The sequence below is a fragment of the Anolis sagrei genome, chromosome 5 (assembly GCF_037176765.1).
Source record: "Anolis sagrei isolate rAnoSag1 chromosome 5, rAnoSag1.mat, whole genome shotgun sequence".
NCBI classification, from domain to species: Eukaryota; Metazoa; Chordata; class Lepidosauria; order Squamata; family Dactyloidae; genus Anolis; species Anolis sagrei.
This window is the reverse complement of record NC_090025.1, coordinates 131496464-131568552: the sequence shown is the minus strand read 5'-3', so window position 1 is coordinate 131568552 and position 72089 is coordinate 131496464. Positions and strand designations below refer to the sequence as shown.

At 40.7% G+C, this 72089-nt stretch overlaps 1 protein-coding gene across 2 annotated transcripts; it reads left to right on the top strand.

The window, feature by feature from the left end:
- Positions 1-19244: 19244 nt before the first annotated feature.
- Positions 19245-60774, top strand: TES (testin LIM domain protein). Of its 2 annotated transcripts, none has more exons than XM_060777682.2 (7): positions 19245-19444; positions 36726-36811; positions 42930-43182; positions 45194-45529; positions 51093-51308; positions 52552-52710; positions 56350-60774. In XM_060777682.2, the coding sequence occupies exons 1-7, from the start codon at positions 19418-19420 to the stop codon at positions 56539-56541; spliced, it is 1269 nt and encodes a 422-aa protein (XP_060633665.2). In that variant the 5' UTR covers positions 19245-19417; the 3' UTR covers positions 56542-60774. The 2 variants fall into 2 exon arrangements, with proteins under 2 accessions (XP_060633665.2, XP_060633664.2); XM_060777681.2 differs by lacking the exon at positions 19245-19444 and adding an exon at positions 23322-23387.
- Positions 60775-72089: the final 11315 nt, after the last annotated feature.

Sequence of the window (72089 nt, the reverse complement as noted above, 5' to 3'; positions counted from 1 at the left end):
GAGCATTCTGAACTCCACCAATGATGGAATTGAACCAAATATGGCACACAGAACTCCCACAACAAACAGAAAATATATTTCAATGATTGGTTGGGGGTGGGGTGCGCCAAAATACTGTTTGCTTACCATTGAAAATTACCTAGGGCCGCCTCTGGCTGCTGAGTACGCATGCCCGGTGTGGAACTCATCTCACCAGGCTAAAACAGTGGATGTGGCTCTTAATGAAACATTCTGCATTATCACAGGATGTCTATGCCCTACACCACAGGAGAAATTATACTGTTTAGCCAGTATTGCACCACCTGACATCTGCCGGGAAGTAGCAGCCAATAATGGAAGGACCAAGGCAGTGACATCTTTTGCCCATCCTCTGTTCAGATATCAGCCAGCATGTTAATGCCTTAAATAAAGAAATAGTTTTCTAAGATCTAGAGAGATATTCACAGGAACACCTCAGCAAGCAAGAGTCCAAAAGTGGCAGGCAAAAACCTGGAACCTCAAGCCATGGCTGATACCAAATGAGAGATTCCCCCCTGGGCACACAGAAGACTGGGTGAGTGTATTCTGGTACCACAAGATAAAGAGACAACCTTAAGAAATAGGACCATAAAGTGGAGTCCATGACATGTGAGTGTGGAGAAGAGCAAACCACAGACCACATATTACAATGCAGTCTGAGCCCTGCCACATGCAACACCAGAAGCACTCCAAGTGGTCAGCTACTGGTCAAAGGGCATTTAATATAATGCCAAGTTTTTATACTTTGTGTTTTAAAATACATTACAACTGTACCCATGGTTATCTTCTTAAACGATTTAAAGAAATAAATAATCATGAGGATGTGGTGGAATGGCAATTGAATGCATACAATGCTGTGCAATAGGGTCCTGCTTCAATGCCAGTTTGCCGACTTTGTGCTATAAAGTATTATTATTTCATGTGTCACATGTCACCTTTTAAGACCTGTACAGGGTTGGTTTTTCAAATAACATATGATATGTTCTTCTGCTATGAGTTACTCAAACTTAGGATTATAGAAATACTGCACTAAGTGTACAGGATATCCACTTTAAACACTCACTGTTGCAGAACAACCACTTTGAAAATTAGTGAGGTTTTTAATATCTAGAGCTTTAACAGGTTAAATACAAGCTGTGCTTTATCCTCTCAAAACCTTTTACTAGTAAAGGCGTCTACCTACATTTACTAATGAGTCACCAGCAGGAGAAATCTACAGTTGCCCTGTATAAATTTATTCTGTTCCATTAAACACCACATTGCCACTTGTAGATTTGGCAATTACAGCTTTCCCCACTTTGGTCTTCATAAATAGAGCCTGCTCTGGTTATTATCATAGCAAACCGCCACCTACTTCATTTAAGATTTTGTTTCCATGTATACTGTATTACTCACTATTCTGTACATAGAGTGCAACTACATCATCAATAGCACTATATAACAAAATTTGAAAAAATAATCTGTTCCTGGTTTGAAAGTGTTATTCCTGTTTATTTGTGTGATACTTTGAAAGTAGTTGTTACACTCCAGAAACTTCCTTTTTCTAGTTGCCACAAACTATGCTGAATTGTTCGAGAGTCTATGAGATATTCATTGAAAAACTATAGAAAAATATGCTGCAGGACATCTTGCAAAAACTAAGTTTTTGTATTTTAATAAACATTTTCAATGTTTTTATGATACACGCAATTAGGAAATGACATTTTTAATCCAGGAACAAAAAAAATCATGTTACTAAGAGAATATCTCAGATAAGTCAACTATGTGTTTTTTTGGTAATTTTATTATGCTATTAAAATTAAACTACTAAGCCTTTTTTCTATTGTTTGTCTTTAGTAAAGTTTGAATATTGTTCAACATTATCTGCCTTAAATCGAATAGCCAATCTACAGTACTTACAAACCAATCTAATGCCTAAGGTGCATCAACACTGTGGAATTAATGCAGCTTGACATGGCTTTAACTGCTCTATCTCAGTGTGATGGAATCATGGGAGTTGCAGTTTCAAAAGGTCTATAGCCTTTTCTGCCGAGGGCACTGGTGCTTCACCAAACTACAACTCCCATGAGCCCAGAGCATTGAGCCAAGGCAATTACATTAGTTTCAAACTGTATTAATTCTATAGTGTGCATGCACTCCTAGAAACTTAGGGGGAAGGAGGGTTTTTTTAGTACATATCTTAGAACTAGAAAATCTGACATGGTGTCAGTGGCAAAAGTCTACAAGAAAGACAGTCTTGGACAGCAATAGCTCCCAAAATGACCCATTTAAGGTGGAATCAGGTGTTAAACAGGGATGTGTTAATGCCCCAATGTTATTTTCCATCTTCATCGGTATGATACTTCATCTTGTTGATGGGAAGCTTCCTACTGGAGTGGAAATCATCTATCAGACAGATGGAAAGCTATTTAACCTCAGCATACTGAAAGCCAAAACCAAGGTTACAACAACATCTATTATAGAACTCCAATATGCTGATGACAACATCGTTTGTGCGCATTCAGAAGAAGACCTACAATCCACTCTAAACATACGAGAAGCTCGGCCTGTCATTGAACATCGATAAAACCAAAGTGCTCTTCCAGCAGTCACCAGCCAATCCCTCTCCAATACCAGAAATACAGCTTAATGGTGTAACATTAGAAAATGTTGTTCATTTCTGCTACCTTGGCAGCCACCTCTCCACAAAAGTCAGCATTGACACTGAAATACAACACCACGTGAGGTCTGCGAGTGCGGCTTTTTCTGAAAGAAGCAGAGAGTATTTGTGGACATCCATAGGGATACCAAGGTGCCTGTTTATAAAGCTCCCAACCTCCCAACCCTGCTATATGCCTGCAAGTCGTGGACTCTCTACAGACGTCACATGCAACTTCTTGAATGATTCCGTCAGCTTTGCCGCCAGAAAATCCTGCAAATCTTTTGGGAAGACAAGCAGATAAATGTCAGTATGCTGGAAGAAGCAAAGACCACCAGCATTGAAGTGATGGTCCTCCGCCATCAACTCTGCTGGACAGGCCACGTTGTCCGGATGCCTGACCACCATCTTCCAAAGCAGTTGCTCTACTCCAAACTCAAGAATGGAAAATGGAATATTGGTGGGCAGGAAAATAGATTTAAAGATGGGCTCAAAGCCAACTTTAAAAACTCTAGCATAGACACTGAGAACTGGGAAGCCCTGGCCCTTGAACGCTCCAGCTGGAGGTCAGCTGTGACCAGCAGTGCTGTAGAATTTGAAGAGGTGAAAGAGAGAAACATGCCAAGAGGAAGGTGCATCAAGCCAATCTCGACCAAAATCACCTTCCACCTGGAAACCAATGCCCTCACAGCGGGAGAAGATGCAGATCAAGAATAGGGCTCCAAGTCACTTCCAGACCCACCAGTACACTCATCTTGGAAGACTATCCTACTCGGACAATGAGGGATTACCTAAACAAACAAACACAAGAAAGAAAGATTTTCACAGTTATTTTGTCATTTTCCATTCCATTCATAGAACAGGATGCTGGTGGTTTGAGGAGGGGGATTGGAGTCTAGGAAATTCTAGAGCAGTGTGAAACGTTGTTAGTAATGCTGAAATTTTGAGTTTTTCTAAGTCCCGTGGATAGTGAGGGACACCTGGCAAGCTTCGCTAACCATGGATGGCACAAATCAGGAATCAGGAACTGAGAATCTGACCAGATTGAAGGCAAACGATAGAGACTTTATTCAATTTGCACAAAAGGAAAACTTGTACAACACGGGTGCTTGAAGGGCATGATCATAAGCAGACATTTTTATTCACATATGTTTCCATTCATTGACATTATTCTGTTTTGAGACTCACTCCCTCTCCCCTGATTGGCCAACACTGAGAAGCCATCCAGCATCCTCCAAGCCTCTGATTAGTTGAGATCCAAGTCAGCACTCACCCTGATTGAAGGAGGTGGAGTGACATAGTTGGGGTTCTCTTCCCAGCTGTGCAGGGAGTTCCCAAGGCTTCCAATGACAGAGGCAGCTCAAGGGAGGGAGGAGACACCAGAGGCTTGCCAACCCTTGGCTGGACCAGCGCAAGTCAAACAGCTGAGCTGGGTGTGTGTGTCAATGTGCAGAGGCTCAGGGGTTGTGGAGTGTGAGCTGCTGCTGGCCTTTGGGAGGTCCAGGGGAGGTAATGTGGACAGAGGCTAGTTCCAATTCATCACGCCTTCCATCTTTAGGAAACTACAATTCCCATGGATCAAACTTTGTCTTCTTTTTATTAGGGGTGGAGTTGAGAGTTTTTGATAATACTAGCTCTTCATAACCACTGCTAAGTTTAATATCAGTTACTTGACCATGACAAAGACAATAATATATCATGTTACCTGTAATATTTATCCACGTCATGTTTAATTATGAAAACAATACACAAGGTTTGCAAATATAAACAATTTCTTTAAAAAATGTTAGATCTGATAGCTGAAATACAGTACTATATTGCTATATTTAACCAAGAATATTTATTTTATTATCTTTTGTTTTGTATTACTTAAAAAGTGTTGACTGAAAAGCTTGTGCTGGAGAATATAAGTGAAAATGTCTGGAACTGATGTAACGTAATAGCCCTTGACATGTTTACACAGAGGACTATTGTCTTAATACAGACACGGCTATGCCAATGTGTTTAGACATGTCCATTTCCACAGTACATACAATCTGATTAGATTTTACACAAACTACAATTCTGCACATTGTTGATGTTAACTGCCATCAAGATAAACCTGTAATTGAGAGACCTTCAGCTCACTCTGACATCAACAGCCCTGGCCAAGTCTTGCAAACTCGGGGCTGTGATTCCCTTGATTGAGACAATCCTCCTGTTATACTATCATCCTCTTTTCCTGCTGCCTTCTGCATTGCCACTCTTTTCTAGTGAGTCATGTCTTCTAATGATATATCCAAAATATGACAGTCTCAGCTTACTTGTCTAGGAAGAGTTCAGGTTTGATTTGCTCTTGGATTCATTCATTTATTTTCTTGGCAAACCATGGTACCTGCAAAACTCTCCTTTACCACATATTAAATAATTCTGTTATTACCAGTTTAACTGTCCAACTTTCACAATTGTATATAGAAATTAGAAACACAATGGCATGAACAAGCCTAACTTTAGTACTCAGTGATGGAGGATCTTGTCTAGTTCCTTCATAGCTGACCTTCTAAATCCTAATTTTCTGATTTCTTGATTGCAATCTCTACTTTTATTGATGACTGAGCCAAGGTATAGGAAATTTTTTACTATTTTGATATCTTCATTGTCTATTTTAAAGTTAGATAAATAATCTGTAATTATTTTTGTTTTCTTAATCTTCAACGATAAACCTACCTCTACACTTTCTTGACTTTATTCACTAGTTGTTCCGAATCTAGTATTTTGTACTAGTAGTATAGTGTCATCTATATATCATAGGTTTATGATGTTCCTTCTTCCAATTTCCATGCCTCCTTCCTCAGATTCTAATCTAGGTAAGACGATAAAATGCATTTCTCTGTACTTTTGCTGACAGTAGCCTATTGTCGTGAATACATGTTATGCATAGGACAATCAAATGTTGTGGCACACCCATTTCCTTAATTCCATTCCATAGTACACAGCCACAGGTTTACCAAAACCTATAAAGTGCAGATTAATTTTCTTCTAAAATTCTTTGATTGGTTCCATTAACCAACATATGTTTGGAATATGATCCAAGATGCCTTTTCGGAATCCAACTTGGACATCCAATATTTCACATTCCATTTATAGTTAAAGTCTTTATGGTAGATTCTTGAGCATCGCTTTACTTTTATGGGTGAGTAATGCAGTTATTCTTTTGTTGCTGCAATCTCTAGTATACATCTTTTGGGTGTTGGAACATATGAGTGATTCCATTATTTTATTTTCCATATTTGTTGACATTTTCGTTAGACTAAAGTAAATTCTCTAGCTTGAAGCAGCTCTATTGACATGTCATCTGTTCCTGCTAATTCATTTTGCCCCAGTGCTTTGAAGCAGCTTCCATTTCTCTTTCTAAAGATATGAATTCATCTTCAAATGATTCTTCCTGGAATTAATCTATCATTCCTTCAACTCTTATATGCACATGTATAAGTCTAGTCATTTTAGTAAAAAAAATCAATCCAAACAACCTGGATTGGCTTATCCATAAGTTAATATAAGTACTATACCTTAACTTATATTTTTTTTAAAGGAACCATTCCCTTCTCTAGGTAGAGTGGCAAAAGGCTAGACCATAGTCTGTCCCAAGAAAACCTAAGAGAAGCACCCTCTACTCTCTCCATTGTGGCACCACTTCTGCCTTTTTTGAATATCCGAAGGGGAAATGCCAGGGATGGCTGACCACTTGAGTTGGCATTGGTACATTCCCCCCTCTATGGAATGACTCTTGACTTATTCGTGGGTCATATCAAAATCCCTAATTTCGGCCTCAAACCCTGCCCTCAACATATATATGGGGCCCACTTATACATGAATAAATATGGTAGTTCTTCAATAGATTATTTCTTCTTTATCATGCAGTGTGTTCCCTTGCTGGTTGTATACCATCTCCACTCTTCGTTAAATTTCCCTTTGATTTCTGAGATCATGTGGAAGAAGTATCTTGTTCTATTTTTGTTGTCATCTTCTATTTCTCTGCATTGACTGTTATACTAGTTCTCTTGCACACAATATTGCTTTATGGGGTGTATTCAGACTTCTGGCTTTGCTTCTGTTCCATATTACTTTTGCTTTTTGTCTATCTTTAATAGCTTGAAGAGTTTCATCTGTCATCCAGTGTGGCTTTTCTCCTTTTATGGCTTCAGATAGTGTCTTTTTGCATTCTTCCCTCACAAGTACCTGGCCTCAGTCCAGAGTTTTAATGTGTCCTAAATTTCCTAGTTGTTCTAACTGCATAAGAATTTTGATTAAGTTCAAAAGAAAGAAACAGCTACCAACCTATACTATGAACAGAATAATTCTTCAATGTCCAAAACAGAAATTGAAAAAGAAAGAATGATGAGGAAATCTATCAAGAATAAATATGTGGAAAAAAAAAGAATTTGTAAATCCTTTCCTATAATGGTCAGGGATGAGGTCAAAACTTCACAGAGATTTCGAACTGAGCCCTGAGATGCACTAAAATTCTGCATCTTCAATGATGGGGAGAATTTTTCAAGGGAAAATGGAAGATCCCTAACACAATGGTTTCATGATAAATAAGGTTTTTCAGGCTGTATGGCCATGTACTAGAAGCATTCCCTTCTGACGTTTCGCCTGCATCTATGGCAGGCATCCTCGGAGGTTGTTACATTTACATCCTGTTTGTGACCTTCTCATGGGGAATCTGCATGACTACTGTATATAATGAATGCTAGACTAGATAAGCCTTCAGTAGGCTTGCACATTTGTATAGAATTGCTATCCATTTCTATTTGTTTCATTTGTAAGCCCCCATTTTCATTTTCACACACCTCCCAAAAATGGCTGCTTTTCCAAATGGACATTTTTGTTCCGCATCCAAAAAATGAAAATTTTCGACCCATTGGCCACTATGAGCAGGCTTCCCCAGGCTCCCCTTCCCCTCGGTTTTAGAATTAGAGAGGTGAACATCACCAAATACGGAGGGCACATCTACCACTTTTAGCCCACCATGGTTTATAATGTTTGAGTCATCCTCCAATTTTTAGAGATTTTTTTTCTTTCTATAAAAAAATCTCCTTAAAAACATCCCCTCTTTCCCTCAACTGGCCCTGCTCTGTAATTCTCCCGGGGGGGGGGGGGGGCGGCAGCAGCAGGAGGGCAGGGTACCATTCCTTCCTGAAAAATGTCAAAGATGCTCCACACACCACACACACACAAATACCACTCCTCCAGTGATACTTTCCCCTTAGTCTGCAGAAGAGAACTGGGTTTAAAGACAGGGATTAAGATACCACTCCTCCTGGGATGCTTTCCCCTCAGTCTGCAGAGGAGACAAGAGGCGGTGGCCAAGGTGAGGCAGGCAGTAGGTGAGGTGAACTGTGTTCTCCTCCTCCGATTGGCCCGAACACACGGTGCTCAGAAGGAAATACAATGCAGCAATTCCATGGATGAGGAGCGCCACTTGGCCTGAAAAGCAGGCAAGGAAATGGTACCTGCTCCTGCTTTCTTTTGTTTCTAACTTATTTTCATTCTGGGGGAGTGGTTCAAGTTTCATGCTCCTGACCAAAACGAAAGGAATGAAAGAACAGATGAAGCAAGAGAAACGGGTACTGCGCACATCTCTAATCTTTAGTCCAAACCAATATTCCACCTCTTACATCCTTATTATCTCCACATTTCATGTTAGCATCTTACCTAAACAATTTATCATGCCAACTGACAAGGTTTTTCCTGACCTCTCATAAAGCACAGTGTTTTTCCCCAAGTTCTCCTCTTCATTCTAGCAAATGAAGTTTATGTACAATTGGGCTCTTCCATTGCTGTCATCTATTTTATCCCAACATAAGTGATATGAAACCTGTTGCATCTGGTAAAGTCCAAACAACTCTGTGTTAAATAAAAATTGTTAGCCTTCAAGACTCTGCTGCTGTTTTCCAGGAATTAATGCACATAGCTATCCATTTCAACCCCCCTCCCCCCCCCCCCCCCCGAATCCTGCAGCTTCAGTCCTAGTAGGGCAAGATTTAACAAGGAAGGTACAAAGACATCAAATGACTAAATGCTATAAGGCCCAACTAAATAAAGCAGAACATTTTTATGGCATGAAGGAAAGCCCATATAGTTTTCTAATGAAAATGGAATGCTTTAACAAAACTGGTTCTGTAGCCAAGAACGGATTAGTTGCCTTGATGTTGTAACAACAACTAGACAAATACAGACTAAACCATTTGTCTGAAATAATTTGTCACATTCAATCATTCCTCTGATCCTTCCAGACTTCTAAAATGTGGACTGTTACAAACAATACCATGGTTTGATTGTGCAATCAGCAGAATAATACTACAGGATAGAAAACAAGTCAAGTTCCAGCTGCTATTACATGAGATTCAAAGAAGAGATTGCTTTTTTCTGTCTTTCAGAACTTGGCATCACTAATTTTTGCTATCAGTTGCAGAACAAAACATGAACCCACTAAGTATGCCTCCACTATTTTCTATCTCTTGCAGTCCACTTTTATATATATCTATTGAAAAGTACTGTATATACTCAAGTATAAGCTGACCCGAATATAAGCTGAGGCACCTAATATTACCACAAAACTGGGAAAACTATATCTATATATATATATCTATATATATATATATATATACATACACACACACACACACACACACACACTATATATATATATATAAAGAATAGTGTGGTGCAACAGTAAGATAGATAAACACAATTAGATCCAAAAGTACTTCTGGAGTTATTTGCATAAGATCAAATGAGTAAAAATGCAAAAAAAAAAAAATACAGACAAACCAGAATTGGTGTCATTTTTCAAATACCAAACTGAAGGGGCAAGTACTGGACTGCAATGCTGAATGCCACTGAAATCAAGCCAAGGCCATTGAGAACAAACAGGGAGATATCATGATCCTGGAGGGAGGAACAAGCTTTGCTGACTATTTTTTAAAAGCTAATATTATAAAAGTCTCCTCAAAAGCATGCCTAGCGATAAAAGGCATGGCCCGACTTACCGGGCCAAAGAAGTTGTGGTGCAGGGCATCCCCCACCGCCATTCTTGCCTCAGGGGGGAGCTTCTTCCTCCCAGAAGCCCCCTCGGATGGTGGGAAGGTTTCCCGCCGGCAGGTCATTTCGCCAACTGACCACGCCTCGCTGCGGGAGAGGCCTGAGCTGGCCTCTCCCTCTTTGTGGGCAGCCTTTATAAGGCTGCCCCAGGCTCCCCAACAGGCACTGGGCCTGCAACAGCTGCTCCATCCCACCCACCCTGCATGTGGTTTATGTTTTCATTGGCGGTTAACTTTTGTTGTTGTTTACCTTGTCCTAATTACCTGTTAACAGTTACTTGTTTGTTTTATGCTTCTCGTCACAACTCCTTGTTAGCGTGGGGCATGGGCCCTGGATCTGGTTTGGTATCCCCCCCTAGCGGAAAGGGGGAACGCCTGGTGGTCCCAGGGGTGCCGAGTTGCATTTGCCAGGTATTGTGCCGGCGGCACCCTGGTGTGTGCGGGATCGGGCAGTATTGGGCTGCCCGATCGTGATCCAGGACCCATGCTTGGCTGCCAACCCTTGTTCCTGTTATCAATAAATGAGTTGTGGCCATTGTTCATCCCAACATCATGTGTGAGCGTACTTCTTGGGTTGACTGTGGGAGGTGTATCGCACTTGCACACACAACTAGTGTTGTGTGTCAATTTGGAGGAAAAACAGAAGTGGGGAAGGAACAGAGGAACAGAAGTGGGGAAGGAACAGAACTTTAACTTTTGTATCTCCAATATCCAACTATGTAGTTTGCTTCCAAAATATACCAGATCCATCTGAACAAATTTTACAGGAATTGAAAAAAAATGTGCTCAAGATATGAATTCCTTTTCTATAGAATGCAATTTACCAAACTATGTATTGAAGTGATTTGATATATTTTGATAGTTCTGATCTGCACATAATACTCTACTCCTAGCCAACAATGTGCTGCCATCTATAACTCATTTTTCTTTTCTTTTTTTCTTTCTTTCTTTCTTTCTTTCTTTTTTTTTTTTTTTTTTTGGACTTGGGACCTTTTGAAAACAGACTTCACAATTGCATCTCAGAACTCCATTTGCCAGTTCATGTTTAAAGCTAAACTTAGCCATCAATAGTGAGAAGTCTTTCAAAAAGATAGAACTGGAAAACATTCTGAAATTATCTGATTTCGCATAACTATGATAGTCCAAGCCCATTCAAGGCTTTATGTAGAAAATATTTTATTAGAATATTATTCCAATTACAAAGATTATAGGCTAAACCAGGCTGCATATGGTTTCCTAAGCAGCTGCATATTGCAAGGCATCATAACAGATCAACCGATCAGTGGAATATGCTTCAGTGCAATGCAATGAAGTTTGCATGAGAAAAAACAGAAAAGGCTCCTGTACCATTAAATACTGTACACTTATTACATGAGTTTGCATTACGGCGTTTCAATTATATGTAAAGACTGTGGACAAAGAAGGCAGCAGGGAGATCAGATCACTCACACTGAGCTCCCCTCCCCCCCTCCAAAGAAAGAAAGAAAGACAGACAGACAGACAGACAGACAGACCCTCCCTCCCTCTCTGGATGCTAAACCTAGTGGGAAGCCCAGGTACATTTCTCTTGCAAAGAAAGGAATTGGTCTCTTTCCTCTGCCATAAGAAGGAACAGTCACCTGGCTGCATTCTGTCCTTCCTCTTTCAAGAAAAGTGGTGGGAACCCAGCAGTGCTTCTCTCAGTAGAAGGAGACAGGCTCCTTTCTCTGCAGAGAGGTATATAAATCCATGTATGAGTCTCCTTCTACTCTGGGCCCTTCCACATAGCCTTATATCCCAGAATATCAAGGCAGGAAGTGTGGACTCAGATAACCCAGTTCAAAGAAGATATTGTGGGATTTCTGCCTTAATATTCTGGGTTATAGGGCTGTGTGGAAGGGCTGTCAGTCTTTATATCCCTGGATCTGATCTCAGATTATCTGATTATCCCAGATTATAGGGCAGTTGAGACTCATATAATCCAGTTCAAATCAGATAACCTGGGATGAGATCATGGGATATATGGACAGTGTAGAAGGGACCTAAGTCCAGGCTTCTCACAGTCTTTTGTTCCTGTGGAGGGATCTGCTTTTGGAAGATCAGTGCAGGTAGAGCTTTCCTTTCGCCTGTTATTTTCTATTTGGGGTTGCAAGTGTTGGGGGGGGGGGGGGCAATTTGGCTATGTTTTTTCAGCTTTCATAGGACTGCTAGCCAAAGGGAAGGCTCGGGTGGCGAAATCTCTCCCTGGAAAATGGGCTCCAGATTTTATCCACACTGGTTGATAATAAGCAGGTTTAGAAACAGTTGCTAACATGCCAGATTAAGGAAAGGCATGGAAGCAACCTTGACTTAATCAGGCACATGAGTCACAATTCAAAACAGGCTTTGTTATCTGTTCCACTGAAAGATTAACCACTCTGCAAACAGTCCTATTTGTTTCCACCTTCTTTGTAAATATGTTCAAATTACATGTTTTAAAAACACAAACACACACACACACACATATGTATCTTGCAGGGAAAAAGAGCCATGTACCCCATCTTGGCCTGAAATCCTACCCAACAGTTCATTTGTTGTAAACCTCCCCAAGTCCTTTTGGAGAGGGGGTGGGATATAAATAAATTTTATTATTATTTATTTATTATTCTTTGGGTGGTCAAATGCAAAGGAAGTTGGGACTCCTGAATTTCTAAAAGACAGACTTTCAGCAGATCAGGCTTATCTAATAGATCTGGATGCCCTATGAAAATGTGTATGGTAAATTAGTTGGGTAGCAAAGTTTATCCCCCCCCCCCCTTGGTTAAGTAGACTGGATTCCATCTTGAATAACAACAACAACTTTATTTGTACCCTTCTTCCCAAAGGGACTCGGAGCAGCTAACAAAGTAGAATTATGTATCATCAATAGAATTACATATCATCAAAACAATACACAATTTGACTGAATACAACAATGAACAACATTGATCGATAAAATTAAAAATTCCCAAAGGGACTCGGAGAGCTAACAAAGTAGAATTATATATCATCAATAGAATTACATATCATCAAAACAATACACAATTTGACTGAATACAACAATGAACAACATTGATCGATAAAATTAAAAATTCAAAAAATTCAAAAACACAGTCATACTTGTAAGTCATTGGGTTTCTTCAACCACAAACTAAAGTGCCAAATAACAATGGTTGACGTCATCACATGAACACAGTACATTGCTCCGGATCAAAGGCCCATGTAAATAATCATGTTTTTAGGCTTGAACTGAAGATTTGGAGATTTGGGACTAATCTAATCTAATTTCTCTATGGAGGGCATTCCAGAGCTGGGGAGCCACCACTGAGAATGCCCTCTCTCTCATGTGACGGTGGTGGGACTGAGAAAAAGGCCTCCTCAGCAGATCTCAAGGCCTGCACTGGTTCATAGAAGAAGATGCAGTCTCAACTATAGGTTGGACCCAAAGTGTATAGGGCTTTATAGGTAATAACCTGCACTTTGAATTGGGCCTGAAACTTTGCAGGAGCCAGTGAAGCTGCTTTAATAAGGGTGTGGTATGCTCCCTATAGCTAGCCCCAGTTAGTAATCTGGCAGCTGACCTTTGTACCAATTGCAGTTTCTGAGTCATTTTCAAAGGCAGCCCCATGTAGAGTGCATTACAATCATCCATTCTGAATGTAACTAAGGCATGGACCACCATGGCCAAGTCAGGCTTCTCAAGGTACAGTGGCAGCTGACACACAAGTTTTACCTATACAAATGCCCTCCCAGCCACCTCCAAAAGCTGTGTTTCAAAAGTCAGCAATGAGTCCAGGAGGACCCCCAGACTGTGGACCTGTGTCCTCAGGGGGAGTGTAACCCTGACGAGCACAGGTTGCCACTCTATATCCTGATGGGCCTCACAACTGCCAAGAGGACCTCTGTCTTGTCTGCAATAAGTCTCAGCTTGTTGACCCTCATCCAATCCATCACAGCTGCCAGGCACTGATCCAGAATTCGGGGAGCTTCCTTGGAGTGAGGTGGAAAAGAGTAGTAGAGTTGTGTGTCATCTGCATAGAGATGGCACCCAACTCCAAAACTCCGGAGGAATAGAACCTTGTGCGACCCACAGGACAATAGTCAGGAGTCAGAATAGGTGTCCCCCCAGCACCACCATCTGGGTCTGATCCTCCAGGAAAGAGCACTGTAACACAGTGCCCCCAAGACCCAGAGAGCCACCCTAGAAAGATACCATGGTCAATGGTATCAAAATCTGCTGAGAGGTCCAAGAGAACACACCCTGTCTAGTTCTCTGCTGAGGTCATCCACTAAGGTGAGCAAAGTTGTCTCTGTTCTATGACCAGGCTGTGAGGGATTAAGATAATTGTGTTATCCAAGAACCCCTGGAACTGAGAAGTCACCACCCATTTCAGAATTTTCCCAAGAAAGGAAGATTTGAAATGGGCCAGTAGTTATTTAATATAGAGGAATCCATGGACGCTTTCTTTAGAATTGGTTGTACAATTACTTTTGGGATCAGTTTTCTCTGAGTCAGTGGAGCTTGATTCAGAGTACAAATGCATGGGAAGCAGAAGCACAGGATTAAGCACATATATACACCTTGCTCTTGGCTTTCAGTCTGTTGAGATTAAATAGCTTGCCATCTGTCCAATAGATGATTTCCACTCTGGTGGGAAGGTTCCCATCAACAAGATGAAGTATCATAGCAATGAAGATGGAAAATAAGGTTGGAGCAATAACACATCCCTGTTTGACACCTGATTACACCTTGTGGTGAAGTGTGAATTCTAACCTGCAGTTATGTATAATTATAGATAGGTGTTTGAAAGGGTAAGTATTTAAAGTTGCATATCTGTGGGGAATGGTAGCCAGCTCAGCTCACTTTGAGCAGGGTTGACATGGAAAAGGGATGGAGCCAACTGCCACTTGGCAGGACAGCCATTTAAAAACAATCAGTCTGTAGTCTGTGAACTCCAGGAGTGGCTGGTTCTGTAGTAGAGAGCACCAGGAAGGTAGACTATAGTTTAAAAACTACAGGGAAAGGCTGATTCTACTGTAGTGAGAATCAGGAAGGTTTCGGCTTTTAACCTAGGTAGTTTAGATAAGTCTAGTTGACTTATTTATATTAGTAGTTAGTGTGTGAGTAAAAAGGGGGAGAGAAACCCAGTGAGAATCTTTATTACAACAGAAATATCACAAAGAAAGAATAAGCTTGTATCGGAAGTAATCTATTAAAGAAAGAAACACAGTTTGAAGAAAAATAAGTTTGAAACCTGTTTAGTAGAAGAGTCCTTTCCAGAGTTGTTTTAAGGAATGTTATAAATGTAACCTCTGAAGATATGTGCCTCTAAGAGTCAAGAAACATTGAAACCATCAAGCTTCTGCTACATTTCAATAAACTTGTTACAGTTTATTATAAAGCCCGGTCTCTGTTACAAATCCTTTCCAAGTTAAGTCACGCTACACATTGAAGAAAGACCAAATCAATATTATTAGCTATTAGCTATGCTAACAATTTGATAAGCCCATACAAACTGGTGGCTTCTTCACAAAGTGGTGGCATCTACGTTACACACCTTAAATGGGTCACATTGGGAGCCATTGCTGTCCAAGACTGTTGCCATCATGTCATTGTGGAGGAGCCGCTAGATGTTCACAAATTTGTCAGGGCACCCGATTTTTTAGAGGATGGCCCAGAGAGAACTGTGATTCACTGTGTCAAATGCCTTTGCAAGGTTAATGAATACCATGTACAGAGGTTGATTTTGTTCCCTGCATTTTTCTTGAAGCTGTTGTGCAGTGAAGATCATGTCCACTGTTCCTCTGGAGGGCCGGAAGCCATTCTGGGATTCTGGAAGGGTGTCTTCCGAGAGAGGTAGAAGGTGGTTTGCAAGGATTCTTGCAAGGAATTTCCCAGTGGAGGCTAGAAGGGTGATACCTTCATAGGGTGATGATGGCTAGCTCTGGCCCTTGAGCACTCTAGCTGGAGGTCAGCTGTGACCAGCAATGTTGTAGAATTTGAAGAGGCACAAATGGAGGGCGAAAGAGAGAAATGTGACAAGAGGAAGGCGCGTCTGGGACCACCTTCCATCGGGAAACTGATTCCTTCACTTCAGGATAACATGCAGGTCAAGAATAGGACTCCTCAGTCACCTACGTACCCACCGCCAGGACACCGCACTTGGAGGACAATCTTACTCGGACAATGTGGGGTCACCTAAGTAAGTAAGTACACTGGCTACATAAGGTGGTTTGAAGATAGCTTGACAGCACAGTGTTTAATTGACGTATGCCATGAACACACACAGCAATGCACATTAAAGACTTTAAACGAGGATAAGCAAAGTTGGGGGATATTCTGAAAGAGTGCCCATAATGCACACAAGTGTGCCTAAGTATGGACATAGTATGGGAATGTTTTTAATGTAAGCTGCTTTGAGTCTCCTTGTGGAGAAAAAAGCAGTGTATAAATAAACATAATAATCATAAGAACAATAATAAGTGTAATTGGTGAAACCAAATAAAGAACATAATTTCTATATGGCTGTCAAGCTGCAGATACTGAGATCCTGGATCAGTTTTGAAGCCAGTCTCTGCAATGTGTCAGCACCATCCAGGCTTTGAACCAATTCCAAGACAACATGCAGTCATTTGCACAGTGAAATTGCTTTCTTCTCTGCTCATTTCATATAAACCTAAGTGTCCAGTGTAGCAGTATCCTTCAAGGGAATGAGAAAAAGTCCCAGTAACCACCAAATACAATTTGTTGCCTAAGGCAGAGCATCAAAGATGAGGTCTAGCAGGTCAGGTAACTGCTAGAGGTTAGTTCAAAGACTCTGGTGGATTTGCAGGTGCCTATCCCTTTATATGTAGTGGCGCAGTACAATAGTATCACTTATAAAATAACAAAAATCAAGGTTTGCTCTTTGGATATCATAATATTTTCCAACCATGGATGATGGAATCTGTGGTTGCAGAATTTGTGAATACAAAAAGGGCCAAACCTACCAAAACAAGTCAGAAAATCTCATCCATGCCTTTCTCCATCTCTGGCAGCTAAAGCAGATTAGGCAGGGAGAGAGACCCAATAATAACAAATGAAGTAATCACAATTTTCTGGCCTTACATCATGAGCCAAAACCTTCCGGCCAAGGCTTCTGTCTCACTCTGCCTAACAGCAGGGCCGGCCTGGAAAAGCTAAATGGCTTTGACAGCCATTCCAAGGCCTCAGTTTTGTTTCATTTCCCGGAGGCAGCTGGAAAGTAAAGCAAACAACATGTAGAAAATGACGATATGAAAAATGACAAAGGCGGGAGGGAAATGGGGAGAGATTTCATTTCCTACATGCCATAAATCACTGGATGTTCAGGAGCCCTTTATGAATCGAGGGGGATTATCTACGACTCATGGGCCATTGGCTCACGGCAATTGTTATAAATGGCTCTCATTTTCCCTCCCATGGCCCTCAGGAAAGGCAGAGAGAAATGGAGACAAATCTTCCTGAAGTTAATTGCCTGAGCCTTGTGCCTGCGTCAGCAAATACCTTTGCAGTGACCTTATCAGATGCCTCCTTCATTACGAATGGCTCTCAAGGTGCATCTGCACTGCAGAATGGATGCAGTTTGACGTCACTTCAACAGCCATGGCTCAGTGATATGGAATCCTGGGAGCTTCTGTTTTTACAAGGTCTTTAGCCTTCACTGTCAAAGAGTCCTAGTGCTTCACCAAACTTGGAATGGCTTTACACTGCAGCATTAATGCAGTTTGACACCACTTTAATGGGTCAATGCTATAGAATTGTGAGAGTTGTAGTTTTGGCGAGGCAGCAGCACTCTAGCAGAAAGAGCTAAAGACCTTGCAAAGCTACACATCCTGGGGTTCCATGGCATTTAGCCATGACATTTCAAATAGCATCAAACCGCATTAATTCTACTGTGCAGATCTACTCTCAGAAGGATCTACAAAAGACCCAGCTGGAAAAAACAGAGGGGCCAATGCATCTACACTGTTAGGCTGGATCTACACTGCCATATAATCCAAATTATCAGAGTAGATAATGCACATTATGTGCTTTGAACTAGATTATATATACACTGCAATATAATCCACATTATCAAAGCAGATGATGCACATTATGTGCTTCGAACTGGATTATACGAGTCTACACTGCTATATGAGCCTGTTCAAAGCAGGTAATCTGGATTTTATATGGCTGTGTAGATCCAGCCTTAGAATGCATGCACTCTGATACCACTTGCCATGGCTCAAGGTTTATGGAATCCTAGAGGAGTTATAGTTCGCTGAGGAGCCAACTCTTTGGTAGGGAAAGGGCTAAAGACTACAACTCCCAGGATTCCAGACTTGAGGCAGGGCAGTCAAAGGCCCCTTCTACACTACCATATATATATTATCAAAGCAAATAATCCACGTTATCTGCTTTGAACTGGATGATATCTGGCCAGGTCACAGTCCCTCAAACTGCTGGAGGGCCGGATTATAATTTGAAAAAAAGAAAAGAATTGATTCCTATGCACACCGCACATATCTTATTTGTAGTGCAAGAAACCACTTAAAAGCAATATAATTAAAATGAAGAACAATTTTAACAAATATAAATTTATTGGTATTTCAATGGGAAGTGTGGGCCTGCTTTTGGCTGATACGATAGGGTGTTGTTGTGTGCTTTCAATTAATTTCAGACTTAGATTGACCCTGAGCGAGGGCCAGATAAATGACTTTGGAGGGCCATATCTGGCCCTCAGGCCTTAGTTTGAGGATCACTGGTCTAGATGGCCATATAATCCTGCTCAAATCAGATAATCTGGATTTTAGATGGCAGTGTAGAAGGGGCCAAAATGGTGTCAAAGGCCCCTTCCACACAGCTGAATAAAATCCCACATTTCTGCTTGGAACTGGAATATATGACAGTGTGAATTCAGATTACTGGGGGCCCTTCCACACAGCCCTATATCCCAGAATATTGATGCAGATAATCCCACATTATCTGAGTGTGGACTCAGATAACCTAGTTCACAGCAGATATTGTGGGATTTTCTGCCTTGATATGTTGGGATATAGGGCTGTGTGGAAGGGCCATGAGTTATCTAAATCCACACTCAGATATTGTGGGATTTTCTGCCTTGATATTCCGGGATATAGGGCTGAGAGGAAGGGCCCTCAGATAGCCCAGGGTCCTTCCACACAGCCCTATATCCCAGAATATCAAGGCAAAAAATCCCACAATATCTGCTTTGAACTGGATTATCTGCGTCCACATTCAGAGAATGTGGGATTTTCTGCCTTGATATAGAGCTGTGTGGAAATGTCCAAGCTACATTCCTTCTTATGGTGGAGACTGCTGGTGGCAAATTGCTACTGTATCCCAGTTGGCCCCTCTAGGGAGTCTCTCTCCGGAGCGGGGCAGGAGCAAAAAGGTATTCGGAAGGCGCCGCGATTGGCTGGCGGGCCTTCCCGTGCTGAGCCCTGATTGGCTGCAGCGCTTCCTTTGTTCCTTCCCTCCTCCCCACTGCAGCCGCAGGAGAGCGGAAGAGAGAGAGAGAGAGAGGCGAGGAAGGGGCTGGTCGCAGAGCCGCCTCCGAGGGTCAGGAAGGGAGCAGGAGGGCACAGGGCGAGAAAGCCAAGCAGGCGCCTCTTCCCTCTGCAGTCTCCCCTGGATCCTGCTGGACTCGGAACCAAGATGGATTTGGAAAACACAATGAAGAAGGTAAGGAAGGAAAAAGGAAGGGAGGAAGGGATGGGGAAAGGAGCGAGGAGGCTCCTCGGGGCAGGGAGCTTGTGCTAAGTCACCTGGCTGCGGCGGGCAACGCCCCTGCTGGACCTTTCCTGGCTGCCTTTGGGAAATCCCCAAACTCTCCCTCCTGCTTTCATTGGATGCATCTGCACTTGAAAAGTAATGCAGTTTGATACCGCTTTAACTGCCACGACTCCATGCTTATGGGGGCTTGGCGATTGTCAATTTGACAATTTCAAATTGGGCTGCTATTCTCACAGTAGTTACAAGAGCATAGATTTTCCTCTCAACTCTCCCTCCTGCTTTCATTGGATGCATCTGCACTTGAAAAGTAATGCAGTTTGATACCGCTTTAACTGCCACAGCTCCATGCCTCTCAACAGTATAATTCAGCTGATAAACAGTCTAACTGAGCTGCTGAACTTGCTGACTGAAGAGTCACAGGTTCGAATCCGGGGAGCAGCATGAGCCCCAGCTTCTGCCAACCTAGCAGTTCAAAAACATGCAAATGTGAGTAGATCAATAGATACCGCCTTGGTGGGAAGGTAACGGCGCTCCATGCAGTCAAGCCGGCCACATGACTCTGGAGGTGTCTACGGACAACGCTGGCTCTTTGGCTTAGAAATGGAGATGTGCACCAACCCACAGAGTCGGACACAACTAGGCTTAATGTCAGGGGAAAACCTTTACCTCTACTAGTATAATTTTACAATTTTCCCCTATTATTAAGGGAGGTGTAATAAGAGTTTCTTGGGTTGCAAAGGGCTATTAGCCTTACAAAAGACCTGCTCCTGAAGGACAGAAACTGGTACTGGAGTCAGAAATCTTAGTTTTAGAGTCTTCTGTAGAAGTGCAGGCTATTTGCCATCTAGGAAGTGATCTGTGGATGTGTCTAAACCAGTAGTCCTCAAGAATGAAAAATAACAAGCTGGATGGCCATCTGTCAGGAGTGCTTTGAATGCAATTTTCCTGCTTCTTGGCATGGGGTTGGACTGGATGGCCCATGAGGTCTCTTTCAACTTTATGGTTCTATGGTCCATAGCCTCACCATTACGACACCGTTGCCTTAAAACCACGTGGCAACAAGAGCGACTGGTCTCACAAAACCCTCTTATAGATTATTAAATATGGTTTTCTGTGGACGAGCAGATTGCAACTACTGAATGACAAATGTCCTGTATCAGAAACTAGAGCTGATGTGGTCTCTCCAGTTCAACTTTCTGAATCAGCACCACAAATAACCTAACCAAAACTTAACCAAAAACTGATTCGTAACTCTTTTGGTACTGTTAGAGAGTGGTCCCTGGTCAAAGTGGTCCCTGGTCAAGTAATCCCTGGTCAAAAAAAGGTTGGGAGCCGCTGGTCTAACACTGTAAAATGTATGCAGTTCAACACCATTTTAACTGCAATAGCTCAACACTATGGAATCATGGGAGTTGTAGTTTGATGAGGAACCAGCACTCTTTGGCAGAGAAAGCTAAAGGCCTTGTAAAACTCCCATGATTTCATATCACTGAGCCATGGCAGTTAAAGTGAGGTCAAAAGTACATTATTTCTACAGTGTAGATGCATCTTGTGTTTCTTGTGATGAGTCCTCTCCTTCGTGCCTGTAAGAGAGGCTGTCTGAATCTCTGCATCGCTTTCAAGGTTTAGTCTTCTTTTTATGATATTGCTAAAAGCAGCACAACTCTCAGGCTTTTTGACCTCCACATATGCGGCTTTAATTCTGGATTCGGTTATTCAGATATTCATCCTCTCTAGGAATATCTACATCCTCCAGTGTGACAATTTCTTTATTCGTGACTTCTCACTTTCAGGGGGTCCTTGTGCCCCTAACTCAGGCATGGGCAAACTTCAGCCATCTGGGTGCTTTGGACTTCAACTCCCACAATTCCTAACTGCCTTCCTTTCCCCGGACCATATTTTCATTCTTGTGGACTACTGGTGGTCCACGGACCATAGGTTGGGAAATGAAGGGTCCTGAGGCTGTTAGGAGTTGAAGTCCAAAACACCCAGAGGGCCAAAGTTGCCCATGCCTGCTGCAACTCCAGTGAATGTGAGGACTGTTTCTGTTTACATCTTTTTATTGTGTGTGTATACACACACACACACACACACAGTGTTAATTGTCATACCTACAATCCTAGCCTCTAGTTTATTTTGGATGGAGGCAAGAATGCTTGTGAGCTAACAAATGATTAAAAAGTACCTCTTGGTGGTACCCAATTAGAGATCCCAGAATGGGATCCAGTAGATCACCACCAAGCTTTGATCTAGGGCAGCAGTTCTCAACCTGTGGGTCGCAACTATTCACAGGGAGTTGCTCACTTTGCCTCCTTTGGGTCCAGGTTTCTTTTCTCTCTCCTCCTTTCTCTTCCATTCTTTCTCCCCCTTTCCTTCCCTCTCCTTTTTCTTTCACTTGCCTCCCTCTTTCTCTTCCTTTCTCCAGCCATATATAATTACATATTGTTTTTGTGTTCACTATGCTTGAATTACGTTCCATTTTTACCAACGAAACTACATCCTGCATATCAGAATATTTATGTTATGATTCATAACAGTAGCAAAATTACAGTTATGAAGTAGCAATGAAAATAATGTTATGGTTGGGGGTCACCACAACATGAGGAACTTTATTAAGGAGTTGTGGCATTAGGAAGATTGAGAACCACTGATCTAGGGGATCGAAAACCCTTGGATCCACCACTTCCTACCTCTTGGAATGAAGTGAATTTGTTTCTCTTTCTCTGATTTTCTATATTTTCAAAGAGGGCTTGCAAGATAGATAAGTGGGAGCTGTCAAATTAACAATTGGTAAGCCTCTCTGAGAGTCTTTATGGCTGAAGTGTGTGATGTAAGGACTCTTAATAAATACATAAATAAATACGTTCTATTCTAGATGTCAGTTTTATTGTGCATTACATTTCTCGGAGGCCCTGGAGAACAGAGAAGCAATTCATCCCTTTGCTGTATAAGCAGTAAAGTATTGAACAGGCCTCTAAAGCTCATAAATCGTGGTGTGCCTTGTCTGAAACAGATGAGTTTATTGCCATCTTTTAATTTAATATCTCAAAGCCTGGTACATATTGATGTCAAGCTTGGAAATGTGGCTATAACAACATGGGAACGGTGCATCTACACTGTAAAATAAATGCAGTTTTACACTGCTTTAACTGCTATGGCTCAGTGTTCTGGAATCCTAGAAATTGTAACTTCTTGTAGCACCAGCACTCTTTGACAGAGAAGGCTAGAAACCTTTAAAATGGCAACTCCCAGGATTCTATAACACTGAGCCAAGGCAGCCAAAGTGGTATCAAACTGCATTCATTCTACAGTGTAGATACACCCATGATAAACCATCCATAACGGAGCAGCATTGAGTTCAAGCTCTTCATCTTGTTACAAATGGCTTCAGCCTTTTCCTCTATTCGTTTGTCTTAAACATTTAATTTCCCGAGCCCTAGAATTAAGACAGGAGGTGGAGAAATAGATATCTTTTCTCCCCTAGGGAAGCTTAAAGTCCTGATGACAGGGATTTATCTTTAATGGCTCTCTTTGATGGATTTGTGCCTGGGTGGCAATGGGGAGTTTCACATGCAGACCAGATAAGCGCTGTCTGAATTGATTGTAGTTTTGCAAGGCTACTACATTAAAAACAGCACAGCTATGAAGTGTTTCGACTTCCTACAACACTGTTATTATCTTCTTATCAGCAGTGGAGGTCAGGATTGGGTGATCCTCCAGGTGTTGGACCTCAGCCCGCCATGGCCTTGGCCAGCATACGCAATGATGAGGAATGCTGAGAGGAGAGACTCAGCAACATCTGGAAGGCCTAATCATCCTCATCACTGAACTATCCAAGGTGTTGGGTTTGTCAGCCCTTCAGTTCAATGATGGGCCATCCAGTAGAGCTCAGGTGAAGGTTTCACTTTCCTGATGTCACTAGACTTCCAATTCCCAATGTAACTAACTTGGGGATGATGGGTTTTTTATTTCAGCAGCTTCTGAAGTAGCACAGAATCCTAGTCCATTGGTTCGTATCTGTATAGTCAGTGTCAGCTTACTTCCAAGACCTAGTCATACCTTAATTGTTACACATTCTTAGCAAACACAATTTGCTTTGGTAGACCCAGAATACCTTGTTTTAAAATTATACATAGCATTAGCATTCTTTGCTTTATTTTCATTCCACCTTTCTTCCCGTAGGAAGTTGTGGTGACTAACAGTGACGTGACACAATACAATACCATTTCAAATAAGGCTAATACATCTAGATATGAATACAAACATTAAAAATAATTAAATATTTCTGTCATAAGTGCAAAAGTTAAAATACAATTAAAATGACATTTAAACACTAGACAGCCCCCCCCCCCCCCAAAAAAAAAGAAAAAACCATTCCCAGCAGCTTGGCCCTCATCATTCATTAAATGCCTGATTATAGAGGTATGTTCACAGAAGTCTGTGAAAGGCAAGCAGGGATGGGGCCATCCTGGTCCTTCTAGGGCGGGAGTGCTAACCATAAGGCCCCTTCCACACTGCCATATAATCCAAATTATCAAAACAGTTAATCCGCAGTATCTGCTTTAAACTGGATTATATGAATCTACACTCCCATATAATCCAGTTCAAAGCAGATAATGTGAATTATCTGCTTTGATAATCTGGATTATATGGCAGTGTAGAAGGAACCCTAGTGCTTTGAAATCTGGACCCCAAAAAACTTTCCAGAGATTAAACTGCCTGTATCATACTCACACTTTATTTGCTTGGTAACTTCTGCTGTAGATCTAGGCAATCCCTGACCATGTAGACAAGGAAATGCATCTATGCTGGATAATAAATGCTTAAACTGCCATGAGTCAATGCTGTGGGATCATGTGCGTTGTACTTCTGTAAGGACTTTAGCCTTCTTTGCCAAAGAGTCCTGGTGTCTCATTAAACTACAAAATATCTCTGATTACAGGCAGTCCCCGAGTTACAAACATCTGAGTTACAAACATACGACTTACAAATGGCTCATAGTTACAAACATGGGTGAGACAGCAGGAAGTGAGAGAAATTTGCCCTTCGGAAGAGAAATTCACGCCTAGAAATAGTTATCATGGGGAAAAGGTGCCTCAGCTGAAGCTGCCTCACCAATCCTTCTTTCCATAATAAGCCACATTTTTCAAAATCCAATTATCACAGGGACAGAAAGCAAGGTGAAATCTTCTGAACAGGGACACAGACAGAAAAACAAACACCACAGGGGTGTTAACCCTTCCTAGGCTATCCAAAGCTTATACATGTGTGTGTGTGTTATTATATATTTGGCTAGAGCTACACTGAAAAAATGTACCTGTTCCAACTTCAAATTCAACTGAAGAACAAATCTTACACAACCCATCTTGTGTGTAACTTGGTTAATGCCTGTATTTTGTTTAGTGAGGTACAGTATGTTCACTGGAATTGGCTTCATCTGGAGATAGATCAGAGTATGCGAGCCTGTATACATTACGTTTTCAGTCAGTACAGCTTTAGTAAAGTTCTCTATAACAGTGAAATTCAGCTGCAGGAAGTTTGATAAAATTGTGTTACATGCAGCTTCCACCAGTTATATACCCATGTTTTCTTTAAGGCATCTTTTGGTCTTCCAATTATCACCTCACTGTCCTGTCTCAGCTTGATAGGCTGAGACAGCTTGATGGGAAGGAGCCCCTCATGGTGTACTGGGTTAAACCCTTGTGCCAGCAGGACTGAAGACCGACAGGTTGGAGATTCGAATATGGGGAGAGCACGGATGAGCTCCCTCTGTCAACTCCCAACTCCCCAGGTGGGGACATGAGAGAAGCCTCCCACAAGGATGGGAAAGCATTAGAACATCCCGGTGTCCCTGGCCAGTGTCCTTGCAGACAGCCAATTCTCTCACACCAGAAGTGACTTGCAGTTTCTCAAGTCACTCCTGACACGAAAAAAAAAGCTTGATGGGAGTTACAGCCTACTTTGAGAAGAATGCTTTTACAAGGAGAGATCAAAATTGTTATAAAAACTGTTCTAAAGGGGAAGTGCAAACTCCCACCCCCACCCAAGTGATAATTTAGCAACATAGATACTGGCATTTAACATTCTTTTATTTCTTGCAATATGTTTTGTATGGAAATATAGGTTTACTTTTTGAAAATGACACTTCAGCTATGCATTGTGCAGGATAAAGAAATGTATTCTCCAAGACTCACTTTATCATGTGGCAAACCTGGAGGAGAAAAGAACATAAACATAATATTTTTACTGGGTAGTTTCCTTGAAATTGCAACTTTTTATTCCACTTAGTTCTTTGAGTAACCAAAAATTGTGAGAGGGGCCACATTTGTCCTATGAACATATCTACTGAAACACTGAAAAATAACACTCACACATGGAAACTTAGGAGCTGGCAATACATTATTCTTTTACATTCATAAGATATATAAACCTCACTTGCCTAGTTTCCAACAGACCTCACAACCCCTGAGGATGTTTGCCATAGATGTGGGTGAAACGTTAGGAGAGAATGCTTCTGGAACATGGCCAGACAGCCCAGAAAACCCACAGCAATCCAGCAAGTGAATATTTTCGGACCTACTCACAGGGATAAACATTAAATGTTATGGCTGGGAGGACCTTGAACAAAACGAAAATTTATGAATGATATATTGTACCTTTATAGACAGCCGTGCAAAGTTTCTGTGTTTAGAAATAAATGGAAATGAATGTTTATGAAAGGTTTTAGAGAGCCAGTGCTCAAAGAATATAAAATCTGCTAAAGATAAATAATATGTCAGCATGAGAATAAACAAGAAGGCGGGGGGAGGGAGCATGGAAGTGTAAGCTTTTCGTAAATGAATGTTGCTTTTGTAATTCACGGTTCACCAGCAGATGTTAAGCTACAAATCCCATCAACCTTGGCTTTCATGAAGCCTGAATGGTTTCAAGTCATTTCAGTTAGTTAGATCTACCTCCCTTTCTCCTTTTTACATTTCAAGAAAGGTAATATGATGTCGCTGGGTCCCTTCCAGTTTTGGCACAGGAAAACAGCTGAATATTCCAAGCAATGTTTGGGCAACTCTGTTTCCTTTGATCAGACTGACGTTCTTTATAAAAATATCAACTGTGGCCGAACAGAAAGTCTTGATGCTCTGTAGTGTTTTCCTCCCCCAGAATGTCTGGATATTGTGGCACACATAAATCTCAAGCTTGGGACTGTCTTCTGGTTATTTGACCTTGTGTAAAATTAGAAGACCCATGGAAAAGTACATCTGGAAAACATGCATCTGTTCCCTGCCCCCCATCCCTTTTTCTATCTGAAAACCAAGTAGGCATTACTATATGGTTCTCTACACACACAAAAAGTTCATAACTTGAGCATAGATGGAATAGACCTTATTAATTCTAGAATCTATGCAAGCTGAGAATGTGCTTTAAAACCACAGCTCTCAATTGGTTTCTTGTGTAATAGTTTAAGGATATGACTTGGGCTTCAGGGATCCAGACTGAAGCCCCCGTGGAGGCATAAAATTTACAGGGTGGTCTTTGGACCAGCCATTCATTCTCTCCCAAAGTGATCTCACACGTTTATTGCAGAATAAGGTGGGATGCAAATAGTCATGCACACCACTCTGAGCTCATTGACAGAAAGGCAGGATATACACGCAATTCTTAATGGGTTTTTTCATGTGTGCCAGGAGTGACTTGGGAACACACACATGGTCTGCCCTCCACATTTATGGGTTTACATCTTGCAGATTTGACTATTCGTGCATTTGATTATTTCTAGAAATCTTTAGGTCTGCTGGTGACTCCATGACTACCTTCTGCACGATATGAATCATTGAGTTGGGCTGGAAGAGTTAGAAATTCCTAGCAAATTTTTAAAAAACAGTCATTTTATTGGGTTGTTGTAGGTTTTTTCGGGCTATATGGCCATGTTCCAAAGGCATTCTCTTCTGATGTTTCGCCTGCATCTATGGCAAGCATTCTCAGAGGTAGTGAGGTCTGTTGGAACTAGGAAAGTGGGTTTATATATCTGTGGAATGACCATGGTGGGACAAAGAACTTTTGTCTGTTAGAGCTGGGTGTGAATGTTTCAACTGACCACCTTGATTAGCATTTGGTGGCCTGGAAGTGCTTGGGGCAAACTTTTGTTGAGAGGTGATTAGATGTCCTTGTTTGTTTCCTCTCTGTTGTTTTGCTTTTGTAATTTTAGAGTTCTTTTTAATACTGGTAGCCAGTTTTGTTTTGGGTTTGGGACCCACCTACCTGCAGGACCGCATTTCTGTGTACGAAATTTGAAATTTTCCTGCTTTTGCAGGAGTCCTGTGCTCATAAACACTGTGAAAGTGGAGAGCCTGCTACATTTTTGAAAGTGTCATTGCACCTGATTCTTAATCAATTATCTCCTAGGACACACTTAACTTTCATCTAAACCAGATTCTACACCAGAAAAGGGGGTAAAGGAGCTGAGAAGTTAGTAAACGATGCAAGAGAGATGAGGAATATAATTACGACTTCTACAGCATTTGTCAAAGATATTAGACTACTGAGTAAAGAATTTTAAGAATGATATGAAGTAAATCAGCTTTTATAACTGCATGGTTTGTCGTAAGTAAGTAATTATCCCCTTCCTACAGGGACTTTTAGGAGGGAGTTTGAAATATATCTATAATGCTGTGGATGTAAAATAATTAGTGATGCCATATAGTCATATTCATATGCAGTTGCCTTCCTCTTGGCTTCTCATTTTTCTAAGAAGTAAAACAAAATCGACCCCCTTATGTAATGTCAGACTTTACTGGGGACTGTGCCAAAACCAAATATCAGACCCAGATGAGAAAAGAAGCAGTTTATGTAAAAAGTATACTTCGTGCCGGCAGAAAAAAATGATTTCATTAGAACAGATTTTAATTAACTGCATTGTATATAATGCCCATCCACAGAGATGTAAAGGAATGCCAGCACAAAACTTAATGTTGATGTTGGATACACATGAAATGGTACCTGTGAACTGGGTAACGTGGATGTCTTTACATTTAAGCAGACTGGAAAATTAATTTTCCTTGAGCTGCCTTTCTTTCATTGATAGCTCCATGAAGACAAATGCAAGATCTTGGTTATGTATGGAACAGGATAAACTAGAGAAGTGGTTCTCAACCTTCCTAATGCCATGACCCCTTAATACAATTCCCCCGTGGTGGTGACTCCCAACTATAAAATTATTTTCATTGCTACTTTATAACAGTAATTTTGCTACTGTTATGAATCGTAACATAAATATCCAATAAGCAGGCTGCATTTTCATTCACCGGACCAAATTTGCACAAATACCCGATATAGCCAAATTTGACTATTGGTGAGGTTGGTGGTGAATTGATTTTGTCATTTGTGAGTTGTAGTTGCTGGGATTTATAGTTCATTTACAATCAAAGAGCATTCTGAACTCCACCAACAATTGAATTGAACCAAACTTGGCAGACAGAACTCACATGACCAACAGAAAATACTGGAAGGGTCTGGTGGGCACTGACCTTGAGTTTTGGATTTGTAGTTCACCTATATCCAAAGAGCATTGTGGACTCAAACAATGACGGCTCTGGACCCAACTTGGCACAAATACCCAATATGCCCAAATGTGAACACTGGTGGTTTTGGGGGGAAATAGACCTTGACATTTGGGAGTTGTGGTTGCTGGGATTTATAGTTCACCTACAATCAAAGAGCATTCTGAACCACCACCAATGATAGAATTGGGCCAAGCTTCCTACACAGAACCCCCAAAACAGGCAGAGAGATCTTCAGTCTTCTCTGCCAAAGGGGTTCCTAAGACCATCAGAAATATGTGTTTTCTGATGGGCTTTGCCGACTCCTCTGAAACCCCCCTCACAACTCCCCCAGGGGTCCCGACCCCCAGGTTGAGAAACACTGAGCTAGAGGGACAAGCTTGTCAAGCTTCACACATTATTGATGCTTACAATAACCCAAAATCAAGTCTCTCAGGAAAAATATCCTCTGTGTCCCTCAAACTAATTGTTAGGAATTATTCCAAGCCTCAGTAGATATGAATGCCAGTATGTATTACTTCTTGCAGTGATTCACTTAGTGCATGAATGTGCTTGGGAGGTCTTTAAAAGGAGACACATCTCCTGCAGATGAAATTTCATATCCGCTGAAATCTTTATAATTGAAATGCTGAAGTCTTGAGCGATGCTCTGGGTATGATGCACTCACAATATATAAGTTTGGCAGAGACTGTAACTTTTCCCCCAATGTCTGCATTTCCCATTAACTTTGCCACAGGGAGTGATACAATTCATGCTTTATGAAACCTTTGCCAGTAGAGCCTTTGTTGTAAACTGGAATTCGCTTTGCCCTGTCTGTGACATGAACTCCATAAAATATGTCAGTAGGTCACAGACACACATCCCATTTGCATGCTGGGATCACAGAGATTGCCGCAAGAAAGCAGAAACAGGCACTGGGCCATAGAATTCCACTGTATGGGGATTGTCTTTTTTTTGCAAAACAGGAGAAATGACTGTTGCCTGCCTGTTATTTAAAATATAAGTAACATCCAGAGATTTGTGTGACTGACCAGTGAAAGTGTAGGGAAGATAGGCAAAGAAGCAAACCTGATCTTAAAAAGAAAATCACACTGCAAGTTATATTCACTTAACATGCAGCAGTGATATTTCTGCTCCATCTCGATTTCCTCACTGCCAAGTGCCCCTTGAACCTTGTTCTTGTTGTGCATTTCTTAATACTTGTTATTTTGTGGCTGCTGCCTTGGAAACCAACTCCAAGTGAAAATGAATGTCCGGTCACAGTTCTAATAAATCTTTCATTGGGTTCAGCAGCCATCCTGCAGCAGGAGGAAAAGTGAGACTAAGTGGAAAAATCCTCTTCTTAAACAACTTTGGAGTTAATTCATATGCAGGGAATTTTTCAGTGGTGAAAGTAACGCTCCTTCATAACTCTCAGATCAGCTGTTTGGCGAAATAGATCTGAATTTCGGAGAGTCTGTTGAAACAGGTCTAGCAACTGTGATCTCTTTGTGTGGCATGGTTAGTCAGCATTGAATGTAATTGCAACAGACCTTTTAATATATCCATAAAAGTGTGTGTGTGTGTGTGTGTGTGTGTGTGTGTGTGTGTGTCACCCTACTGCAACAAATAGTGCTAGTCCCTCTCCCTAAAGTAGTGGGATACTGACCTGCCAAGGGCAGGGGAAGAAACTCCATATATGTATTGGATGTTCCTATCATCCCCATATAGCAGTAGTTCTCAATCCGTGGGTCTCCAGATGTTTTGGCCTACAACTTCCAGAAATCCCAGTCAGTTTACCAGCTCTTAGGATTTCTGGGAGTTGAAGGCCAAAAACACCTGGGGACCCCAGGTTGAGAACCACTGCCATATAGCATGGTCTAGGAATTATGGGATTTAACATGCAAACCATTTGTAAGTGGGTTGTTGCAGATTTTTCGAGCTGTATGGCCATGTTCTAGAAGCATTCTCTCCTGACATTTCACCATCTATGGCAGGCATCCCCAGAGGTTGTGAGGTCTGTTGGAAACTAGGAAATTTGGGTTTATATATCTGTGGAATGTCTGGGGTGGGAGAAAGAACTCTTGCCTTCTTGAGGCAAGTGTGAATGTAGCAATTGGCCACCTTGATTAGCATTTAATGGCCTGCAGTTTCAAGGTCTCTCTGGTTGCTGCCTGGGGGAATCCTTTGCTCGGAGGAGAACTCCAGAGAGGAAACAATCTGGGACAGCTAATCACCTCTCAACAAAAGATTCCCCCAGGCACTAACAAGCCACACCTAAAAACTGCCAGGCCATTAAATTCTAATCAAGGTGGCCAATTGAAACATTCACACCTACATCCAACAGACAAGCCTGATTTATACTTGAGTGGAAAACTGTGAATGAATTCCAGGTACTGTGAGCTGCTTTTTAAAGGAAGGAACTGAGTATTCCTTGCCTAAGAAATCCTATGAAATTCAGGGTGTGTGCATGAAACTTAAATATGATGGTCATCTTTAAACCAGGGGACAGGTGAAAAATCCTTTTGAACTTACTGATTTTTACTTATGTGTCCATTCCTGGAAGCTGTAGGTTCCAATGAATACATCTAATAAGAAATACTCGTGCCTGAGGGTTTTTTGTTTTGTTTTCCCCTCTTAGGTTGTAAGCCTGATAACAATGATCTAATAGTATGATTCACTGTTCTCAGGGTATAAATAACAAACAAACAAATAGTAAACAATTAGGTACATTATTTGATAATGCAGATTTTCTCCTGGTATATTGGTATGGCAAAATTGTGACCCTCTATATGTTGGAAATAACTCCCATCATCTATATGCTGGCTGGAGCTGAATTATTGACATTGTGAAATATCTCCTATGGTGTTGCATCCCAAGGGACATGATATTCAGCTTTTATTTCCTGAGACACTTGATTGGCAGCATGCAGAGAATGTAGTTTGGTCAGTGCTTTCTCATATATGATCTTGCTTTCTCTCTCGAGAAACATTCCAAGTTGATTAAAGCAAGCTTACTTTTTCAAACATTAGGCTGTCCTGTAACCATTTATAACACTTGGCTCTGAAGTCATATTTTACTTGTGGAGGCCCTGCGCAACAGATGACTTCAATCATAACGCTTGTAATGCCTTTCAGACGCAGACGGCCTTGAAATCAGGCTGGGCATGTTTGAAATGCCAGATGTTTAAAAAGAATTTTTAGCAACTGACATACAGGAACCTCTTTTGGCAACGTTTCAAGTGACCTATGTATCTTACATTCTTCTATAATTCCATTTATGGAAAAATTGATTCCATCCTCTTTTTTTTAAAAAAAAATGAAGGGCAATTTATTATGGTTTTGAGTAGATTGGAATTCTGATCCTCAGAATTCCACATGGGTCTGGAAGAAAATGCTGTTTTAACCAATCTTGGCACATGCTGTTTTGAGTAGATAGTGATGATTATTACAAATGTAACAGTGCCTGAAATCTAATCATCTTGAGGCTTGCTTTAAAATGCAACGCTAGCATTATTTCTTCTAGATTCAAACCAGAAATGTGGAAGGTGAGGGGGGGGGGGTTACATCTCCCCAGATCCCCAGCGATAATACTGGCTGAGTGATTTGCAGTGCTGTCCTCCAAAAGATCATTTTCCATGCTCTGTGCGAATCCTGTCAAGTGTCTTTGTTGAGGTAACTCAAGAGACATAAATTAGAAACCCCAATGCTCATTTTTTCAGGAAGATTATGTATTTAATTCCCACCTAATATGACTTGCATAAAAAGATGCATCCAGAGCAGGATCCTTTGCATGTGGAATTTTAAAAATATATAACATTAATATGTGCAAAGCATCAATCTCATGCATGTTAATGAAATGATGAGTGATACTACAGATAGATGTAAATTACCGGCCATATTAATTGGGGGGGGGGGGTATCAGTAATCGATTGATTCGTTTGTTTTTCCACCTAGATGTGGACAAAACCATGTCTACGATGAGAGAAGGAATGCATTGAATCATTGCTGAATGCTACAGTAGTGGGCAAGGTGAAACCCATGGGACCCAATTTATACTTTTGTCCCCTAAAGCTCCACGTGCCTTGTTTTGGATCTGTTTTTCCTCATAGATAGCTCTAAAACCAGCTATAGTACAGCTGGTTAATCACCAGCAATAGATCTTACCAATCAAACAGTTGGCAGTTCGAAGCCTGGGTCAGGGTGAGCAATCAATCTTCAACCCAGCTCACTGTCCACCTAAGCAGTTTGAAAAGTTGTGAGTAGAGAAATTAGGCACTGCTTAAGCAGAAAGGTATTTTACAGTACCATAAAAAGGAAATACCAGAAAAATGTTGGTGATCAAAGGAAGAAGTGCTCTTTGTCATAGAGGATGGAGCAACAGCACCCCCCTGTGGCTGGAATCAAGCTCAACCTCCAAGATGCCAAAACTGGGGAAGATGCCAACATAATATCCATTGTCTGTCCTGTCTGTTTAATGGCAATACATCTTTGACGTGTATGTATTCTGTGATCCACCCTGAGTCCTACAGGGTGAGAAGGGCAGAATATAAATGTTGTAAATAATAATTAATTAAATAAATAAATATATCCATGAAAAAATCCCTCCCAGTACCTGAATGCACACAAAGGTATTCCCAGACCACTCCTAAAAATATCCAATACGCACCAGAAACCTCTATTTTTCTTGGTTTCAGTAATGCCAATATAATAATGCTTTCACAATTGTCCCAGTGATTTAAAAAACAAGGGATCCAGAGTTGCATGAAGCTGCAAAATGCTGTAAACTGGATGCTCCATTGGAGTGATGTGATTTTCATGGAACCATTCAGCCCCGCCCCCCATGCACATATATTCAGTTCCCTGAAAATTTGTATTCTGAGATTGGGAAACAAACTGAAAAAAAGAAGGTGGGGTGGAGGGGGTGGCCGGTGCAGCGTAAGAAGACAAATTGACAAAAATCACCACTCAACTTGTTCTAATATTAGCTAGTCCTGCTTATTTATCCCTTGATAAAATGCATGAGCAAGAGTTAGATGTAATTTTTGAATGTTCCAGTGCAGTCAGATCATAATAAATAATATAATTAGCAGCCGGTTCTCCAAAAGAGCCAAATACAAGAAACAACAGTTATTCTGAGCTATGTTCCACAAAACCAGAGGGTGCCTGTTACTATGTTGCAGAGTATTATAAATAACCTTTTCTTTCATCTTTTCAAACCCTATAGGTCAGAGCTTTCCAAACGTTTCATGTTGGTGCACATTTTTAGGCTTGCATAATTTTATGACACAGTAATTCTGTTTTAATAGCAAACTGGAGGTTACACTAACCCCTTATGAATGAATACATAAATTGTAATAACAAAATGTATGGAGGCACAACAGTATCTCATGAAAAGCTTTCATTTATATATTTTAAAATAATGATATATTGCTTATTGGGGACAGAGATCCAGCTGGTCAGTCGTGAGGCTCATCAGGGCATAGGTCTGCAGCCTGGGGGGGGGGGTCCTTCTGGATTCAGCACTGACACTTGATGCTCAGGTGTCGGTGGTGGTGGGCAGAACCTTTGCACAGTTAAAACTTGTGCGCCAGCTGCTACCATACCCCAAGAAGCCTGACTTGGCCATGGTAGTTCACACCTTAGTTACATCCAGGTTGGATTACTGCAATGCACTCTACGTGGGGCTGCCTCTGAAGATGGCCCGGAAACGGCAACTGGTGCAAAGATCGGCAGCCAGGTTGCTAACTGGAGCTAATTATAGGAAGCAAATGATGCCCCTATTAAAACAGCTCCACTGGTTGCCGATATGCTTCCAGTCCCAATTCAAAGTGCAGGTCATATCTTACAAAGCCCTAAACGGTTCAAGCCCTGCCTATCTCCATGACTGCATTCCCAATTTTCCTGCGCTAGCATTAAGATCTGCCAGGGAGGCCCTCCTCACAGTTCTGCCACCCTCACAGGCGCAGTTGGTGGGGACAAGGGAGAGGGCCTTCTCGGTGGTGGCCTCTGGCTTTGGAATAACCTTCCTACGAAGATTAGGCAGGCCCCCACACTGACCTACTTCCAGAAGGAATTGAGGACTTGGATGTTTGGAGAAGCCTTTGAGAATGTATAGTCTCAATGGTCTGCAATTAATGCCACAGCACTGAACTTTCATCCCATGCCCTAGTTCATTACCTAAAATTTGCACTATCCTATTCCGTGCTCCTGTTTGCAGTTGGCTATGTTTTATGACAGTTCTCATCATAGATTATTGGGTGCTGTTTAGAGCTTAAACTTTTTTTTATATGCTATTGGTTTTACCTTGTATTGTATTGTGTGTTTATTTTATGCATTGTTTTAGGAATATTGTGCCATATGTAAACCTCCCCAAGTCCCTTCTGGGAGATGGAGGTGGGGTACAAAAATAAAATTATTATTATTATTATTATTATTATTATTTCACTTAGACTCAGAATTTTTTCATTATATTCACATGCCACAGCAACACACTGCAGCCAACACACTAACATATCACAATACAAAGTTTGGAAAAGCCTGCTATAGGCCTTCCTTTTCTGCAGGTAAGGAAAAACGCCTGGAAAGTATTACATTCAGGGCGCCATATAAACCTTTTAGCTATGGATTCAGAAAACTTGTTGACGTGCTGAACCATCAGTTTTATTCTGACAGTGGCGTACAGATTTTTCCTTACCTTATATTTTTCTTTCTAATCCAATGACTCTGACTAGGGGTGAAAAAATGAAAGAAGTATGCTAGACCACAACCAATATGCCAGAGCCATACAAGTACACTTGGTCTTATATGCTATAGTACAATATTTGGAGGAAAAGCATCTATCATAGTTTTCAAGTAATTCGTGTTATATTTAATCCATTCACTTTTTATTTGCTGGAGTTACACTTAAAAATGTATCTGTTCCGACTTACAAACAAATTCAACTTAAGAACAAACTTACGAAACTTAGCTTGTTCATAACTTGTGGATTGCCTGTAATTATCTCTTTTTTCCCACCCTCCTGTCTCCCAGGCTAAGTAGTATTATCAAGAAGACACAGGATACTTAAAAACTGCAAAAATTATAGTGTATAATCCATAAAACAGCAGTCACCAGATTATTGTGTCTATGTTCATTATTATTTCAGAAATTGTTAGGCACAGATGTTAAATGTTTTGCTGTGAGAGCACAGTCATAAGAATGAAAAGGCCAAATTCCTTGATGTTACTCATCTTCACAATTTCAGTGTTATCTTTGCAATGACAGACTTAAATTTAATGAGGGTTGATCTCAGTTGTGGTCAGTAACAATTACAAATAAGTCATGCTTTTCAGGGCTCTCCTTGCATATCTGGAGGGAACCTCCATTCATGTCAAGAGTTTACTGTAAATCTGTTGTTGTTTTTAACATGATGGATAATAGATAGCAAGACAGGCTTTATCTTCTCTCTCCTTTTCAATGTGCTATTACTCAGTGAAGGCAGCTGCTGTTTACCTTTGCTTATTCTAGGTAGGCATATACAGCTAGAGTTGAACTTCATATCTCTGCTCAAGATTTGTGTATTGCATCATTTAGTGCGTTCATGCTCTGTAAGCTGATCCTGTGTTATTATGCAAAATTTGGAAAACAATTATTACAACTACTAAAATCATCTAAAATATTCTAAATTCTTTGTTCCCTGTTTTCACTTTCTTTCTCTAGATGGGCTTGGGACATGAGGAAGGATTTGGAGCCCCATGTTTGAAATGTAAGGATAAGTGTGAAGGATTTGAGCTGCATTATTGGAGGTAAGAGGAGATGCTTCATTCTTGAATTAAATATGGAAATTGTAAGTGAGCTGTGGCCAACATAATAACAAGCATATCTCTAAGACCCAGGCCTTGTTTGTACAGAATGTTAAACTGTGGTGTGTGTATATAGGTACACAACCAGAGAACCCACTAAAGTGAAAGAGTTGAGGGCTTCTTTTAAGTTATGCCTCTCTAGACAAAGCCCATAAAGCTCAGAGTGAAAGTTCAAAACAGAAGCTAATGGAGACACAGATTCCAAACAGAAAAATACAGTTGATTTACATGAGTATTGTCAAGGGTCATAATTGTCAGGGGAGACGAAACTGGATATAAATAACACATGGTCTGGCAAGCTACTGTTGTGAACAATTACTCAAAAGTAAGTCTTGCCAACTTCCATGGGCCTAGCTCACAGACAGGAATGGAAGAGGTTTCAGTTTTACTGTGTGGAGTAATTAAAGGCCGAGATGTTAGAGTGGCTATGATGTTCAACGAAGTAGCCAAATGTTTGTGCACTCATATACTATCAGCCTCCCACATTTATGGGTTTGAACTCTCCTGATTTGATTATTTAAGGATTTGATTAAAATATCCACTCTAGAAAGTTCTCTAGAAATCTTTAGGTCTTTCAGCGTGACTCCGTAATCTGCTTCTGCCGGAACTTGACCATAGTGCAGTAGAAGACCTAAATATTCCTAGAGAAAGCACATATCTAGGAATCATACAGTGCAATTGCATAGTCAGTTTTTAGAGGCAGTTTACTGTAGAGTCAGAGTGGAAGACCTACAGATTCACTAGAGAGGTGCTTTCTTAGGTAAAACATCATGAGGGGTTTTTTTATTCATGACTTTTCCTCTTTTGAAGGAATCTTCTGGCCTTAATCCTGGCTGGCGCTATCTTACATTCTAGGCATATTGTATTGTTTAAGTTTTCTCATATGTAATGGGCACTTTCCTATTTCTGCATATCAAACTGATCTCTACATGCCCATAACTTTACAGGCTTTCACCAATTACTGCCCATGAGACATGTTTGATTATACATCCCAGCATTTGCAGCCTGCAGGATATCTGGTTGTGCTCAGAGATACCATCCTGTACAACTGGAGACCACAAAACTGGTGATAGCTGGCAAATCTATGAACCTCTAGCCTGGATGCTGTGTCCTTCTCACACTTTTCTTCTTAGCTTACACACTCTTATTCTCCTCCTTTTTCCTGGTTAAAGCAAACTATGATTGTTCAACCTGAGTTGAATAAACTGGCTGGAAAATCACTACCTATAAAACAAAAATGATTTATTCAATAAAGAAGGACATTCTATGATGGATTGTCCCACTTCCTTTCTCTGAAAGGCAAGTGCTCATGAGACAATTGGACTGTTTACATGCTGTTTCCTCATGCCGTTTCCTTCATTCAGCCCAGTCCAGTATCTGCCTCCACTTGGAGAAGATGTTACGTTGGGAGCTCCTTCACTAGATCAACAGACATTTGAGCTATTATTGGTATCTTCTTTTTCCTCTTTCTTTTTTGTTTCTCTCTGTCACTTTTTTCCTTACCGCTTCCACTTAACACAGATCCATCACCCCACCAAGCATCATCCCTAGACCTTGTTTATAGCAATTGTGGAAGGAGCTAGACAATCACATATCATTGGAAAGAGAGAGTAAGAAATTCTACTTCCATTTCACATTGCTGAATCTTGGGCCTATTTGCATTGCACAGTTATAGCACTATTATTCCACTTGAGCTTCTTGGCCTCCACCCTATAAAATCCTGGGATAGGCAGTGAAGGGAGGGACATTTAACGTCACTTGCCAGAATGCTCCATTGCCTCAACAATAGGAATCCTAGCAGCTAGAGTGGAATCATAGCACTAGAATTTTGCAGTATGAATGTTCTCAGTAGCAGTTTGACTTCCCTTCTCCCACTTCAGTTGCTTGAGCAACTTGAGAAACTGCAAGTCACTTCTGGTGTGAGAGAATTGGCCATCTTCAAGGATATTGCCCACAGGACTCCTGGATGTTATCCCATCCTGTTGGAGGCTTCGCTCGTGTTCCTGCATGAGACACTGGAGCTGACAGACAGGAGCTCACCCTGCTCCCCAGATCCCAACCACTGACATTTCGATCAGCAGTTCATTGCGCCACTGGGGGCTCCACTTTTGTGGCTGATTACAGTCATTGAAACCACCTCAGTCGCTTTGTGTTTCAGCAAATACTTCAGTTTCTCAAGTCACTCCTAACACAACAAAAAAAAATCCTGACAACATTGTTTCAGCATTATATCCTCATTGGGCAATCTTAGCAGAATCTGGCAAACTTTCCCAGTCCAAGATGTTACAGTTTCATTTCTTACTTTTTTGAAAATGTCTGTAAGTTGCCAAGTTCAAAGACGGTTGTCCTAGAACTATAGGATAACCTGTCCCAGGATTATTTTCTTTTCAGTGTAGTGGTAGGTTTAGATGATCCACTACATGCCTTTAAAGAACCTTTTTAGAAAATATTGTAAAATCGAGTGGACAGAGAAAGTACATAGTTAAGGAACTATGGTACAATTATGTTCTTTTCCACTAGATGGGAGTGTAGCATCTTTGACAATATGAAGTAGACTGTGAAAACCTATAATGCTGTCTTAAGCTGGGGCACATTCTTAACATACCTGTTAGGAAATTCATCTCACTGCTAAGCAAAAGTGACAAGGTGATAAATCTCTTATTGCAGATGACCTTGATGCATTTAAAGAATTGCTTGGGATCAAATTCTGTAACCTAGTCCAATTTTAACTTCGAATGTGTGTTAATGGGTTTTTTAAAACCATTTTTAAAACAATTTTAAACCTGTTTATAGTTAATCCTGTTTTAGTGTTTGCATATTTGTATATTTTAAATTGTGTGCTGATTCTTTTGTGTTAAACAGCTTTGATTCTCATCCAGGAGAGATAAAGTGGGGCATAAATAAATATAACAAACAAATAAATAAATAATCTCTGGGGGTTCTTGGCCATCTGTCGGGGGTGCTTTAAATGTGATTTTCCTGCTTTTTGGCAGGGGGTTGGACAGGATGGCCCATGAGGTCTCTTCCAACTTTATGATTCTGTGTATTGTCAAAGGCTTCCAGGGCCGGAATCACTGGGTTGTAGGTTTTTTGGGTTGTATGGCCATGTTCTAGAAGCATTCTCTCCTGACATTTTGCCTTCATCTATGGAAAGCGTCCTCAGAGATGCTTAGGTTTGTTGGAAACTGGAAAATTTGGTTATAACTGCATGGAGCACCATTACCTTCTTGCTGGAGCAGTACCTATTAATCTACTCACATGTGTATGTTTTCGAACTAGGTTGGCAGAAGCTGGGGCTAGCGGTGGGAGCTCACCCTGCCCCCCAGATTTGAACTGCCAACCTCTCGGTCAGCAAATTCTGCAGCTCAGCGGTTTAACTCACTGTACCACTGGGGCCTCCGTCTAACTGCTAGGAAACCTTAAATCAGGCAGAGGTGGTGACATCTTGCCTGGTAAAGAGTCATTTTTCTCAGGCTCCAAGGGTTGAATGTCAGCCTACTAGCCCAGTTCTCTGCTTGTACAGACAATTTCTCTGTTAATAAGGAGGCACATACCTTGTGTTCTACATTTAATCAATTCTTGTAGTATCAACAAAGAGGATGTCGGGATGCATTCTGCTCCAGCCTATTTGTTGTCATTTGGTAACCCTGGAGGCCACCATGGAGTGGAAATTGGCAGCGTGTCAGCATGTTGTGCATTTATGGAGAGCACACTTCTTCATGTAATGTTTAGGACTGGTAAGGTAATAGCAGTAGATTTCTTCTTTAATTGGATGCTCCAGGGTCAAAAGAACTCCTGGATATAAATAGAAGCTTTCTAACAGTAAGTGTTACAAGGTATTTGATAAACACTTTGGCCTTTAATTAATGGGTTGTTCTACTAATAATTATGTTGCCCAGCCCCGTAGAATGTATGTGATGAGATATGATGAGAGACTTTTAGTTTTCTCTTTGGATTGAAACCAAATGCCCCTTCCACCAAAGATGGTTGTGTTTTGTCCCTCCTCCCACCCTACTACTATATAAGAAAAATAAGGACCATTCCTGTGCAAGGTGAGGTTTCTGTTGGGAATCAGGAGCTGTTAGACTCAAAATAACCCTCACTTGGGGATGATTCCACAAAAATATAGCAGAGTGCCAGAAGCACAGTTCATAACCAAGAGAAGCTTACATGTAAAGAGCAAGGATTGGTTTTCATTCAAAAGGATGGAACAGGATTGCAGATTCACAACTTCATAGGTTCTAATATGTTTATTAAAGACAAAAGAAATCAATTCTGGATAGGAAAGGTTCTTGGAGGTTACTAGCTTCACTAAGCTATCTTCTAAGGAAAAGAAAAAGGAAAATAATAAAATAGCCATGTATACTTCATCTTGCCTGGACAATGGCAAGATGCCTCCTCACTCTAGAAGAACAAAGGCAAGAGAGAGTCAGAAAATGGAGACGGGCCGCATGGCCATCCCAGGGCAATAAAAATACCTTTAAAGAGGAAATTATGTATTCCCTGAAGAGATCACATTGCTGAGTATTCAAAGGGGGGGGGGTGAGAAAATGGCATGCAGGATGAGCAAGACAACATGCCTTATAAGCCCCTTCTTAAGATAGGCATGTATAAGGAATTTGGTGAAGCAAACCCTCATTCTTATCTATGTAGGCTAACTACTCATTGAGGGCTAGAGACTTGTGCACTCAGGGATGAAACCCAACAGTTTCTAACCCCCTCACTACACAAAATGATAACTTTCAGATAATGCTTCCACTGAATGTTGTATAAAGATCCACAAATGCACCACTGTGGCAAATACAGCTTACTTCATTCCCACAGAAGGATAGAGATGCCTTCACAGATGTGCTTTGATGATTCTTTGAAAGCAGTGAGATTTTGCTATCCTTTTAAGAAAGATATACTAAGCATATTTAAATATGTAGCTGCTACTAGTTGAGGATAACACAGGGTTATCAGTTTTCCCTGCTTGCTTTGCAGTTGGGGAAGCTCAGTAGAGCAAGGAGAATTCAAAATGGCAAGACAGAGGGCTCCAGGAGGGACCTCTTTCAGGCCCCTTATAGGTCACATTTCCTATACCAACAAGTCAAATTTGTCCCAGATGTTGAAGGATTTTCTAAACCAATGTTTCCCAACTTTGAATATTCTCTTGTTGAGCTGCCACATACATTATTCCTGGCCTTTGTTCAGATGGTCTTGGGATGACTGAAGTTGTAGGACAACAAAAACTTAAGACATGGAAGATCTTTCTAAGAGATGAAACAAATACTGGGATGCTTGTGAGAACTAACAGGAGTTTTAGAAAAGGACTCTGAGAGATGAAGAGTCACATTCCCACTAAGTCACAGAAATCTTTTGGGTCACATTCTCTCAGCTTTAGAGGAAGGCAATTTCCACTGATTTAATCTAAGCACAAAGGTTCTAGGATATAGTTGCCATATGTCAAAGTCATCATAAAAACACATAACAGCATGAAATACTTGGAATTTACTGACTCGCCTGAACGTGACTTACATAGAAAAGGGAGAATTACAGTTCAGAGTTCATTACATTCTATGTCCAAAACTGCAAATTTGAAGCTCTGTCCTCTTGGATTACTCTGCAGAGAGGAGATCCCCAGCCAAAAAAACCAAGCAAACACTAGAGATAATGTCAATGGTATAAGAAAAATGATATCTTTGTGCCCAAGTGTATTCTGTGTTCAAGTCAGTTTCACCAAATATAGAAGCAAGATATAATCTGGAGATTTGTACACATCACTGGAGTAGTAATCTCATGTTAAAGCTGTTTCTGATTTTTAGCCTGTTGTTGTATGGCTTTAGAATTTATGATGGTTTCATACTTACTTGCTCTAATGCATTATTAATAAATGGTAATGTCACAGTACAGCAGTTATTGACTTCATATTGAAATCTGTTGACTCGTTTTGTTTGTGTTTTGTTTTGTATTTTTGTTTTTGTCGTCACACTCACAATCTTTTGAATAGTCTCTACATTTTAATGTATCTGGATTTGTTGTTATAACCACAGCCTAATAATGTTTTCTCCTACATTACTAGAAAAATTTGCCGAAACTGCAAGTGTGGCCAAGAAGAGCATGACGTTCCCACCAGTAGTGAGGATGACCGTAAAGTGGGGAAGCTCTTTGAGGATACAAAATACACAACCCTTATTGCAAAACTGAAATCGGATGGGATCCCTATGTACAAGCGCAATGTGATGATACTGACTAATCCTGTGGCTGCCAAGAAAAATGTGTCCATCAACACTGTCACTTATGAATGGGCCCCTCCAGTTCAGAATCAGACCCTGGTGAGATTATATCACAATATGGGAGGCTACTGTAAAATTGAGACGATCTTTTATTTCATTATGAAGGGAAGTTGATACAGATCATGCAATACGAATGTTTTATTTTTGTTTTGGGGCAAACTAACTATCCCCAACTTGGTGCTCTCCAGGTATTTTTGAACTTCAGCTCAAAATAGTTCCAACCGCCATAACTCATAGTCACATCTATTGGGAGTTGTAGTCCAAACATCTATGTGTGGAAAAAGATCTTGGAGTCCTCGTGGACAACAAGTTAAACATGAGCCAACAATGCGATGCTAAAGAAGCCAATGGACTTTTGGCCTGCATAAATAGAAGTATAGTGTCTAGATCCAGGGAAGTCATGCTACCCCTCTATTCTGCCTTGGTCAGACCACATCTGGAATACTGTGTCCAGTTCTTGGCATCACAATTTAAGAGAGATGTTGACAAGCTGGAATGTGTCCAGAGGAAAGTGAATAAAATGTTCAAGGGTGTGGAGAACAAGCCTTATGAGGAGCAGCTTAAAGAGCTGAGCATGTTTAGCCTGCAAAAGAGAAGGCTGAGAGGAGACGTGATGGCCAGGTGAGGGGAAATCATAGGGAGGAAGGAGCAAGCTTGTTTTCTGCTGCCCTGGAGACTAGGATGTGAAACACTGGCTTTAAACTACAGGAAAGGCGATTCCACCTGAACATGAGGAAGAACTTCCTAACTGTGAGCGCTGTTCAGCAGTGGAACTCTCTGCCCGGAGTGTGGTGAAAACTCCTTCTTTCGAAGCTTTTAAACAGAGACTGGATGGCCATCTGTTGGGGGTGCTTTGAATGCAATTTTCCTTCTTCCTGACAGGGGTTTGGCTGGATGGCCCACAAGGTCTCATCTGTAATTCTATCTTGAGGGCACCAGCTTGGAGAATGTTGATATTATCTAAGTAACGAAAGCCTAAGAGTTCTGCTGAAAATATCAATGTGGTAGCATTGGTTCTGTTTGTTATCTCCACTTATAAGTCTTTGGTGAAATAACCACATTTTAACTTACCAACTGTTAAGATGATCTATGTGAGGAACAGAAACATAATGGGAATATTCGGTTATGCAGGAGACGTAGGGTGAATGGGGGGAAAATTGTGTTAATGGCTAGGATTAAAAATTGCATTAGGGACGTTCACTGCCACTTCAGATGATTTATGAATTCCTGAACCAGCCATTCTGAAAAGACTTCCAGAAATGGGGCATTGCCTCAAAAAACCTGCACAATTTATGTCATTGTTTAAAAGCTAAGAAAAACACTCAAGCCTGCACATTTTCTGTTACTGTATATGGTCAGAATGAATTTGGAGTTGTCATCCAAAAGGAAAGCTCCCTTTGGTTTATTAGCAGTTCATCTAGATGGAATAACTGGATAGCCTTGTAGGGTTTTCCCAAAAAAACGGTTCAATCTTGAGTCAAGTTTATGTAGTGTCATGCTGTGTGATCTAAAGCAGGAGGCCGGAGAGGTGAATATATACAGCTTGTAATCATAAGGCTTTAGTGTGGTTGTCTGTAGTTATTTTATCAGTTTTTAATTATTACAGTATACTTCTCGTATTTTTATCCAAGTATTGAAAAAGGCTAAAAAGTCCCTTTTATACAATCACACACACATACACACTTTCTTTATTTGGGGGGGGGGGGGGGAGCCTAGAAATTTGAAAAATCATGCACTGTAACTATCTCTTGATATGCAGTGTTAACTAAACAGTACTAGAGCTGACACTGCACTGGAGTAAACAGAAGCATTAAAACTATGAAACATTTAAAATTCAGCAATGCCTATATTTAGTACCACTTAAATTCTTCCAGTTTCGACATCTCCTTCCACCTTACTATCCATTTCCACTGACCCATCACAGCTTTTCTGCTAAGTGCTCCTAAATCTGCTTGTAGTCCTTAGCCCTTTTTGTGTGTGTTTAGAAAGCTGGAATCCCAAGGGCATCTGATAACTAACTCTCGCACTCCCTTTCGGGCTTTTCTTCTAGGCGAGACACTACATGCAGATGCTTCCGAAGGAGAAGCAGCCCGTGGCAGGCTCAGAGGGGGCTCAGTACAGGAAGAAGCAGTTGGCAAAGCAGCTGCCCGCTCATGACCAGGATCCATCCAAATGCCACGAGCTGACTCCTAATGAAGTGAAGCAGATGGAGCAGTTTGTGAAGAAGTACAAGAACGAGGCACTTGGAGTGGGAGATGTTAAGCTCCCGAGTGAAGTGGAAGGGAAGGCTGGGGAGAAGAAAGTCCCAGCGAATGGAGAGAAGGGCACCCCAGCCACTGTCGGAGCCATGGAAGGCAAGCTGCCTGGACAGAAGGCACCCCAATATGTAAGTTCTCATTCTCTGTCTCTCTTTCTGTGTGTATGCACACTGCAAATACATGGTTTAAAAAAACCACTGTATTTCTATTCTTTGTAGCTTGATATTGTGCGGCTGTTCTTTCCACTCTCACTACTTTCTTTATTGAGAATTTTGGGAGCTTGCTTTCTCATTTAAGATCTCACTGTTTTAATACAACAGGGCAAAAACCTCTGGGGTCTTACTAAACTCTTAACTCTGCTACAATGATAATGTTGAAGGGTGTGGGGGGGAAGGAAGGGTTGGGTGATTTATGGGAAAAGAAGGCATGGAACTGCCAATTCTTCCAATTGGTTATACAGTGGGCTCTTGATATCTCCTGGGGTTTGGTTCTCCTGTAGATACTACAATTCATGGATGTTCAAGTTTCATTATATATAATAGCATAGTAAAATGATGTCTCTTTTCTAAAATGGCTTAATCAAAGTTGACTTTTTGGAACTTTTTTAAAGTGAATATTTCCCACAAATATTTTATAGAATTTGTGGGTATAGAGGGCTGGCTGTATTTTGAATCACAAGCTTTGAGAATTAAAATGGATCTTTGAGGACATCTATTCCAGCACCCTTGCCCTCCGCCCCAAAGATCTTGCAGGTGTCTGTTCAGTCCTCTGCTTCAGTATCTTATGATCAAATCCTAATATTTTGCTAAAACCTCTGTTTTTGCTGTTTCTACCCATTTGTTTCTGTTTTTACCTTTGGAAACAACAAAGGGTAAACCTATTCCATTGTTCAGATGATAGCCATAGAGCTGCGATCCAAGACCTCTTACAGTAACATGACAGACTCAGTACCTGCATAGAGATCAATATTATGTCTCTCTAGAGATATTTCATGAGTGTGCTATATTTAAACAGAGGCCATTAGTTTTCAGAAGAAGTTCTGTGGTGGCAGTAGCGATGTTTTCATTTCAAGGTGAAAAACCAATGAACCCTGCAGGAAAACAAACCTCCGTAGATGATAAGGGAGGGAGCAACATGCTGAGTGGAATCTGAGAAAGATCTGGAGGCTTGTTTCTTCACTCCCACTGTGAATTTCAATGGAGAAAAGTGTCACTGCAAAAAAAAAAGATATCATGGCTTCACTTATCATTGTTGTTGTTGTTCATTCGTTCAGTCGTCTCCGACTCTTCGTGACCTCATGGACCAGTCCACGCCAGAGCTCCCTGTCGGCCGTCACCACCCCCAGCTCCTTCAAGGTCAGTCCAGTCACTTCAAGGATGCCATCCATCCATCTTGCCCTTGGTCGGCCCCTCTTCCTTTTGCCTTCCACTTTCCCCAGCATAATTGTCTTCTCTAGGCTTTGCTGTCTCCTCATGATGTGGCCAAAGTACTTCAACTTTGTGTCTAGTATCCTTCCCTCCAGTGAGCAGTCGGGTTTTATTTCCTGGAGGATGGACTGGTTGGATCTTCTCGCAGTCCAAGGCACTCTCAGAACTTTCCTCCAACACCACAGCTCAAAAGCATCGATCTTCCTTCGCTCAGCCTTCCCTAAGGTCCAGCTCTCACATCCGTAGGTTACTACAGGGAATACCATGGCTTTGACTAGGCGGATCTTTGTTGCCAGTCTGATGTCTCTACTCTTTACTATTTTATCGAGACTGGACATTGCTCTCCTCCCAAGAAGTAAGCGTCTTCTGATTTCCTGGCCACAGTCTGCATCTGCAGTAATCTTTGCACCTAGAAATACAAAGTCTGTCACGGCCTCCACATTTTCTCCCTCTATTTCCCAGTTGTCAATCATTCTTGTTGCCATAATCTTGGTTTTTTTTATGTTTAGCTGCAACCCGGCTTTTGCGCTTTCTTCTTTCACCTTGATTAGAAGGCTCCTCAGCTCCTCCTCGTTTTCGGCCATCAGAGTGGTGTCATCTGCATATCTGAGGTTGTTAATGTTTCTTCCAGCAATTTTCACCCCAGTTTTGCATTCATCCAGCCCCGCACATCGCATGATGTGTTCTGCATACAAGTTAAAAAGGTTGGGTGAGAGTATGCAGCCTTGCCGTACGCCTTTCCCAATCTTGAACCAGTCTGTTGTTCCGTGGACAGTTCTGACTGTTGCTACTTGGTCCTTGTACAGATTCCTCAGGAGAGAGACAAGGTGGCTTGGGATGCCCATCCCACCAAGAACTTGCCACAATTTATTATGATCCACACAGTCAAAGGCTTTAGAATAGTCAATGAAGCAGAAATAGATGTTTTTCTGAAACTCCCTGCCTTTCTCCATTATCCAGCGGATATTGGCAATCTGGTCTCTCGTTCCTCTGCCTTTTCTAAACCCAGCTTGAACATCTGGCAACTCTCACTCCATGTATTGCTGGAGTCTTCCTTGCAGGATCTTGAGCATTACCTTACTGGCATGAGAAATAAGGGCCACCGTACGGAAGTTGGAGCAGTCTTTTGCATTTCCCTTTTTTGGTATGGGGATATAAGTTGATTTTTTCCAGTCTGATGGCCATTCTTGTGTTTTCCATATTTGCTGGCATATGGCATGCATCACCTTGACAGCATCATCTTTTAAGATTTTAAACAGTTCAGCTGGGATCCCATCATCTCCTGCTGCCTTGTTGTTAGCAATGCTTCTTAAGGCCCATTCAACCTCACTCCTCAGGATATCTGGTTCTAATTCATTCACCGCACCGTCAAAGCTATCCTCAATATTATTATCCTTCCTATACAGATCTTCTGTATAGTCTCGCCACCTTCTCTTGATCTCTTCAGCTTCTGTTAGGTCCCTGCCATCTTTGTTTCTTAACATACCAATTTTTGCCTGAAATTTACCTCCAATGTTTCTAATTTTCTGGAAGAGGTCTCTTGTCCTTCCTATTCTGTTGTCTTCTTCCACTTCCAAGCATTGCTTATTTAAAAATAGTTCCTTATCTCTTCTGGCTAACCTCTGGAATTGCGCATTTAACTGGGCATATCTCCCCTTATCCCTGTTTTCTTTTGCTTTCCTCCTTATCATTTCCACTTATCATTAGCTGGAACTATAGAGTTAACAGGATTTGAACACCATAATATGTCCTGCCACATGGGCCCAGTTGAGATATAATGCTAAACCATGAGTGGGAATTGTGTAGCCTTCTAGATGTTATTAGGCTCCCTAGATAGCATGACCAAATGTGAGGAATGCTGGGACTTCCAGTCCTAAAATATCCAGAGAGTCATGTGATTCCTGACCCTGCCAAATGCAGTACCACAAGAAAGTATTTTGTGATCCTTCAGGCTTGCAGTGCTCCCTTCTCCAGTCTTCTTCCAAGGGAACATCTGTTTTCTGGGTTAAATTGAAATTTCTTATTATTTATCAAGCAGGTGTTCTGGTTACTTTAAACTAATGGTTCCCAACTTTTTTTTGACCAGGGACCACTCTCCAACATTAGTAACAAAGGGGTTACACATCAGTTTTTGGTCAACTTTAGATTTGGTTTGGTTATTTGGGTGCTGATTCAGAAAATTGCATTGGATAGACCATATCAGCTCTAGTTTCTGATACAGAACATATTCCATCCAGTAGTTGCCATCTGTTCACCCACAGAAAACTATATTTAATAAGCCTCTGCACTATAAGAGGGTTTTACGAGACCAGTCACTCTCGTTGCAGTGGTATAGTAACAGTGAGGCCATGGACCATATTTTAGTTCATACAGACCACTGATTGTCTGGTAAAACAAGTCAATATCAGGAAGTATAGGTACTGTTTTGATAAACCATAGTTTGGTGTTTAAACAAGGAGCAGTTTGTTTATTTGGGAAATATTGCTAAACTATGGAAACTCTAAAAGTTAGTGAGGACACCTGAAAAGAAGCAGTGTTGCATCTGGATTTTGCCTTTTGCTCACTGAGTTTCGCAGTGACATGGATCTGTGAAACTATCTTTGTCAGGCTCAGAGAACTATAGACCCAAGTCTGATCCTCTAGCTCCAATTAAAAGAGCTCAATTGAATCAGTTGGATGAGTGTTGACCTTTTATTTCACTGTTGATTCTTAATCATACACCACAGATTTTCACTCTGCTATTGCTTCTTGGCAATTTTGAAACTGGTGGAAATTCTATTTAAATACAGCATGATGCCAAGGTAGTCATGGAGAAAGAATGGCTACCACTGTGCTATATCACAGAAACCTAGAACATTTGATCTCATTTGCCATCTGTATAGTCATCTAAAGCAAAAGAACTCGAGTAGCTTCTCAGATAGGTTTTGGTACTCATGAGGCAGATAACAAATATGAAAACTAAGAGAGCTATCCACATTGTTAAAAGGATCAAGCACCTCACTTCACCTCATGTTTAAAACAAACTTTTTAACAGAAGGCATGCATCATCACCAAATGGACCATTTTGGCAGGGTTAGTGAATCGCCCATTTGCCAAAATCTTTTCAGGTATTTATTTTACAGTTCTTTAGTTTTCCATCTTTCCTTCTAAGATGATAGTCCTAAAATATCTCACTAGCTGACAGAATTTTTTAAAAGCACTAAAACAGTAGCTCTTGATTTTATTGGAAACAGGCCATAGGATGTTTTTTTCTCTCTCACCCTACAAAACAAAACTCATGGTCAATGTTTTTCTATATAAGATATGGGTCTGTGTCTCTTTTTGTTACTTTTGATATTATAGAAGTATTTTATTAATCGGAAATGATTCAGGGAGGAGATACCACATCTTTGCCCCACATCTTTGCAGCAGCCTTCATTCCCTTCCTCAAACCCCCAATTGGTGAGCCACTGAAAACAGAAGACAAAGTTCGGAGTGTATTGCTAAAGTATCTACTATTTCTAGATGCCCCTGAGTGGGGCATTTTACCAAAATTGGGCAACTTCCATATTAAACAAAAAAAAATGAGTCTGGGAGGTTGAAAAAAAGCCCTGGGAGCTAACTTGTACTGATAATAATTATTTTTCACACCCACTCCTCTAAACAGTGGGGTATCAAAGACACACAGTCATCAAACACAGAGACAATGCAACAAGATACTGTAAATGTACATATTTATTTATATATTGAGCCATTGTTTTGAGGAATTCCAAGGTGTGAGTACAATCTTGAGTTACATCAGGAGTGGGGAATATGTGGCCCTCCAGATTTCTTTTAGCACTCAGCCCAAGATCCATGGAAGCAGATGTAGTTGTACAGCATCTGGAGGTGTGAAGATGTTCTCCAGATACTGTTATACATAACATTTATAATATATGCTCATTTGTTATCCCCCCTCCCCTTCTCCCATATGGGACTCAAAACATCTGACACCATACATCAAAACAATAGCTAAAAATTATCTGAGAACCCAATATTTAAAAAGCATTAAATAGAGCCCTCTTAAATAAAACATTAACTTTAACACTTAAAATCACATGAAAGCCTATCTATGGTGGTACGCATCATAGTCTTAAGTAAGGTTCATGATAAAGTCACCCATTTATTGAATAAAGGAGCTTGAAGCTGACCTATCGGGTTGTGTGTGTGTGTTTCAGTGAAATCTTATTTTGGAAACAGAAGTGTCTTTTGAAGAATCTTGTATGATTCTGTGGTTTTCTTTTAGTCCTGTTTCAGATGCAAACTGAACATGAAGGAGGGTGATCCAGCTGTCTATGCTGAGCGTGCTGGTTATGACAAGCTCTGGCACCCCGCTTGCTTTGTCTGCTGTACCTGCAATGAGCTTCTGGTGGACATGATCTACTTCTGGAAGAATGGAAAGCTGTACTGTGGCCGACATTATTGTGACAGTGAGAAACCTCGCTGTGCTGGATGTGATGAGGTAAGTGAGATGGCCCCCATGGAAGAAGCCTTGGAAACCTTTTGCCAATAAGAGTTGACTGGATTCCTAATTCCAGGGATCCATGCTGTCGGTGATTGGTGTTGACCAATCAGATGCCTCTGACAGGTAGGTCATAATGGTCTTTGCTATTCATTTGACCCAACTTTTGATATTGAGATCAATACACTCTTTATGTTGGGAAATGTGCGAGATAGTAATAGATCTCTCAAGTAAAGTAATTAGAAGCTGAACAGCATGCCGACAGAGAGAGGCCCCCATCTACAGTGCCGTACAATCCAGTTTCATAATCCAGTTTAACTGCATTATATGGCAATGTAGACTTCTATAAAACAGTTCCATGCAGTTAAACTTCATAAAGAAAGTGTATTATATGACAGTGTCGGCACAGCCAGAGAGAATTTAACAAACAGAAGAAATTAACTTAGTTCTCTTGGTAAAAGGTATTAAAGTAGCTTTACATGTTCAAAATCTCATACATGAACGTATGGAAGAGAGTAAGGAAGAACGAGAAAATAGCTACATGTCAGAGAAATACAGGAAGAAGACAAACAGGAACATCCAAATTAGCAGTTAGTGTCTATAAGTATACAAAGATTGCTAACTCTAAAAGAAAATTGAATATGATGGATCTATTGAGCTACTTTTAGTCATTCATAGATGCTCCACAAGCACCTCAAAACCCCACGCTATCCGGAAATAATTTTTGTCACCATTTTGGTGGGGGCTGGGAAGGAAAACAGAAATATTTTGGCTTGTTTTATGAGGATGGAGCCAATAGTGCAGCAAGGGAGAAATTGGCCCCTTGGTTCTTATACACTGCTTGTAGGAACCCAAAGAAAAGGAGGAAGGTCCAGGCCCACACTTCTCCTTTTAGAGCACCAACCACCTCAACTGTCTTTTCTTTTTGAGGGATCTTCTCTCATTTTAACATAATGTCAAGGGGAAAACTGGCCAAGTAGGATACTCTATAGTTCTTCTGTTCAGGTTTTAATTCAAGAGAAAGACAGATTGGGTGACTCATAATGCTCACCTCACCTGTACATTTGAGGTAGACTTTGATACTTGGATTTTTCCTACTGCTGTATATGGTTTAGGAGGACTTCACTGGCCTCTCTGGTTCTGGAGCAGACCACAAAGTGAGTCTTGGTTTATTAAGTGTTACAGCAGAAACATAATCCTACTGCTAGATTAATGCATATCTGATATCCTTGTCTTTCTGCAGCTTATATTCAGCAATGAGTATACCCAGGCAGAAGGTCAAAGCTGGCATCTGAAACATTTCTGCTGTTTTGATTGCGACTGTATCTTGGCTGGAGAGATCTACGTCATGGTCAAGGAGAAGCCTATTTGCAAACCATGCTATGTGAAGAACCATGCTGTGGTAAGAGGATCACTCTTTCCTGTGGCTTAGCTAGAGGAGTATATTTCCCAAATGACACAGAATTTACTTCTTTTATTCAGAGTTCAAATTAAAACTGATACTAGATGGCCTGGTTTTCCATGAGAATAAAGAGCATGCCCAAAGTCCTCTACTATATTATATTAGGTAAAAATGTCTTTGGGATTTTTTTTAATGCAGGCATCAATCATTATGAAATCCTGGCAAAGTCTTCTGAGAAGTTGTAGTCTGGATTTAAGAAAAAATATGACATTTAAGTGTTCAGTAATGCAGTGAAAACAGTAAGAAGTGGACTGACGGTGGGAAAATACTTTAACTAGCTGCGGAGCCAAGTTATTCATGTGTGGATTTGAACATCCATTTAGATAAGAGTGCATTTATGTGAATTGCATTCAGGTTTGTAAGGATTCTTTTTAAAATGAAGGGAGGCAATGGAAAGTGAGAGTACTTTCAGCTGGAACAGTGTGTTGAAGCGATAAGTTTCTTCCCCAGAGTTGATCTTGCCTCTTATGACCAAGTCATTTTCCCTGGAAGTCTTGAGATATTCAGTGTGTTTCTTTTTAAAGTGTTTCATGGACTTCAGGGGATGCTTCTCCGTCCCTTGCAACTTAAGCCAAAGCAAAGCAAATGGCTAAAGCAAGTAGAATAATGTAGGACATTTCTGGAATGAAGATTCTCAGGTGGTATTTGCCCATAAATTGCACCCAGTCCCGCAAGTGTGCACAAAAATCCCTCTCCAAACCCAGCAGGAACCCCATAGCTTCATTTCCTTGCAGCAGCAACAACATTAATAATAGGGGCCGGACTTCACACAACAGGTTAAATTACTAAGCTGCAGGAGATCCTGCCTGCCAATCAAAACGTTGGCAGTTCAAGCCTGGGTCAGGGTGAGCGCCCGACCATCAACCCCAGCTTCTGCTCATCCGGCAGATCGAAAACAAATGTGGGTAGAAAAATAGGTACCACTTTAAGCGGGGAGTTAATAAAGGTGCCCATAAGGACAGTGGGAGGACGTTTACGGACGACAAAAGCTCCTTAGCATGGAAAATGGAGCGACAGCACTATCACCACTCCCCCCAGTGGCCAGATTCGAGCACAGCCTCCAGATCCTGGAAATGCAAAAAAAATGGGGAAAAGCCTTTACTTCAGTTTATGTATTGTCTGTCCTGTTATTTGCCATATATGTGTGCTGTAATCCCCCCTGAGTCCCCTCTGGGATATAGAGCAGAATATAAATAATGTATGTAGTAGTAGTAGTAGTAGTAGTAGTAGTTGTTGTTGTTATGTCTCTTCCAATACTGGTCTCCAACCCTTGCCGTTGCTCTCTAAGAGTTGTCTGGGGCTAATGGGAGTTGTAGTCCAACGTCTAGAGGGCCATGCATTCCTTGCCCCGGCTATAAAGGATGTAGAATCAAAGCGTGAGCCATTAATGCATCAAAAGTTACATAGTTAACATCAATTTGTCCACATTTAATGACTTCCTCTGAATTGTCTTTGATCTACCTACGCTATTGTTCTAAGTATTTATATATATATTTAAAAAAAGATGGATGTTTATTGATAAACTTCAACATATTTTTGCTGTGTGGTTTTCCTCCTCATAATGAGGATTTTCATGATTTGCTTGGTTAGCTTTTAAACAAATCTTCTTTTATTATTATTATTTTTTAAAAAAAGCTTTCCCATCAGCAATGGAGTGCTTTGTACTGCCTTCCCCCTTTCTTCTGCCCTTTTATCTGAAATGAACTGGCTTGAAAACACTTCCTGATATTTCTTCAGTACTTCTTTTTCTGAAGAACTTGCTGGTGCATGACACTGCAAGTTTCAGAGATGAAAACAGAAAAGCCTTTGCAGGAAGCATTTCCATGGCCCAGTTCTTTCAAACAGTGCAGGAATGGGGTGAAACGGAGGGTCTGCTACACAGCTGTATATGGGCCCCAGCCCCAGTATGATTAAATGATGCTCTATAAAAAAACACATAGGTTCCTGCATTAATAAAATCAACATTTTAAGGACATTATGTTCTTTTTTTTCAGGTATCTTCTCAATATAATTTAGGCTGTTATTGTGTACACAGGGATTGAAGCAGATGCCCCTGGCAAGAGGAGCCAGCTGCTAAACCTAAATGCTTTTATCACACTGGGTACTTTTGCATCCCATCATGCCAAATTTGTGCTTTGAAGTAAATCCCATAGAGTTCAGTTGAACTCTTTTCAAACTATAAGGACACAGAATTGTAGCCTAGTGTTCCACTAGATCAGTGGTTCCCAACCTTTTTTTTTACCATGGACCACTCTTCAGCATTAGTACCCGAAGGGTTACAAATCAGCTTTTGGTCAACTTTAGATTTCGTTTGGTTATTTGGGGTACTGATTCAGAAAATAGCATTGCAATTGCAGTCACCATCTACTTGCCCACAGAAAACCATATTTAATAAGCCTCTGCACTGTAAGAGGGTTTCGCGAGACCAGTTGCTCTCGTTGCAACGGTGAGGCCGCTGACCATATTTTAGTGCTTGCAGACCACTGGTGGTCCACGGACCACAGGTTGGGAACCACTGTGCTAGATAAATCCTATGCAGAAGGCATTATCAGCTACAGTCAACAAAAGCCTATTTTTTCATGTATTCTCACATATTATAATTCTCACATCTTATAATTTTATGATTAGTCAGAATGTGTCCAGAAGACTAGAATGGAGTAGCCAACATTGTATTTGCAAAGACAAAGATTAGATATGAATGATGGATTGAATTTAATACACGTATTTGCTTTGAGTACTTTTTCTTGCTACCCAGGTTCTTTTATATTGTCACTCTTTCTCCAGTGTAACTCTATTCTGGCTATTTCACATGTCTATTTTAGCATTGAAGGAACTACCATATTTCTTCAATTGTAAGGCACAAAAAAATTCTTATAATACACCTGTGACTCTAAGAACACACTCTATTTCTAGATAAGTTTCTGTAGGGAAAAAGCGTGTCTTAGAATTGGAGAAATGAAGTAACTGTAATATCCTGAGTCTTTAAAGTACTGAAAGAGAGAGGAATATTCCGCCAAGCCTAGTGTTTCTAATCTACCCAATACTGCCCCCAAGTGGAGGCCTCCTGGACATACGCAATATAATGGCTGCCACTGCATTACTATCTTAAAAAATGGGCAGAAATTGATAAGCTGAAGATTTTGCCTTTTTTACCTGTACTGTCACGCTGAATAGGTGCACCTCAAATATCTCCTTGTCTAGAGCAATTTCAAAGGCCAATTCAAAGTGCGAATCTGCTAGAGAGACAAGACAAACATAGATGATTCAAGTTTTGCTTAGGGAGGTGGTTATGTTTAGCCTGAATAAGGTTAAGAGTTAATATGATAGTCATGTTCAAAAATGTGTCAGAAGTGCTTTGTGTGTTCATGGCATGGCAAAGGGATGGACTGGATTACCATTGGGCTCTCTTCCAACTTTATGATTCTAGATATAGTCTAAAATGACTAACTCAGCTGGGTTCATTGCGACAATTGAGTTTACAGCTGTGTCCCTGACATTAGCACATGTTCAAACATGTAGGCTTTGCTGTCTTCTAGAAGTTGAAACTAATGCTTTCCTCCCTCTTTTTAAACTCACTAGATCTGCCAAGGTTGCCACAATGCAATTGACCCAGAAGTGCAGCGTGTGACTTACAACAACTTCAACTGGCACGCAACCACGGAGTGCTTTCTGTGTTCCTGTTGTAGCAAGTGTCTCATTGGCCAGAAGTTTATGCCAGTTGAAGGAATGGTTTTCTGTTCGGTGGAATGTAAGAAAAAAATGGTGTCCTAATGGGAAGGAAGCCAAACCCAAGCCACATTTCATCATATTTCCAAGTCCTCTGCATTTCTACTGTATTGGGGCATTTTTAAAAAAATCAAAACTACCACTAGGCAAATTCCAAAGATTTTGATGTTACTCACCTGATTGCTTGCAGTTAAAACCTTAAGCACTTCTGTATTCTTACTCCTTTTGATTACCTGTTCCAAAACTTTGATGAGATATAGGGATCCTGGTATTTGTTATACTAAATATTATGCAGTAGTCATTTTATGCATACAACATTTTATAAACAATCTTAGTAAAAAAAAAATGTTCTGTGTTGTATTCGTTATGTATTAAATCGGGGGTGAGGAGTCTATTGCTCTTCAGGTATTGGATTCTAATGCCCATCATCCCTGGTCTCTGGCCATGTTGGCAGGGACTTTTAGGATTTGTATTCCAAAAATAGTCAAAGGGCCAGAGGTTCCTCTACCTTGTCTTAAATGAAGGGGAAAATATGCTTATAGCTGACCCACTATAGAACTTACATGTTGTGTTATGTATAGATGGGACACTTTTAAGTCCTCTGCATACCAACCGAGCATATCAGGGAACTACTAAAACAGTACCTTCCTTGTGACATGCTAGTTTTGATATTTAAGTGTCAATTAACAATTGAATGTCTTTTGCTGAAGTTGCATAGTCCATTACTTGCTGCCAGGGTCCAACAGCCAAACAGGGTATAGGGTTACAGCCTGTGTTAGACGGGGTTACACTCCCCCTGAAGACGCAGGTTCGCAGCTTGGGAGTGATCCTGGACTCATCGCTGAGCCTGGAACCCCAGGTCTCAGCGGTGGCCGGGAGAGCTTTCGCACAATTAAAACTTGTGCGCCAGCTGCGCCCGTACCTTGGGAAGTCAGATCTGGCCACGGTGGTCCACGCTCTTGTCACATCCCGGCTGGATTACTGCAACGCACTCTACGTGGGGTTGCCTTTAAAGACTGCTCGGAAACTACAACTAGTCCAGCGAGAAGCAGCCAGGTTGCTCACCGGAGCGACGTACAAGGAGCACACCACCCCCCTGTTGCGTCAGCTCCACTGGCTGCCAATCCAATTCCGAGCAGAATTTAAAGTGCTGGTTTTGACCTATAAAACCCTATACGGTTCCGGCCCAGTGTATTTGTCCGAACGGATCTCCCTCTACATCCCACCTCGAAGTTTAAGATCTTCTGGGGAGGCCCTGCTCTCGACCCCGCCAGTCTCTCAAGCGAGGCTGGCGGGGACGAGGAGCAGGGCCTTCTCAGTGGCGGCCCCCCGCCTGTGGAACTCACTCCCCGGGGAGATTAGATTGGCGACCTCCCTCCTAGCATTCAGGAAAAAACTAAAGACCTGGATGTGGGACCAAGCTTTTGGTCACTCTGACAATTAACTCAAGGACCTGGGAATAGACTAAGACAAACGGAGTAGAACGGACTTATGGACTCTGATATATGGACTCTGACATGAGATTGTTTTTAGGTTTTAGGATTTTACTATGTATTGATGTTTTAATTTAAGTGTTGAATTGTTATTTTTTGGATTACTTGTTATGTGATCGGGCATCTAATTGTGCCCTCCCCTGTAAGCCGCCCTGAGTCCCCCCCGGGGTGAGAAGGGCGGGGTATAAGTGAATGAAATAAATAATAATAAATAAATATATTATTTAGACTATTTCTTGAAAAGCTTCCCAACACTCAGCCATCTAGGGGAATGTTTTAAAACACAAGTTCAATCTTTAATATTTGCAAAGTGGGGAGACCGTGCCTTTGCCCATAGATTGAATACGTTTGTTTAAAACAGTGGTTCTCAACCTGTAGGTCCCCAGGTGTTTTGGTCTACAACTCCCAGAAATCCCAGCCAATTTACCAGCTGTTAAGATTTCTGGAAGTTGAAGGCCAGAACATCTGGGAACCCACAGGTTGAAAACCACTGGTTTAAAAGATTGTGAGATACAATTGGATGCTTGTTAAATTGAAGATAAAAGGAAACAGATGTCTTCGCTTTTTTGGTCACACTGTTTGTGCTGTTGGATTTTATCATCCAGTGTGGTTGCTCCACAATACCAGGTAATAAGAAAGGTTTAAATCTGCCAAGGCCCTGACATAGGAATAGACTTTGTAGTAGTGCACGACTACAACCATCTTTTCCCCTTAGGTTGGTAGACATATTTGCATTTCTTTTAAATCAACCAATTTCTGCACAATTTCTGAAATAGTAGTAGTCAGATTGTGCCACTCTTCCTGAATAAAGGAAGATGGGTTACACAATTCATGGTGAGCAATTGGTTTTCTGAAGTTGTGTATTGTGCAATGTACACAAAGTTTGTGTGAGCTGTGAAGTCCCTGATCAAGTGTGTTCTATCTCATATGATACATACTACATAAAGAAAACGTGAGTTCTCGCTTACCCTGCCAGTTCCATTGTATCCCATCCCCATTGTTGCTTTTACACATTGAAAAACGAATGTCCTCAGCACAGAACCTGCTATCCTTGATTAAATTCCCAATATAATTTAGAACCTCATGAAATCATGGAAGTTTCCAAGTCTCATGGGAAACCTGGTCCGATATAGCTGGCTCCTGATGGCAGTGCCTTGCCTGAGAACACATGTCCAGTTCTTAACATGATCAAGGCCAAATTAACACATGAAACGTATTGGTGGAGCATCTGTCGATGAACCCACTCTTGATTTTAGTCAAGTATTTAAGGGAGCTAACTGCTGGACTATGTACAGGCTCAGGATGAGGACCCAGCATAGCTCTTTGCCTTGAAAGAGTGGCTTTGTTGACTTTGAAGCCATCAGCCACTACAGTTGAAACCTTGAATTGTGTCATATTCAAGAGACACCCATAGCATTACTTGAATTCATATTATTTTAACCATTATATAAAATGTGAAATTTAATACTTTCTTTATATTTTGAGGTCCCTCCTAATCAGAGGCCCTGAAGTTTAGGTTATATATGCATCTTGTGGTGAGCATATTGGAGGATTGTGCAGGCTTATAAATGTCTTGCCTTCTCTTTCTACTCATGTGAGATGAAATGACTGAACTATGGCTTAAGCTGTTAGTGAAAATATCAAGCTCCTAGCACAGTGGTTCTCAACCTGTGGGTCCCCTGGTGTTTTGGCCTATAACTCCCAGAAATCCCAGCCAGTTTGCCAACTGTTAGGATTTCTGTGAGTTGAAGGCCAAAACATCAGGGGAACAACAGGTTGAGAACCACTGACTAGTTAGTATGTGTCTTCTGCCATCAGAAACCACAGCAACCTTTTCTGGAGGCTGTATAATAGGCCCTTGCTATCTGCTGGGGTTTGGTTCAGGGACCCTCCATGAATACCAAAATCCATGGATGCTTAACTCCCACTATGTATATATGTGTGTGTGTCACTATGTAACTTTTTTTTGTTCCTGGGTTATTTCCTAATACATTTTATTATAAAAAATATGGGGAAAGTTTATTAAATTGTTCTTGTGGGACATCCTGCAGCACATTTTGCTATAGTTTTTCAATGAATATCTCATCTACTCAACCCAATTCAACATTGTTTGTGGCAGCCACAAAAACAAAGTTTCTGGAGTATAACAATGACTTTCAAAGCAAGTACTGCACAAATAAACAGGAAATAGCACTTTCAAACCAGGAACTTTTTTTTCAAATTTTGTTACATAGTGTAATGAGGTAGTTAAATAGTGTCCCTTCAATGAAATGGCAACATCAAGGTCTGTGTTGGGGGTTGGGGGGGGGTAGTAATTTCAAGCTTTGGGTATTTAAATCATAAATGCAGAATCCCTAGTTATGAAGAACCAACATGACGTCAGTTTCAGTACAATTCTAGTTTTCTTCTAAAGGAACCTCCAAACTCTCATGTTAAAATATCCAAGAATGTGTGAGGAAGGTCTGCAATTTGTTGGTAAAGCAATGCTATGTTAGGTTAACAATTCAATCTTGACATCTGCAAGATTGGAGGTTTGTCATGTGAGATCAGTTGTCAGTCAATATAAAGACAATCTGAGCTAGATGGTCCGGGTAGTAACGTGCTGATGTTTGCTTATACTGAATGTTAGAAGGTACTTTCAGTGAACTGGGTGGTGGGAGAAAGGAAGATGGTTGCCTTTGTAAACTATGCAGTCTCTTTCAGACCAGCTTTTCCAAGAAAAATAAAACATGTCTGTATATCTATACCTAATACTCTCAAATAAAAATACACTTTTCTTAAACAATTTCCTACCTTTAAATAGCATTGTATTTTCATTGTAACGTTTTGTCAGTGCAATCACTATGTTATTCCAGCAGGGGGAGGTAGATTCAAACATTTGTAAAAACTGTTCCAATAATGTAGGTTTCACAGCTTTAGCTATTGGCACTCCAGCTTCAGGGGGCCCTTCCATACAGCTACATAACTCAGAATATCAAGACAGAAAATCCCACAATATCTGCTTTGAACTGGATTATCTGAGTTCACAGTGCCATATATTCCAGTACAAAGCAGATAATGAACATAGGAATGGAACAATGGATGACGGATCTGGATCATGTTTTTAGTGATGAGACGCTAGCAAATGGCTATTGGTGTTAATTGTATATTGTTGTTAATTGTATACTTTTCTATAATATGATATGATGTTAACTGTTTTTTATACTGTGTTATGATAACATTGAATTTTTGCTGTTCTTGTTGTTAACCGCTGTGAGTCGCCTAAGGGCTGAGAACAGCGGTATACAAATAAAGTAAGTAAGTAAATAAATAAATAAATAATGTGGGATTTTATTCAGCTGTGTGGAAGGGGCCTGGAATTTGAATACCAAGATATGTGATGGCCCAAGACTTTCCACCTTTGACCTAGAGTATTTTATTTCAAATTTCAGATCAGCCATATACTTATCTGAGTCTCAGCGGTAGGTTAATGAGTGACCATTCAATGTGTGGTTTCTTCCCAAGTTGAATTGGAATTTGGATGTCAGAGCTTGAAATTTCAAACTATAGCTTCCAGAATCCCCAACTCTGTGCTTCCTGATGTTATTTTGATAGACTGCTGTACCACATTCATTCATTTTCTCTTTTCTACTTTTTATTAATTCTAAATTATTATTTTTTAGTATTACAACATCATTTCTATAAAACTTTCCTAAGTGTTAATAATTGTTTACCTTGTATTTTTCCCCAGGTCTTTGATTTCCTCAGATCAAACGTTTGTTTCCAAAGTTTTCATTTGCATAGATATTTTGCATCTATTTGAAAGTAGCTTTCTCGTGTTTTATTCCTAACAAAACATCTACAGCTTTGTAAGCATTTGTCATCCTATTGTGTTCTGCAGGCTTTCAAATTTTGTCACACTGTTTGGAAAACAGCATGGCTTTCATACTTGTGTCTGTCTAAGTGCTGAGTCTGTCTCTTGGTTTGTAGACTTGGAGTAATGTACTTTCGAGACTTGGAGTAATGTACATTATGCGCAACCTGCTCCGGATGTTCACCATTTTTCTTTTTTTCCTCATACTGTCCTCAATGAACCTTTCTTGATTTCCGAACTCAGTTTTTTCCCAATTCTGACATTTCTATTTATTCTATTTTTTCAAAATGTTATGAACATCTAATTTATGGTGTATCATTATGAGATATCCTGGAGGTGAAACCCAAGTTTGAACAGTTTTTTATTTTCATTTTCTACACACCTTTTACAGGTTGGGCCAAAAGTCACAGCCTGATGTTTTCATCATACAGGGAGACACTCATCAGGGTTGCAGTAGGGAAAGAAGGATTTAAAGCCTTGCTTCACTTCACTTCAATTTTTTTCTTAATTAGTCGCTCTCCACCAAGGTGCTCTGAGCGACTTACAATTTAAAATAGCATTTACAAAATATAAAAACATTCAACATAAAAACATACAACAGTAACTATTTGCTCCTATGCGCCACCATCCTGATGAAAACATTGGAGAGCAGTTGTGGCTATTAACTTTTTTTTAAGGACTTCAAGATACTCCTTTAGCTTGTTGTACAGTCTGTTTGCATCATGAGCATGTCAATGGAACAATATGTTCACAAATCTATAAACAAGGGATGTCAAACCTATTTTCGTTGAGGGCCACATTAGCTTTATGGTTGCCTTCCAAAGCCGTTGAATCCATGGATGGAGAATCTGGATTTTTTAAAACATAGTGATTCGTGCTCTTTAGTTTTTACCTAATTTTTGTCCCCAGATGTTATTGAATGACCATTCCCATCACTTTTGATTATTTGGGATAATGGGAACAGCAATCCAACAGCACTTGTGGCTCAGAGTTTGGGGAAATGTTAGAGGACACTTTAAAGCCAGACATTATATCCAGAAGCCTAGTATCTAAACTCAGACCCCACTATCTTGACTAAACTGAACAAGCTGCAGCCTTCCAGATGTTGCTCTATCACTACTCCCATCAGCTCTAGTCCTGATGTCTAATGATGAAGAATACAGGTGTTGTAGTCCAGCATCTGTGAGGCCACATAAAATGACATGGTGGGTCGGATGCAGCCCGCAGGTCTTTATTTAATCGTGTCAGAAGCAACTTGAAAAACTTTTCATGGGAAGCTGGAGCTGACAGGTAGAGCTCACTGCATCTCACAGAGTTCCATCAGCAGTTCAGCTGGCACAAGATTTAACCCATTGCACCACTGCAATCTTAGCTCACCTATAGCTACACAGAACTGTCTCCCCTCCTCATCTGCTCTCTCACCTAAGTACAGTATTAGCTTACGACATAACATCACCTAGTTGTTGCCATCTTCAATCTCATTCTCTGCAGTTTTTTTCTTGCTAGTTGGCTCCCTCTTCCTCAACAATTTCCTGTATATTCCTATACTTTACAGCAGGGAGAGGGAACCCTTGGCCTTTCAAATGATCAGTTCCCAGAAACTCCAAAAAGCATCTTCAATAAATTGAAATTTAGAAAGTTTTAATCTAAACAAAACACAAATCCAAGTCAAGTTTGTTCCATACCACTTCTCCAGTGGTCTTTGCATACCTAAACCTTTCCCATTTGTTTGTTTATTGCAATACATCTCTGGACACATTGGCACTGATATTTGTTCTTTTCTAATTCATGGCATTTGCCAGAGAGTAAAGACGTTTGGCGTTCACTACTGCAACCATACCTGAAAAATATACACAGTTCAACTGGGTTTTCTTCCAAGAAAATAATGCATGTGGTCTGATGCTAATATTAAAATTTGAATCACCTTTTAAAAGATCAGATATCCCTTTCAAGTTACAGTTCATGTCAGGATGAGCTGCATCTGTAATTCAATGAATGCTTTTTTTGTTCATTTTTCTGTTTTAGTTCCTTTTTCAGTATTAACTATAGTGCCTAAATTCTGGGAAATCCACCATGTCATCAGTGCCTACACACCATACATTATAGACAAATGCATATACTTTAGGCATAAATGGCCATAACTGAGTTAGAGTGGGTTCATTGCCTGATAAGGAGACATTTCAATTCAATTATCCTACACTTGTCGGGAGACGTTGGATGCAGCCTGTTGTCACAATGTGAAAAATTGATTTATCATTTTGATAACAATATTTCAATAGTAAATTATTGTTTTGGTAGCACAGGTTAGGTATCCCTTATCCAGAGTGCTTCAGACCAGAAGTGTTTGGGATTTGGAATACCTGTATTTGCATATATATGCAGAAGGAGATATTCTGGAGGTGGACCTCAAATTTAAACAAGACGTTCATTCTTTATATACAGCTTATACACGTCACGGGGTAATTTTGTACAATATTTTAAATAATTTTATGCATTAAACATAGCTTGTTTACATTAACCCACCAGAAGGCAAAGATGTCGTCTCTTGTCAGCCATGCAAACAATTTGAATTCTGGGGGATTTTAAATTTTGGAATTCCAGATAAGAGATGTGGAACCTTTAATGAATTCTTACACTCAAGTTTTGCAAGATTTCAGTTAAAAGTAATTATTTTAAATGGTAGAAGTGAGGATGTTGCAAAGTGCTGATGGGAAAAGTAATTTGAATAATTTCATCTTAATTTGTATTGGCAAATAATTGATTACTGTACTTTTAACTGAAAGTCTTTCTCTCCATGATGCACCATTTAAGTATCTCGAATCCTGGGCTGGATCAGGAAATTCTGTTACCTGAAGTAAAACTGCAAATGGTGCCCATCCCAAAGCAAGGGAGCCAAAATACAATGTTTGTAACTACCTAAAAAATTTTTTCAGCTTCATGACAGGTAAAACCAGCTGCCATGTATAACCACATCTGTCACAGAGAATAGTTACAGTAATTACAAAAAGCAACAAGGGCCAAACCACTCCCAAATTACAACATTTTTGGAAGCCCTGAAGCATCTGTCTCTGCAAAAGTATAAACTTTTAGAATGGACATTGTTAGCTGCAAGCTGAAACAAGGTGCAAATTACCTTTCTAATACCAAATGCTGGAAGAATACCAAACATGTCCTTTCATGATTGCGGAAGATACATCTGGAAGCCTAGGGAATTGGAAGCTACCATTAAGACTGGTCCCTGGTTTCGGAAGCTTTCTAGTTCAAAAGAGGTGAGACTCCAAAGCAATAATTATGTCTCCTTTATTCATTTTTGTTTCTAGCCTTTCCACTAGAGTATTTCCAAGGTGTTTTGCATATCAACTAGTAAAATTACAATAAAATAACTATTAAAACAATAAAAGAAACAAAGCATAATTAAGGCCACAATCCCAAATACAGTAACATGAGAAGACATCACATTGAACTCAATAGGGCATAGTTCTGATAGACTGAGCAGTTACTGATGTTAAAAATGTAAGCAAATAAACCCATTTATTCAGAAACTGTGCAGGAAACTAGAGTTTTAGGGTTCTTCAATATGCAAGCAAAAGAAATCTTGAGAAGCTTTTCTTTTTTTGAGGTCTAGAGAACACATGATGCCAGAGGCAGAAGTGCTAAAATACGTAAGGCTGGCAGAAGGACCCTGGGCCATTTTAAAAGATACATTATGGAGGAGGAAATTGACCAGTGTCTAAATAGCCCAGGGTATAAACAGCCTACCCATTGAAATAGGGAAATAACCTACAGTAAATAAATAACACCACTCAGAAACGGGAATTCCAGAAAGCCAGTTAACACCTCCCAACAAAGGATACCTCCAGACACAACAGCCAGGCTACCTCTATGCAACTACACTCCAGACACAACAACCAGGCTACCTCTATGCAACTACACTCAGTGGTTGGTTTTGCAGCTGCAAGGCTACTCAATGCTAATCAAGCTTGCTAATTGCACCATTCACACTTGCTTCAAACAGACAGGTTCTTTCTCCCATCCTGGACATTCAACAGATATATACACTTCAATTGCCTCATTTCCAACAGACCTCTGAAGATACTTGCCACAGATGCAGGTGAAATGCTACTGAAACATGGTCATGCAACCTGAAAAATTCACAGCAACCCAACCATTTTTCATCACAACTGCAGTCTTTTGCAGCATTATGTATCTTGCCCCAAGTTTACTTAGCCTATTTTTCACCTGTGGAATCAAATTTAGGCTGAGCTGCGGCATCAGAAGACACAGCCTTGGAAATGTAGTTACATTCCTGCCACTGCTCCTGAAACCTACCAGCACGGCAATTTCCATGATGCCATAAAGTAGGCTAACAATATCATGGTTACTAAACAGGATGCCAGCCTTTGTCTTCTGGAAGTTTATTATTTCCTTAGTTGTTCTTTTATTTTTAGCATTTATATCCCGCTCTGTAGCAGAAGAATGACTTCACCTAACATAAAGAAAAGACAAGCCAATGCCCCTTCTCAGCTTTCAGGTTGGAAAGCCATTGCATGTAGACTAGACATGGAGAACTGGTGGCCTACTAGATCAGTGGTCCCAGATGTTTTGGCCTTCAACTCCCAGAAATCCTAACAGCTGGTAAACTGGCTGATATTTCCGGAAGTTGTAGGCTAAAATACCTGGAGCCCCACAAGTTGGGAACCACTGCTCTTGATAGTCATCCATGTTGGACTATATTTTCTGTCATCCATGACTATTGGCCATGCCAACTGAAGACAATAGTAGCTGTAGGTAAGGAACATTTGGAGAACAAATTCCCTGTCACCAGCAAAAAAAAGATGTGCCACAAATAGAAAGATGGATGGGGAAGGGGGAAGGATGTGCATTCAGGTTTATGTTCATAATATTTTGAGGTTCTTGAGTCTGGTGAAATGTATGTCGGATCTTCAGTATAGAAGCTAAAGTTGCACAGTCGGTGGTGTATTAACATTAACTATAAGTTAACTATTTAACATTAACTATAAGATGCAAGACATCTTAGAGGTTTTTACAGATAAGGTTTGAAAAGGGATTTGATGGGATTTATACACTGTGTACAAAATAATGGAATGTGGAGGAGAGAGTAATTGTTGTTTATAAATATGTTTGGGTAACTGCTTCAGTAATCTTTAGGACACTCTTATTTAATTTATTTAGTTAAAAGATACCCAAGCCTCCTGCCACGCGACTGTCTGGGTAGTGTGCAGCATAAATAAGCAAAACATCAGGATGAAATCATACTAAAAATAAATACTGAGCAGTACAGCATTTATTAAAAAGTATCATTGAAACATTTGCATGCTTCAAAGTCTAGGGTGATAGAAACAGCTTTGCCTGGCACTGCCAGTAAACTTTGCTGTAAAGCAGTAATTACCAAACTTTTTTTGATTAGGGACCACTTTGACCAGGGGCCATTCTCCAACATTAGTACCAAAAGGGTTACGAACTGGTTTTTGGTCAACTTTAGATTTGGTTTTGTTATTTGGGGTGCTGATTCTGAAAATTGCATTACTCTGTATAGACCACATCAGCTCTAGTTTCCGATACAGAACATATGTCACCCTGTAGTTGCCATCTGCTCACACACAGAAAACCATATTTAATAAGCCTTGACACAATAAGAGGGTTTTGTGAGACCAGTCACTCTTGTTGCAACAGTATAGTAACTGTGAGGCCATGGTCTATATTTTAGTTCTTGTGGACCACTGGTGGTACATGGACCACAGGTTGGGAACCACTGCTGTAAAGGGCATTTCATGTGCCATGAGTGGAAGGGCCTTATCTTTGATCACCAACCACTTTTTGAGATGATGGACTTGGATAAATGTTGTACCATAACAGATTAGGTGGGCAGGCCTTTATCTAAACCCATATCTTGGTTTTCAATGTAGTACCTATGTTAGTATTTTGTGTACCTTATGGCAAAAGGAGTCCAGCCCAGCTCTTCCAGACCAAATTGAGAAGTCTCCTGGAAATCCACTGCAAATAGACCAGGCACAGAGAACTCGTAATCCTCCAAATATACATCAAAGTTGGACTATAATTTCTGTCTTTTCTGGTCACCAGCTATGCCAACTGGAGGTAATGGCAGCTGTTGGCCAACAACATCTGGAGGACAAATTCCTGCCAAGGACAGTGCTGAGCTGGATGGAATATTGCTCTAAATCTATATAAAGCAGCTTTATATATTCCTAACTGAATATATACGTTTGGTTTTCTTGTTCAAAGGAAGGCTGCAGTTCATGAGTTGTTATTTATGACATGAAAACATCTGCTAAGACCACTGCTGCTTATTTAAAATAAACCACCTCAAAAGTAAAGTTTTGTGTACTGGATGAAAAGTCTAGACTCATTAACAAATCCACAGTCTGAAGCAAGGTTTGGCAATTGTCAGAGATAATGGGGATGCATTGGCTCCTTGGAGGATCTTGGTGGGCTACAGAATCCACGGGGGGGGGGGGGGGGGGCTGGTTGGTTGTTTTTTTTTTTAAGACAAATGCCCTCCAATGAACCTTAAAATTTAATCACCATACCCTCCAACAGTCTGGAATTGGCAGGGAATGGTCCTAATTAGTCCTCTGTGAAGTTAACCCTCCACATATACAAGTTTAACTTTTGAATACTTGATTAATAATTATACTTTAGAATCTCTAGGAGCCCTTCCAGGCAGGCCCTATATCCCAGTATCTGATCCCAGGTTTTCTGTTTATCCCAGATTATCTGGCAGTGCAGACTCATCCAGTTTAAAACAGAAAACCTGGGATCACATCCTGGAATATAAGTCCTCCAGGGTGACTCTATCACCACCCCCATTCTGCCCCCAGCTTCTTTACTTTATTTGCTGCAAACTGATTTCAAAGTGCAAAGATAGTTTGCACTCAATTACCTCTTTTTAAAAAGCAATATTTTGGGTTAACACTGTATGAACACTAAGCAGAAAGTAGCTGCACACAATACCATCCTGAGGAAACGTACTGGCAGGACCCAAAATTAATAAGAACATCATCCCTGGCCTTGTCTTATTTAACTACCGAGTATACCTGCCCTGTTTGACACAAGTCTGCCCACATGAAACAGGTGAACATAGCATTGAACAAAACATGCAGAATAATTAACAGGATGTCTCAAACCTACACCTGTTGATAAACTCTACAAGCTAGCTGGCATTGCCCCCCTCCCCCGATGTGCAATAGGAAGTTTCTGCTAACTGTGAGAGAAATAAGATTGAACACTGTGAAAGCCACCCACCGCATGGCTATCAGCCTCCTCCCAGTAGACTCAAATCAAGGAAAAGCTTTATGAGAATGATCACTCCTCTTAATGTTTCCCCAGCAAGAGTAAGAGTATCCCTCTGGGCAACTGAACCAGGAAGTCCTAATTGGATGCCCCCCCCCCCCCAAGGGAAGTTTGCTCCAGGGGCAAACCAAGAATAGGCAACTTGGAAGTCCCTGAACAGACTCAAAGGTGAAGTGGGCAGATCAAAAGAAAATCTGGCAAAATGGCACTACCTAAAAGAATCCTCCACCTTGTGTGACTGTGGAGCAGAACAAACAACTCCGCATCTGTATGCTTATCCACAATGTTCTGCCTTATGTACAGAGGAAGAATTGTTTGAGGCTACAGAGAACTGTTGCCAGTTTTTGGCAAAAAAAAAAAAAACCAAAACATTTAGCTGCTGTGCTCCTATTTTTATCAGTTTTATACTTATTTATGCAATGCTTTTGATACAAAATAAATGAATAAACAATCTCTTTGGAGGAGAGGAAAGGAAGGAATGAAATGTTGTTCTTTTTAGGCAAAAGCAAACCAATGCAGTGTCTCTTAAGATTGTGTGTTCTTCATTTATAGCATTAGCACATCTTGGGCACAACCTGATGTTGCTTGACTACATGTGTCAATTGTTTTCATCTGTGAAATGTGGGAGGGCATGAACTACTGAGCTGTGCTATGCAACCTGGGAAGCTGTCACAGAGAATTAAGATGTACTTACATCATAGGAACATGCTGCATGTGGATTTATCCTGCATAGATACGTACAGTATAGAGTTTTAGTTTGTATTCATGTTTTAAAAATGTCCTGAACTTGTGAGAACTGCCTCTGGCCTTTCCTGTTTTAGTTTTGCTCTGTGTCCTTGACCTCACACATAAGGCATTTTTTCTTTTTAAATTAGAAGTTGGGAATCCCATCCTTGCCTTACATGAAACAAATCTTAATGCTCAATCATCATATCAAGCTATGCCAGACACCCAAGTTAAGGAAAATTCCTGGTTATCTTTATGCATTTTATCCAGTTTCAGGACAGAATGGCAAAACAGAATCTGAAGCTTATATTTACAAAGATTTGTCATCATTCCATGAAGTTCAAGATGTTTGGCAGTGCTCTGGAAAACTGAGGAGGAGATAATAAAAGGTTACCAGCAAGAATGCAGAGTGGCCTTGTATGGTAATAAAGTGTACACTAGTACATATTTCAGTAACACACTGTGCCTCTTATACCATGGGTTGGGCCTGAGTTATATAGCTCTACTTATTTAGAAGGCCCCACAAAATGTAAATATTCCTTTAATAAGAAAAGATTCAGCAGCCACGATGGAACACTGTGAAGCTAGGAAAGAAGTTTTGCCATTGCTGAATCCATGACCCAGATCCCAGCTCTAAATGGATGGGATTTCAATCCATTTACAGAAAAATGCAGTGGAACAATAAAATAAAAGGGCGACATGGAAGCCAGTTCACCACAGCACGCCACTGACCTTGATCACATATCCTCTGGCTACAACTGCAACCTGATCGTCATAGGGCAAAATACTTGGAAGCAACACCAGTTATGAAACAAAGTCTGGATGGATTATTTGATCATCTTTCGCTCAAAGAACCTTCCCGGGAGGTGGCTCCCTTGCATGTAAACAAAGCATTTAACAAAGGCTGACACACAATTGGGGGGGAAAATACTTTATTTGGATTATCATTCCCAAAGCACATGCACACACCAACCAGTCTCATTTCTGCCCCTTCTGAATGAAAAGTTCTGAGAGCTGTAGTTCAGGATTTGAACAACTGGTGTTAGATCAGAAGAGGCTGGCTGGACCAGGCCAGAAATTCAGCTAAACTATCATCCTGCTGCTTTCTATGGCTGACCAGATGCTTCTAATGGTGCAGCTACACTGTAGAATTAATACAGTTTGACACAACTTTAACTGCCACGGCTTAATGCTATGGAATCACAGGAGGTGTACTTTTACAAGGTCTTTAGCCTTCTCTGCCAAATAGATCTGGTTCCTCATTGAACTACAGTGTCAAGGATTGTATGGACTAGAGCCATGGGAGTTAAAGATGTCTCAAACTGTATTAGTTCTACAGTGTAGATGCACCTTCAGAAACCCAATAGTTTATTTCCATTGCAGTCATATTACCCTCGCCATCACTCCCTCAATAGCTACACCCATAACAGCTACTATTGGTATAGGAAGTTGCTCTTTGATTCAGATTGCACTCTGACCATATGAAGTTGGATTGGTGTTTTTTCTTGGTTTTGTGGCATTTGGATTGTTTTTGTGGGCTCCTTTTATTTGGAGCTGAATATTTGACTATTTTTAAAAAAAAAATAGGGGAAAAAAAAGTTTGTAATCAGGAAGAGAGTGAATACATAATAACTCGGGTTGGTTTCAGAAATGATAAGGGAAGAGGCTCCCGAGTTATTATGTATTCACTCTCTTCCTGATTACAAACTTTTTTTTTCATGTCAGGACTGACTTGAGAAGCTGCAAGTTTCTGATGTGAGCGCATTGGCCATATGCAAGGATGTTGCCCAGGGGATGCCTGGATGTCTGATGTTTTATCATCCTTGTGGGAGGCTTCTCTCATGTCCCTGCATGGAGAGCTGGACCTGTCAGAGGGAGCTCAACCCGCTCTCTCTAGATTTGAACCGCTGACCTGTCAGTCAGCAGTCCTGCCAGTGCAAGGGTTTAACCAATTGCACCACCAGGGGCTTTAATTCAAATTTGCCATTAGATCTTTCATAATATCTTGAGAGTATCAAAGCAGAAACAAAAATCTTACAGCAAGAAAAGACATGGTGCTGCCTATGGACCACAATTTTTGCAATCTGTAGGGTCCTCCAAGAATCAAAAATCCTTACCAAATAACCTCCGGAGGCTTGGAGGACATTTTCACCATGTTTGGAGCCTTCTTTGGACATCTCAGAGTTTCT

Excerpts from the sequence above, each read along its gene's own strand:
- TES (XM_060777682.2), top strand. The coding sequence starts at position 19,418 with ATGGATTTGGAAAACACAATGAAGAAG. Across the intron at positions 51,309-52,551 it reads GCTGTGCTGGATGTGATGAG|CTTATATTCAGCAATGAGTA; the intron begins GTAAGTGAGATG and ends GTCTTTCTGCAG. Across the intron at positions 52,711-56,349 it reads ATGTGAAGAACCATGCTGTG|ATCTGCCAAGGTTGCCACAA; the intron begins GTAAGAGGATCA and ends TAAACTCACTAG.